General features: G+C 38.9%; 3 protein-coding genes and 1 non-coding gene across 4 annotated transcripts; 1 reads left to right on the top strand and 3 right to left on the bottom strand.

Moving 5' to 3' along the window:
• Positions 1-26,763: 26,763 nt before the first annotated feature.
• Positions 26,764-27,339, bottom strand: LOC110924628. Its single transcript, XM_022168619.1, has one exon. The coding sequence runs from the start codon at positions 27,337-27,339 to the stop codon at positions 26,764-26,766; it is 576 nt and encodes a 191-aa protein (XP_022024311.1).
• Positions 27,340-37,814: 10,475 nt separating this feature from the next.
• On the top strand, positions 37,815-40,702 carry LOC110920887 (alkaline ceramidase). Its single transcript, XM_022165105.2, has 3 exons — positions 37,815-38,011; positions 38,926-39,264; positions 39,960-40,702. The coding sequence occupies exons 2-3, from the start codon at positions 39,011-39,013 to the stop codon at positions 40,477-40,479; spliced, it is 774 nt and encodes a 257-aa protein (XP_022020797.1). The 5' UTR covers positions 37,815-38,011; positions 38,926-39,010; the 3' UTR covers positions 40,480-40,702.
• Positions 40,703-41,982: 1,280 nt separating this feature from the next.
• Positions 41,983-42,710, bottom strand: LOC110924629. The gene is made up of 2 exons (XM_022168621.1): positions 42,516-42,710; positions 41,983-42,429 (listed from the first exon to the last, which is right to left on the bottom strand). Exons 1-2 carry the CDS (start codon positions 42,708-42,710, stop codon positions 41,983-41,985), a joined length of 642 nt encoding a protein of 213 aa, XP_022024313.1.
• Positions 42,711-57,844: 15,134 nt separating this feature from the next.
• On the bottom strand, positions 57,845-57,951 carry LOC118489385. Its single transcript, XR_004887404.1, has one exon. It is a non-coding gene; the product is annotated as a small nucleolar RNA R71 (small nucleolar RNA).
• Positions 57,952-72,089: the final 14,138 nt, after the last annotated feature.

Here is a 72,089-nt window from a genome sequence, read left to right as displayed (position 1 = left end):
CTCATGGAATACTACTTAGGATGCATATGATCCATTTTTATTAAGTACATTTGAAACAGTTAAAACAATGCATCGAAACTACTAGAAAAGCACCTAATAAACTAGTATCCTGACGAAAACGCAGAATTCGCAGAAATCATCTAAACAACATCTTTAGGACGTAGACGAAAGTCCAACATGCTATATATATTAAACCCTAACTAGGAATACAAGGGTTTGATTTAAAACCTTTCCGAAGTCTGATAACACTAAAAATTGCCCGAAAAGCACTAAAAGCGACGATTTCAACACTTTCCGCAGAAATCATCTTTCTAATATTTTTACGAGACGTAAAATTATTATTTAACATAGAATTCATGTGAGGATACATTCTGAATCCCCAAGATATAATCCTTAATTGCTTCGCTTGCTTAAACTAGCCTTTTATATGCCCATTTCTAAAGAATACGGGACGTCTGTTTTACTCGAAACTAGGCCAAGCAGTTTCTTAAGTTTTAAGCATGCAATGCTAAAGTTGGTGCCAATGTTAATCAAAAATAGATGCATAAGGTTGGTTAATGGGGAACGTACCCGTAACCGCATCTGAATCCTGGCGCGCTTCACGAGCTCCGATCGTGAAGACCCTTCCTTGCTTGGTTCTTCCTTGGGCAATCTTTCCTAAAGTGCCCTGTTTCACCACATCTGTAGCAACCTGGTACTCTACCTTTATCTTTTTCGTCTAGATCTTTCGCCCAACAGGCGTCCTTGCTGTGCCCTTCTTTTCCACACCTTCCGCACTTAGGTCTCAGACATCGACCTTCATGGTAAAAATTGCACTCCTCACACCTTGGCTTAGTCCCCATGTAAACCTTGCCACCAGCCTTATTAGTGGCTCCATCTGCTTTCCTCCATGCGGCGAGTTCTCTTCCTTTCTTTTGTTTGCTTTAGAGTTTCCATAGCTGACTTGGGTGCCCATCTTGAAGACTTCCTTTTCTTGTTGCCCGAAGACTCCACATCTGTCTCTTTCTTGTTATCCTCAGATTTCGAAAATTTTCCCATGCGTAGAGCTTCTTCAGTAAGAGTGACACTCAAATCGATAGCCTCTGCAATGGTTGAGGGCTTTGAGGTAGTAACCATGCTCCTGATCTGAGGTGCAAGTCCCCAAATGAATCGCTCAATCCTCTTGAATTCCGGCTTGACTAAGTAGGGGACGACCCTAGACAAGTCGTGAAATCATTGGACATATTCAGGAATCTTCGGCCAGTCCATTTTCAAGTTCCAGAACTCCACCTCAAGCTTCTGGATTTCAGCCCTAGAACAGTATTTCTTCTCCATCATTTCCTTGAGCTCGTCCCAGCTCAGTGCATAAGCAGCATCTGCACCAAGAGTCTGAACCTGAAGATTCCACCAGGAGAGTGCGCTGTGATAACTACCACTTTTCGGTAACTTTCTTACACTTAAAGTACTCATTTTAGCTACATTTTTATGCATTTTGAACACTCGAACTACGTATTTTGTGACATACACTTAGAATACTCATGGAATACTACTTAGGATGCATATGATCCATTTTTATTAAGTACATTTGAAACAGTTAAAACAATGCATCGAAACTACTAGAAAAGCACCTAATAAACTAGTATCCTGACGAAAACGCAGAATTCGCAGAAATCATCTAAACAACATCTTTAGGACGTAGACGAAAGTCCAACATGTTATATATATTAAACCCTAACTAGGAATACAAGGGTTTGATTTAAAACCTTTCCGAAGTCTGATAACACTAAAAATTGCCCGAAAAGCACTAAAAGCGACGATTTCAACACTTTCCGCAGAAATCATCTTTCTAATATTTTTACGAGACGTAAAATTATTATTTAACATAGAATTCATGTGAGGATACATTCGGGTATCATCCGAGCCAATAACTACATCAATTCACATAAGTTTCGCAACTTAGCGTTCAAATAACATCTAACCGAAACAATTCGAAACCAATATCCAAAAAATATCGGATTTTTTTTAATGACCATCTAGTGTTAATTAGATCATTATGGTCTAGTAATGGCCATTTAACACTCTATAATCACTTAAACACTTGAATATACAAGTATTCCTAACATAACATATCAAAAACTAACATTTTTTTACCTAAGGAAACAAGTTGCAACTTACCCATGTGGGACCCACTTTTTTTTACCATTGTTCCCATAAATATCTTGACATTTTACCATGGTTGCAAATTGTTTAACCAAGTGGACAAGTTGGTGAAGTTAGTGAAAGACTTATAACATTTGATCCATAATCACTAAAGCACTTCATCTTACTTTACATCTTATTTTTCACATAGTTAAGAAACTCTCTCAATCTTCATCTTTTCACCAACAACACCATAAAAACCCACTTCAATTTTTTTACATCTTTGATGATCAACATGGAGATTCATGGAGCATAAGATGATCTAAATCATCTACAAGTTAAAGCACACTTTTTCATCCATTCAAGAGTTTTCTACTAACAAGATCTTCATCTTCTTTGCTTTTCATTTTCACCTAGATCATCCCTAGCCAAGAGCTAGAAGTGAGCCTTCTAAATCTTTTATTTTCATACTTGTTTATGTATTTATTGTTTAAAGAACAACTTATAACTAAAACAACAATACAAAATAAGATGAAAATATAAAGAAGCAAAATAATAATCATAATATAAAAGTGTGTTTATGTTGTGATTTATTGATGATTACTTGCATATTTGATCTAGTTTTGATGATTAGCATACAAATAACTTGTTAGATGATGTTTAAAATCATAATCTAACAAGTGTACATGAAAATGTTTAAGGGTTTTGTTAAACATAAATGTTTAGATGGATGATCGTAATCTTTGATGTTGTTAAAGTATGTAAGGTTTTTAACTAAAAATAATACTTTTACAAAGTTATAAAAAGAAACATACAAGATGGGTTTTTATAAAAAGTTTGTTAAAACTAGAAGTAAAGTATGATTTTTGAACTAGTAAACATATGTAAAGATCATACCAAAACCCTACATAATTATGAGTTCATCTTGTTAAGTTATGTTATAAATCTCATATGTTTTTATTAAGAAAAATATGAGAAGATTAGTGGTGATTTTATAAGAAAAATATGTGTTTTTATTAAACATGGCAAAGTCCATATTTCTAATAAAATATGGCCATGTTTTTCTACAAAATCATAAGTTATGAAAACTATTATTTTTGACAAAATCTTTATTAGATTAAAAGATTTTAAAGAATAGTTTTTATAAAAGCAAAGTTTGATATAAATATATATTTTTGAGAAAATATATATTTAGTTAACCTAACAACTTATGTGCTATGTGTTATTTGTTTGTATTAGTTATATTTATGATAACTAGGAACTTGAATACAATGATACAAATAAACACAATGTACATTTCGCTAAAGTCTTACAAGACTACATTTAAATACACCTTATAAACACCTTACGGACATTCCGAGCTTTCGAACACAACTTATGGTCAAAACGGACGACGGGCGAATCTATGAACATATCGCCATTCCGAGGAAGTTACTACGACGTTTAGGCGATCTTTCGACACGAATACATACACATCACCGACAACAATATCCGGATGTTTTGAAACTTATAAAAACTATTGTGTATTCTTTTAACTAAAAAGCCTATACTTAGTAATTTTTATAAAAATGAAAGAATATGTTTTTAACAAATGGGCTTATTTTATAACAAATGGGCTATTTTACGAATGGGCTTATTTTTAACAAATTGGCTTATTTTATAACAAATGGGCTATTTTTACAAATGGGTTTATTTATAACAAATGGGCTATTTTACAAATGGGCTTATCATCCTAAATGGGCTTAACATAAATACATGGGCTAAGCCCAATACCAAAACTTATGGGCTAAGCCCAATACCAAACATATGGGCCAAGGCCCAATAACATTAAGCCCAATAACATTTAGGCCCAACACTATTGAGGCCCAACACTATTTAGGCCCAACACTATTGAGGCCCAACACTATTTAGGCCCAACAATATTTGTGCCCAACAATATTTGGGCCCAACACTATTTAGGCCCAACACTATTTAGGCCAAACACTATTGAGGCCCAACACTATTTAGGCCCAACACTATTTGGGCCCAATCACATGAAATCTTGGGCTAAGCCCAATGACATATATTTGATAAAAATTACAATTATATAAAGACACGAAATCAAGAAGACAAGACCCGATGATACAACTCACAAGATACAAGATTACATATATATATTTGGTGAAATATATATATAACAGTTTAACATTTCATTCATCTAATACACAGTTCAACGAACCATAAAGACATACAAGTCTTACACATATTTAAGACACAAGACTTGCACTCAAGTCATTTACAAAGACCGAAGTGTCTAACAAATATAGAACGTTTGTAGCTCGTGACACAATTCAGGACGACCGTACGTCAGATCACAGTTACTTACAATTCACGGACGCAATTCTGTGAGTTCATGTCCCCTATTCATTTTAAATGCTTTACAACTTTACAACTATCGGGGAAAATAAATGTTCAATTGTATGTTAAGTCATGGAATGAAACACCTTAGATCATGTGCGATTAGGGTCATACATCTAAGCACCATTAATCCAGTTTGGACCTAGGTACAGAGGGTTAGATCTAATGGGTATTGGCGAGCCCCACTCTTGGTCGTGGACCCATACAGAAGAGTGCGTTTGTGTCCCAGTCGATAGTAGTCGACACGAAATCGTCTAGGTTTGGATTGCTTCCTAATTCGTAACACAAATTAATGTCCTCGCGAAACATTAATGATCAACGATTTCATTGACGCTTTACATACTACATCTTTACATACAAATACATTTTATACAACTCACATTTTATGGGTACAGTTTATACAACTCACATTTTATGGATACATTTTATACAACTCACATTTTCTGGATACAGTTTATACAACTCACATTTTATGGATACATTTTATACAACTCACATTTTACAGATACATTTTATACAACTCACATTTACAGATACATTTTATACAACTCACATTTTACAAATACATCTCATACAACTAAACTGCATGAACTCGCCAACTTTTGTTGATGTTTTCAAACTTAACATGTATTTCAGGAAATTAGTGGACCATGCAGACATTTCAGTCAAGGAAAGCAAGTATCAAGACTCCATGCCACCATTTGAAGGGTTTGCACGTTATATACCGCCTCTTTGCGGTGCTATAGTGGTCAAAGCCTTAACATTTTAAGACTTACATCTTGATGTATGACAACTTATTTTCATTTGATGGTTTGTAACCAATACATTTAACTTATGCTGCGTTCTTTTGAAACGATTAAGACAATGGCATTGGAGCTTGTTTTTATTCATTTAGTATGTTCACTTATATTGTTATGCAATGAGAACCGATCAGATCACACCTCACGCTTCCGCTATGAGCGTGTGTGACATGCGCCATCCAAAATCAACCCTGAGATAAAGGTAACACTCTGCTGGGGTGAACAGTTACTCATTCTTAGAACGGAGTCAGTCTTTTCTGCCCAACGAACAAATGCAACGGCACCTCCTGTGCCATCAAAATTCAATGGCTTGCAGTACAGGAATTGTTTATAGGTGCAACCAGTTGAAGGGTTATTTCCGGAAGTGCCACCACTGTGTTCGGAGCGGAGGGCTTCATGTCGTGCAATTGCCTGAGAGATTCGTTCTTGAAGCTCGGCTTCTGTCCTTGGTAACATACTGGTGTTTGTGTCGCGTCTGGGTGGCATTCTCTTCTGTCAAAAGCATGGGATGGATTAGACAACATTCCATAATTGTCTATGAGGTACATAGTACCATAAGTAAACGTGTAATCACCCAATATCACATGCATATATAATTAACAATGCATGAGCGGGGAAACAATTACTAAGCCTTCACATAGGCTTCGCAACTTGGCTTATTGTTTGTAATAATGTATTCGAGGCTACATCGCCCTGGTCATACAAGTTTCATAAAGTGGTAGAGTGTAACGTCACTGAATCTTTCTGAATGTTATCCATCTTCTCTTGCTTAAATATCCTTTCTCAAACGTCTCGCACACGGGTAGAAGTGTCAGATACGAAGTAGGCAAAGACAGGTTTCCTACTTTATAAAGTGCTAAAGCAATGGTCTAGGTGTTATTCTATCAGATGAAGGTGTGAACACCTAGAGTTCATTTTTGTGTAGTGACCGTTAGCTTGACCCGCAGAGTCCACCAGGATTTCCATGCACTACAAGTCCTTATTACGTGGGCCCTCGTAATAATAAATTGTCTTGCACAGTTACCCCAATTTTCTCTCATCCAAGCAGATGAACAATCAAGGAGGGGACACTACTGTCCTTATACCTCTGTCATGGAAAGAACCATTGCGGTGGTCCACGCGCTAACACTCGTTATCGTTAAGCGCGAATAAGCACCATGATTAGGAATAAGGAGAATTCCTGGTAGTTGGAGGGGCACCTTCAGGATGAATACTTCATCTTCCTTTTCTGGTCAAGTATGTCGTCAATCTCGCTTCACAAAAGCCGCAGGGATCTCGTCCCGCTGATTAAGAAGTTGTTCAAGGTTGCCGCCTCTGCCTCGCCGTCACTACCGTAGTTAGGCACCTTCACGATCGAGAGGGAAGAGCAGCCATTTCCTACGAAAGCAAGCTCAGAATCTTGTTTGGTAATTACTCCAGCCATGAGCTTTGCAAAGAACGCGAGGTCGACAGCTTCATCGTGCGAGTTATGTACAGTAATAGGAGTCAGAGTCGAAAGTATCTTATTCACGTCAATAATTTTTCTGTACACTTATTCGTATGTATATATCAGTAAACAAATATGTCACTTAGCATAAACAGGAATTTAAATGCATCATATCATGTATAACTCTCGTTTATTCTTTTGGGGGGGGGGGTCATTTTGTCTTTGGAAAGTCTAACTCATATAGACTATGCCTTAGTTGGCACCTTATCTTGAGGGTATTCTGTGACATCTGTGCTTGTAATCATTATAAACAGTTTAGTTATCAATGAAATAAAGTTATTTGATCCCAATATTTGTTTGTTTATGTTTGATGTTTTTCATGTTTTGACTTTTATTCAATTCCAAACTCTATATCGCTTTCTTGAGAGTTATACGCAAACTGGTGTGCAAATGTAATCAGTTTAACGCGACAAACACTCTGGAACATCATCATATGCTTAACATACCTTAAATAACCTTTACATAACTTAGAAACAAGTTTCTAAGGCTTTGGTATGGCAAAATCAAGTTTATTCGCCTACAGGGACTAGAATTGACAAACTGTGAAAGTATGCCAATTTGAACTGTAACGAACATTCCGGAACTTGACCATAAGTTAAAAACACCCTAAATATCCTTTACATAGCCTAGAAATAGGATTTGAGGAGTTCGGTGTGCTAAAATAAACTTTATGCTCATTCAGGGACTAAAAGCGTCAAAAAGTGCATAAGTTTGCATTCTCACGCATAACTTACGTTCTGAATAAATCCGGATATCCAAAAATTTATGTAAGCATTAAAATATTTTATTTTAGTGTTTGGCATAAGAAAAACCGTTCGTCGCGCAATTTGGATCGTTTTTCGCGCTTGTGCGCATTTCATCGTAATTAAGCGATTATCGCGATCGTACGACCAAACGAACCGACATCCGGCATATTTTTGAGCATTTTTCATGTCCACAATGTTTAGGCATCATTTTAGGGCCTTAAAGTTTGCTTAACAGGCCTTAAACATGTTGGAAATAAGCTTAAACACCAACAGGGACCAAAACTATCATTTTGGAAAGTTGTTGCTGGTCTGCAGAGCCCAGGCGGGCCGCGTAGCTTTTCCTGTGTCCTTACGCGGGCTGTGTGGACTGCCCAGATATGCAGAAAGTTGAAAACAGCTTGTTCCAGCTGTTCCACACACTTGCAAATGGTTTTATGGTTCCTATGGGCTGGTTTGGGGGCTCCAATGGTTTTATAAAACAATAGGCTCGATGTGTACGGCTGTGATTGAATCTCGGATTATGAGGAACGATCTTGACGGCTCTACCACATCTATAAATACCCCTTACCTCTCATTTGCAAAATCCATCATTTGAATTTGATTTATGCTCTCTAAGTTGAAGTTTATGCTTCATACCTGAGAGAAAATCGGATCAAATCTTGCGGGGACCCTTTGTAAGTATTCCTTCGTTCTTTTCATTCGTTTTTAGCATTAAAGTCAAACTACGTTTGACTTTCTGCATTGACCAGTTTATGTTCAATGCGAAGTTCATTTGAACTTCCTAACGTGTGCGTAATCACGATGGTTATAGTCCCTAGTGACTATACCTACTGATTACCACGTTATCAAGGCTCTGTGACGAGTCGTAGTTTCGGCCAAAATGCGTATTCTAGCGTATTTTGTAACCAAACTACTTTTAGGTATCAAAACCATTTGTCTTGATACCAAACCTGTTTTTAAACCTCGTTAAACATGTTTTAACATGTTTAGCTCGTCACTTTTGGATTTGTGCTTGTCTAGGGTCATAAAGGTAAGCGATCTAAACAATCGCTTATACTTTCGAACCCGACCCATTTGGTCGATCATTAGGATCCGACCAAATACTTTAGGTGACCATAGTGGTGTAGGGAATAACCTTCCGAGGTTATACCTTATGGTCACGTCGTTTGAGTAGTTGTATGATAGGTAATATATATGCCTTAGGAAAATTACCAAAATGCCCTTTTCGCGCTAAAATTCATTTTAAGCCTATGTAACGTAATTTTTGACATTTAAACTGATTTGGCAACAATATTAAACATGTTAAGGCGTATATACTTGTCATAGGACTAGTTAGGCGGTCCGAACGCGTTTTACGCGAACGACGCGTTAAAGTAGCATAAGCTACCTAAACGGGTCGTAACGGGTCAAAAGCACTTAGGATAAGTTTCATTTTAGTATGTAGGCTTTGATAAACCATATTACATGGGTTCCCACACTCATTTGGTTTACGAACCCTCATACTACCCGATCCTCCGAATAGGTTCGTTTATTTACGTAGTTACCTATATTAGGTGCCGTTTGAATCCGTGATCTTCTAGCTTTGCTTGGTGGATATCTAAAGTCTATTGAGCAATCTCAAGTGAGTAGATAGTCCCCTCTTTTACTATTTTTCAAACGTTTTGGGGTGAAACACATGTGCCTACTGTTACTTTCATGCTTTCCATGTTTTCACATTATATACTTGCTATGTTCATTAGTACACTATTAGTACATGATTTCATTATGTTTTGCTATGTATGTTTACTTGGTATGCTAGCACATTGATTTACATTACAACTTCTTTTGCTATGTATGTTTACTTAGCATGCTAGCACATTGATTTACATTACATTATTTTGCTATATATGTTTACTTGGCATATTAGCACATTGTTTTACATTACATTTTCTGCTACGTATGTTGACTGAGCATGCTAGCACATTGATTTGCATGACTTTTCTGCTTTATATGTTAACTTAGCATACTTAGTACATTGTTTCATATAACATGTTTACATTTGGTATAACATTTGGTTTGTACAAACGGGACTTAAATACATTCATTAACATTAGCTACGCCGCTCGGTAGTAAGTAATGGTACCATAGGACTTGACAAATCCCGTTCCTGACATCCTAGGTTTGTTTGGATGAAAGGAATTACTGAATCCGAAAACATTTCTTTTGATAACCTTTACTTAGGGTTATCCGCCTGTCTCAAGGCTTGAATGTATGAATTTAACTTACCACATAAGTGTTTGTATCAGTAAAACATGCATTTACTTTGCAAAACACAACTTTTTGATGTATTCAAAATACTTTGTTTTGTACACTCTTACATTTGGTTTAAGTGATTACACTTTACTTACCATACATAACATTTGTTACACATTACATGACTACATTTTAACTTTTAACATTGGACATGGTTTATACATGAACTTTTGACAACTGGTTTAAACATGGACTTTATACATTGCTGGTTTGTTTAAGTGACTTAAGTAACGAGACATGTGTAGTATGATACAAGCATGGTGGATACGCCACTGGTACTTCCTATATATAAGTGCTTGTATTGTATTACATGTCATAGCGTTATTTAAATCATTCAATTTGGACTTATACATTTTACACAAATAACATATTTTCACAAGACTTTGTTTTACAAAACAGTTTATTTTATACAACTTATTTTACTTGGTTATTCATTTAACCATACATTATTCTTTTATTTATGCATATCATCTGATTTTACCGCTTTTCAAATGATTTACAAAACAAAACAATTTACAAGGTTCATGACTGAATTTTTATTAAACATTTTCTTAAACTTAAGTCATGAATCCCATTTTCACAAAACCTATGTATCTCACATGCATTTTTATGCTGACGTACCTATTTTCACATGTGTTGTCAGGAACTGTTGCTTAGGATGATCATGACACTAGGGCGGACCTGTGCCTTAGAGACTTAAAATGAAGATAGAACTAGTTTAAATTATGTGATGTACTCTTTGGTTCTTGTTTTAAGACAATGTATTCCACCTTTGGTTTATAAAATAAAATATTATTTTAATTACCATGGTTGTGGAACAATAATTCTGTTACAACACTCCCCAACGTTTCCGCCTCGATTTGATGTTTTACGTGGTCGGGGTGTGACAGAAGAGTTGGTATCAGAGCCAATGGTTATAGGGAATTAGGTTATTAGTAATGCTTTGACCTAGACTATAACCTTTCTAGGACCCCAACACAAGTTGTCTTGTGTTTAGATTTTAAAACATGCACTTCACCTATCCTTAGGTGATTACCAAAACAAGAACCCAATTTTCTGAAACGATTTATGAAAACCAATCTTCTGTTTTTAAATGATTTATTATATGGTTTTGAACCCTTTTTGATTTTTCAAATTGATTTTGAAAATTTATCACTTGTTTTTGAATGATTCTTTTGGCCTTGTGCCTTCCAAGTTTTCAAAATCTCGTCAAAGTTTTGGGTTCTAAATAGTGTGAACACGTGCAAACTGGAAGGGCGAATGCCTGTACCCTGGGTTTTCTATCTAAGGCTAGAGTGTTCGTACAAATCCACATAATCGGACCAGTCACTCTTACCTGGGAACTCTTGGGGTGAGTGTTTACTTATAGGCGATCATGTCTTCGCGATACATTATTTTTAACCCATTTACTTTGATTAGTCACCGTGTGTCGTTTGTTTGCTTTGTGATACAGACGAATGACCACCATCTTTGCTCTTGTTGATTTTGTTCCATCTCATTCTTTTCATCTAATCATCTCACTCGTTTCCTCCCATGTTTCCTCTTTTTAGCATGCCTCCTCGACGTGAAAACCCGTTATCTAATACCGACATGGCAGATATTATGGCGCAGCATATGGCTGTCGTACTCCCAAACATTATTGCTCAGGTGAACCAGGCCAATAACAATCAGAATGCTCCTTGTAACTTCAAGAGTTTTAATTCGGCTAAACCACTAAAGTTTAGTGGTTTTGAGGGAGCAACTGGGCTCCTTCAATGGTTCGAGAGCATTGAAAGTACATTCCGTCACGTTCTGTGTCCTGAGAATCGGAAGGTCGAGTTTGCTTCAAGTGTGTTTCAAAAGAGGGCGCTTACATGGTGGAACAGGGTTATGAGAGATCGTGGTGCTGAAGTTGCTTTAGCACAAACATGGGCTAAACTTAAGACTCTTATGATGAGGGAGTTTTGTCCTCGTCATGAACTGCGAGCTCTAGAAAGGGAGTTTGATGATCTGAAACAGGATAGTGGCGAGCACCGGGCGTATACTGATAGGTATGAATAGCTGAGTTTGTTATGCCCAACTATGGTTACCCCACTCGAGAAGGCTATCGAGAGGTATATCGATGGCCTACCTGACTCCGTTCAAGACATCGTTACTGGTAGTAACCCTACCACAGTCCGTCAGGCGATCGAGTTAGCAGCGACATTGACCGAGTCGCAGGTTCGAAAGGGTAAGCTGCATAAAAAGGGTGACAAGAAAGGTAAGAAGCAGGCGTCTGACAAAGGAGATAACAAGAAAGGTAAAAACAAGAAGGGAAAGGATTCTGGTTCCTCAAAGGGTTCTAGGAAGCGAAAGGCTTCCCAAAACTACGTCGTTACTGCACAGGCTCAAGCTGCACCAAATCAGCCTGCGCAACCCCTTGCCAAGAGGCCTTATCTTGGCAATGCACCTTTGTGCAACAAATGTAATGGTCATCACCAGCCACACCTCCAGTGCCGTCATTGCACCAACTGTGGCAGATCTGGTCATCTTGCTGCTACATGCCGCATTCTTGCCAATCTGAATCAGGCAGCTCAGAACCCGGCTCAACAAGTTGCTCAGCCTCTTGCTCAGCAACAAGGTCCAGCTACACGACCTCACTACCCGCCATGTTCTTGTTATAACTGTGGGGATCTGACCCACTACCGTAACCAGTGTCCAAGATTGGTGAATGCAAATCTAGTTCAGGCTCAGGCTCGAGGTCGAGCTTTTAACATGAATGCACAAGAGGCGCAAGTGGACAATGAAGTGGTGAACGATACGTTCTTTGTTAATAATCAACCTGCATCCTTCTTTTTGATTCTGGTGCCAATAAGAGTTTTATGTCATTATCTTTTGAGCCATCGCTTCGCGTGTCTAGAACGACACTAGGTAAGCCTTTGACTGTAGAAGTTTCTAGTGGTGATCCCGTTGTTCTTGATTCTGTTCTTCGCAACTGCCAGTTGAACCTTAGCAACCATCTTTTTCCTATTGACCTCACGCCGATGCAACTTGGGAGCTTCGACATTATAGTGGGTATGGATTGGTTGGCCAAGCATCACGCAGAGGTGGTTTGTTTTGAGAAGATCGTTCGTGTGCCGCTTTCGTCAGGTGAGATTCTGTTTGTGGTGAGAAACCTGCTAGTAGTCTCAAGCTCATGTCCTGTTTTCAAGCTCAAAGGTATCTGCGAAAGAATTATGTGGCCTTCTTGGCACATGTTACAGCAGATAAGGGCAAAGGTAAGTCTATTCAAGATATCCCAGATGTTCGGGATTATCCGGAGCTGTTTCCTGAAGAGTTACCTGGTCTACCCCCAGCACGCCAAGTCGAGTTTCGTATTGATCTCGTACCTGGTGCGAATCCCATTGCCAGATCTCCATATCGCCTTGCACCGTCTGAGATGCAAGAGTTGTCTAAGCAGCTTCAGGAGCTTTCTGATAAAGGTTTTATCCGTCTGAGTTTTTCACCTTGGGGTGCTCCCGTTCTTTTTGTCAAGATGAAGGATGGATCCTTCAGAATGTGTATCGATTATCGTGAGCTTAATAAGCTTACCATCAAGAATCGATGTCCCCTACCTCGCATTGATGATCTCTTTGACCAGCTACAGGGTGCTACTTGCTTTTCGAAGATCGATCTTCATTCTGGGTATCATCAACTTCGTGTGCATGAAGAAGATATTCCCAAGACTGCTTTCCGCACTCGATATGGGCATTATGAGTTCACAGTCATGCCATTCGGTTTGACAAATGCTCCTGTTGTTTTCATGGACTTAATGAATAGGGTCTGCAAACCTTATTTAGATAAGTTCATCATTGTTTTCATTGATGATATCTTGATTTACTCTAAGACGCAAGCTGATCACGAGCAACATCTTCGTCTTACTCTGAAACTCCTAAAGAAGGAGCAACTTTTTGCCAAATTCTCCAAGTGTGAATTTTGGCTTAAGGAAGTTCAATTTTTAGGACATAATGTTAACGAACAAGGTATTCATGTAGATCCCTCCAAGATCAGTGCGATTAAGGATTGGGATACGCCTACTACTCCTACTGAGGTTCGTGCTTTTCTTGGTCTTGCGGGTTATTACCGCCGCTTCATCAAGAACTTCTCAAAGATTGTAGTTCCCCTAACTGCTCTAACTCAGAAGAATAAACCCTTTGAATGGGGTTCTAAACAAGAAGAAGTGTTTCAGACCTTGAAACAGAAGCTTTGTGATGCGCCTATTCTGACTTTGCCTGAGGGCAATGATGATTTCGTTGTGTATTGTGATGCCTCCAAATTGGGACTTGGCTGTGTTCTGATGCAAAGGAACAAAGTCATAGCCTACGCATCAAGACAATTGAAGGTGCAAGAGAAAAACTACACCACTCATGATCTTGAGTTAGGTGCAGTTGTGTTCGCTCTCAAAATCTGGAGACACTATTTGTATGGTACAAAATGTGTGGTTTTCACTGACGACAAAAGTCTTCAGCATATCTTCAATCAGAAAGAACTCAACATGAGGCAAAGACGTTGGGTTGAACTTCTAAACGACTATGATTGCGAAATTCGCTACCATCCTGGTAAGGCGAATGTTGTGGCTGACGCATTGAGTCGTAAGGAACGTACTGAGCTTTATTGTGTTCGTGTTCAATCTGATATTCAAGCTCGATTCGATATCCAGGCACGCATTTCTCAGGCTCAACATGCTTGTGTTTCACAAGACTTGACGGGTAAGGAATTACCCTATCACATTAAGCCTGACCTGGTGCTTAAAGATAATGGATCATATTATTTCATGGACGATTTGTGGGTCCCAAGCCAAGATGATCTTCGCACTTTGCTTATTGATGAAGCTCATAAGTCTCGTTATTCTATTCATCCTGGCTCAGACAAGATGTATAAGGATCTTCGTACTCAGTATTGGTGGCCTGGTATGAAGAAAGACATAGCCTTATACGTTTCAAAATGCCTTACTTGTCTTAAGGTTAAGGCAGAACACCAACATCCCTCTGGTCTTTTGGAGCAACCAGAGATCCCAGTTTGGAAATGGGAAAACATTGCTATGGATCTCATTACTAAACTTCCGCGCACAAAGAAAGGTCATGATGCCATCTGGGTAGTTGTTGATCGTCTTACTAAATCAGCGCATTTCTTGACAATCCGTGAGGATTTTTCTACTGAAAAGCTTGCCAAAATTTATGTGGATGAAATTGTATCTCGACATGGTGTTCCTTTAAACATTATTTCTGACAGAGATGCTCGCTTTTCTTCTCGTTTTTGGAGAACCATGCAATCTGCTATGGGGACCTAACTTAATCTGAGCACAGCCTATCATCCACAAACAGATGGCCAAACTGAAAGAACAATCTAGGCCTTGGAGGATATGCTTAGAGCTTGTGTGATCGACTTTGGTGGTAGTTGGGATTCACATCTTCTATTGATTGAATTCTCCTACAATAACAGTTATCACTCCAACATCAACATGGCTCCTTTCGAGGCTCTCTATGGTCGAAAATGTCGTTCACCAGTCTGTTGGAATGAGATCGGTGAGGCTCAGCTTACTGGACCTGACCTCATTCTAGAGACAACTGATAAGGTTAAGAAAGTTCGTGATAACCTTCAGACAGCTCGAAGTCGTCAAAAGAGTTACGCGGACTGACGACGCAAGCCCTTGGAACTTCAAGTCGGTGATCGTGTATTACTTAAGGTCTCACCTTGGAAAGGTGTGATCAGATTTGGAAAGAAAGGAAAACTTGCACCTAGATATGTTGGACCATTCAAGATCGTCGAAAGAATCGGCAAGGTAGCCTATAGACTTGAATTACCTCCTGAACTTGGGAATGTTCATCCAACCTTCCACGTATCCAATCTCAAAAAGTGTCTGGCTGATGAGAACCTCCACATACCGCTTGACGAAATTCGTGTTGATAAAACGCTACATTTTGTTGAGAAACCTGTAGAAATTATGGATCGTGAAGTCAAATGGCTTAAACGCAAGCGCATTCCTTTAGTTAAAGTTCGCTGGGAATCTAAACGTGGACCTGAGTTTACTTGGGAACGTGAAGTTCAAATGAAGGCGAAGTATCCGCATCTTTTCTCACAAGTTTCCTCTAAATAAATTTCGGGACGAAATTTCCACAAGTAGGGAAGACTATGACATCTGTGCTTGTAATCATTATAAACAGTTCAGTTATCAATGAAATAAAGTTATTTGATCCCAATATTTGTTTGTTTATGTTTGATGTTTTTCATGTTTTGACTTTTATTCAATTCCAAACTCTATATCGCTTTCTGGAGAGTTATACGCAAACTGGTGCGCAAGCGTAATCAGTTTAACGCGACAAACACTCCGGAACATCATCATATGCTTAAAATACCTTAAATAACCTTTACATAACTTAGAAATAAGTTTTGAAGGCTTTGGTATGGCAAAATCAAGTTTATTCGCCTACAGGGACTAAAATTGACAAACTGCGAAAGTATGCCAATTTGAACTGTAACGAACATTCTGGAACTTGACCATAAGTTAAACACACCCTAAATATCCTTTACATAGCTCAGAAATAGGCTTTGAGGAGTTCGGTGTGCTAAAATAAACTTTATGCTCATTCAGGGACTAAAAGCGTCAAAAAGTGCATAAGTTTGCATTTTCGCGCATAACTTACGTTCTGAGTACATCCGGACATCCAAAATTTTATGTAAGCATTAAAATATTTTATTTTAGTGTTTGGCATAAGAAAAATCCATTCGACGCCCAATTTGGATCGTTTTTTGCGCTTGTGCGCATTTCGTCATAATTAAGCGATTATCGCGATCGTACGACCAAACGAAACGACACCCGGCATATTTTTGAGCATGTTTCATGTCCACAATGTTTAGGAATCATTTTAGGGCCTTAAATTTTGCTTAACAGGCCTTAAACATGTCGGAAATAAGCTTAAACACCAACAGGGACCAAAACTGTCATTTTGGAAAGTTGTTGCTGGTCTGCAGAGCCTAGGCGGGCTGCGTAGCTTTTCCTGTGTCCTTAAGCGGGCTGTGTGGACTGCCCAGATATGCAGAAAGTTGAAAACAGCTTATCCAGCTGTTCCACACACTTGCAAATGGTTTTATAGTTCCTATGGGCTGGTTTGGGGGCTCCAATGGTTTTATAAAACAATGGGCTCGATGTGTACGGCTGTGATTGAATCTCGGATTACGAGGAACGATCTTAACGGCTCTACCACATTATATAAATACCTCTCACCTCTCATTTGCAAAACCCACAATTTGAATCTGATTTATGCTCTCTAAGTTGAAGTTTATGCTTCATACCTAAGAGAAAATCGGATCAAATCTTACGGGGACCCTTTGTAAGTATTCCTTCGTTCTTTTCATTCGTTTTTAGCATTAAAGTCAAACTGCATTTGACTTTCTGCATTTACCAGTTTATGGTAAATGCAAAGTTCGTTTGAACTTCCTAACATGAGCGTAATCATGATGGTTATAGTCCCTAGTGACTATACCTACTGATTACCACATTATCTAGGCTCATTGACGAGTCGTAGTTTTGGACAAAATGCGTATTCTAGCGTATTTTGTAACCAAACTACTTTTAGGTATCAAAAGTGTTTTTCTTGATACCAAACCTGTTTTTAAACCTCGTTAAACATGTTTAGCTCGTCACTTTTAGATTTGTGCTTGTCTAGGGTTGTAAAGGTAAGCGATCTAAACAATCGCTTATACTTTCGAACCCGACCCATTTGGTCGATCATTAGGATCCGACCAAATACTTTAGGTGACCATAGTGGTGTAGGAAATAACCTTCCGAGGTTATACCTTATGGTCACGTCGTTTGAGTAGTTGTATGATAGGTAATGTATATGCCTTAGGAAATTACCAAAATGCCCTTTTCGTGCTAAAATTCTCTTTAAGCCTATGTAACGTAATTTTTGACATCTAAACTGATTTGGAAACAATATTAAACATGTTAAGGCATATTTTACTTGTCATAGGACTAGTTAGGCGGTCCGAACGCGTTTTACGCGAACGACGCGTTAAAGTAGCATAAGCTACCTAAACGGGTCGTAACGGGTCAAAAGCCCTTAGGATAAGTTTCGTTTTAGTATGTAGGCTTTGATAAACCATATTACATGGGTTCCCACACTCATTTGGTTTACGAACCCTCATACTACCCGATCCTCCGAATAGGTCCGTTTATTTACGTAGTTACCTCTATTAGGTGACGTTTGAATCCGTGATCTTCTAGCTTTGTTTGGTGGATATCTAAAGTCTATTAAGCAATCTCAAGTGAGTACATAGTCCCCTCTTTTACTGTTTTTCAAACGTTTTGGGGTGAATCACATGTGCCTACTGTTACTTTCATGCTTTCCATGTTTTCACATTATATACTTGCTATGTTCATTAGTACACTATTAGTACATGATTTCATTATGTTTTGGGCTATGTATGTTTACTTGGTATGCTAGCACATTGATTTACATTACAACTTCTTTTGCTATGTATGTTTACTTAGCATGCTAGCACATTGATTTACATTACATTATTTTGCTATATATGTTTACTTGGCATATTAGCACATTGTTTTACATTACATTTTCTGCTACGTATGTTGACTGAGCATGCTAGCACATTGATTTGCATGACTTTTCTGCTTAGTATGTTAACTTAGCATACTTAGTACATTGTTTCATATAACATGTTTACATTTGGTATAACATTTGGTTTGTACAAACGGGACTTAAATACATTCATTAACATTAGCTACGCCGCTCGGTAGTAAGTAATGGTACCATAGGACTTGACAAATCCCGTTCCTGACATCCTAGGTTTGTTTGGATGAAAGGAATGACTGAATCCGAAAATATTTCTTTTGATAACCTTTACTTAGGGTTATCCGTCTGTCTCAAGGCTTGAATGTATGCGTTTAACTTACCACATAAGTGTTTGTATCAGTAAAACATGCATTTACTTTGTAAAACACAACTTTTTGATATATTCAAAATACTTTGTTTTGTACATTCTTACATTTGGTTTATGTGATTACACTTTACTTACCACACATAACATCTGTTACACATTACATGACTACATTTTAACTTTTAACATTAGGCATGGTTTATACATGAACTTTTGACAATTGGTTTAAACATGGACTTTATACATTGGTGGTTTGTTTAAGTGACTTAAGTAGCGAGACGTGTGTAGTATGATACAAGCATGGTGGATACGCCGCTGGTACTTCCTATATATAAGTGCTTGTATTGTATTACATGTCGTAGCGTTATTTAAATCATTCAATTTGGACTTATACATTTTACACAAATAATATATTTTTCACAAGACTTTGTTTTACAAAACAATTTATTTTATACAACTTATTTTACTTGGTTATTCATTTAACCATACATTATTCTTTTATTTATACATATCATCTGATTTTACCGCTTTTCAAATGATTTACAAAACAAAACAATTTACAAGGTTCATGACTGAATTTTTATTAAACATTTTCTTAAACTTAAGTCATGAATCCCATTTTCACAAAACCTATGTATCTCACAGGCATTTTTATGCTGACGTACCTATTTTCACATGTGTTTTCAGGAACTGTTGCTTAGGATGATCGTGACACTAGGGTGGACCTGTGCCTCAGAGACTTAAAATGAAGACAGAACTAGTTTAAATTATGTGATGTACTCTTTGGTTCTTGTTTTAAGATAATGTATTCCACCTTTGGTTTATGAATAAAATGTTATTTTAATTACCATGGCTGTGGAACAATAATTCTGTTACAACACTCCCCGACGTTTCCGCCACGATTTGATGTTTTACGTGGTCGGGGTGTGACATATTCCATACTAATGTCCTTGCCTTGTCTTTTCTTTGAAAAATGTTTGACTCATGGATCTTGACGCTTACGTGAATGCAATGAAAAACCTTTTTGTAAAATGTTTTTGTGAGAGAACTCTAGTGATTGTAGTCTAGACTCGAGAAAGAATCCTAGTTCACTACAATCGAAGCTCTGATACCAAACTATCACACCCTGACTTTTGCGGAAGCGTATGATGTGTGACTGGTTTAATATCATTGCATTCAATCGTAATAAATAACTACATGATCAAAACGATGTTCATCCATTCATAAAATTTGAGTATTACAAACACCGGTTATTTAAGTTTTAAAACACAACCTTCGACTAGGTTACAAACCAACAAAAGTGGATGACATCTAAGCCTGAAGTCTACTTCTAGTTACGACACCCGCACCCAAGATCCATCCTGTCACCTGAAATACATGTAATTTTGGAAAACATCAATAAAAAGTTGAGCGAGTTCATGCGTTTTGTGTGAGTACTTGTAATCTTGTAAACCTTTGAGAGACTCCTTTGTAAACTGGTATGAAAAGCGTGTATGAACATAATTGTTTTACATGGACTTTAAGGCATGTGAGGACACAGGGAGCACTCGTAATGAGTAGACTTATACCCTTGTCGATTTTCCCTCGACTATGTCGATTTCCCTCGACTATGTCGATTTACCTCGACTATGTCGATTTACCTCGACTATGTCGCTTTACCTCGACTATGTCGATTTACCTCGACTATGTCGATTACCCTCGACTGGGACTCCGAAGCACTGCTTGGTACTGGTTGTGACCATGAGTGGGGTTTGGCCGTACTCGTTAGATCTAACCCTCGTCCCTAATTAAGTATTAATGGCATTTCAATATCTAGTCTATGCTCACATGATTTAGTATTTCATAGGCCTTTCATAGGCATTTCATACCGTTTAAGCATTCGTAACATGTATTTCACCTCCGAGAGTTATAAAACCAAAAACAGTTAAAGGAAGGGGGAGCATGAACTCACTGTTTTGCGTCTCCAGTACTCGTAACTCAAATCTCGTCAGCAACCACGACTACCTACAATGTGTTAGGGTCTATTAGACGAGCGGGCCATGCCTTGCCTTAGTATTCGTGTTTTGAGTTACGTTTCCTTTATGTCTTTAACATTATCCAAAGTTATAATACTTCTCAAGTATTTATTTTCGTATTTCCTTCCCAAGGATGGGAGTATTTCATACCTGTGTATTTGTATTCTCGTATTTGTAGTTTCCAAAATAATATATTTTCAAGCCTTACTTCAGAAAATATATTTAAACTTGTTTTGTCTCAAAAATAATGTGTTTCAAGAAAATACATATATTTTTCTCAAAAATCATATATCTTCCAATTATACTAGGAAAATATATTTTTATCTCCCAAAAGTAATATATTTTCTTCTTGTTGAAAATGTGACATAACTTGGTAACGTGTACAAAAATCATATTTTCACTTCTTTCATTTCCAAAATAATATTTACCAAAAATGTATTGTAACGGTATTTCCCGGAATATTTCATAAGTTACGTTTTTGTGTTTGGTTTCACAATATTGTGTGTGTAACTTATATTTCATTCCTTGTGATTTTTGGTATTATTTTGGAGTTGTAAATTCTTGGTATTTGTTAAGTTACATTATTTTACCCTAAAATAACATAACTATTTTACAAAGTGTACAAATATTCACACAAGTGTTTTAATGTAAATATATATTCTAAATATATATTTATCCATTTTTATTTATAAAAATCATCCTCCAATACTTGTATTTTGTAACAAAATTTATGGCAAAGCTTATATTGAAAAACATACTTGTAAATACTTGTCTAGAAAATATTTTCTAAGTGTTTGCATTTTTAGAAAATTTCGCCATAGTTTCCTTTGAAAATGGAGGTGTCCATGCTATTTAGCATATCATTTTCTTTTCAAAATCACACACAATGATCAACAATCAATCCCTAAACATCTTGCACTTACCAAGTGCAAAAACTATTCAATTTACATAGTATCATGAACTTGATCTTTCACAAAAATGCGTAGTAACTTGGTAAAGTGTTTAGTAGCCTTAGTTACCTTCCAAAATATATTTACTTCTTGGTAAACTTCGTTCTTGAAATTTTTAGATGTTTACAACTTGTAAACTTATTTTACAAAAAAGTTTTTTTATTTAACCTTCTTGTTTCTCTAGTGTTCCTACACTTATTTCACCACCAAAAATAGTGTAAGTTTAGTAAAAACCATTATCTTTCAAAAATCATATTTTGAACGTAGTTCTCTTAGAAAATCATTCATAATCTTGGATCTACAAGTTTACTAGCTCACTTTGTTTATTATTTTACAAGAAATCTCTTTCCTTTATCAAGTTCATGCGTTCACAAGAAGATGATCATCATATGTTGTTACATGATCATCCTCCCACTTGCTAGATCATGTATTTAATCACAATCTAGCATGCTTCATATAATGATCAACATCACAATCTCTAGTAAAGAACAAGCAAATATCATTCATGCACTAAACATGTCACACCCCTTTCTGCGGCGGAAGCACGAGGTGTGATCATGAAAGGTTCTCATTGCATACGAAAGGTAAACATACTACATGCTCAAAAATAACTTCAAACATTACATTACTGAAACATATGTCAAGTGTTCACAACACGAGATAACATATTGTCTTAAAAGTTACAACTTTATTTAACGATAAACAAAGCGACATCCACGAGCATGAGTAAGACCACGCGCACATCCATCCTAGTTACCTGAAATACATGTGAGTTTTGAAAAAACGTCAACATAATGTTGGTGTGAATTCATGTAGTTTTTGTATCTCACGTTTGTATACTTTATATGAAAACATGGTTTGTGTTATGTATAAATCAAGCTTTCATATATAAATCAAGTCTTCAGGTGTACACCACGTACTTATGTATAATTCACGTTTCTCTTGAGTACCCCACGTACTCAAGTATAATTCCCGTCTTCTTGAGTACCCCACGTACTCAAGTTTAATTCAAGTTTTCTTGAGTACCCCACGTACTCAAGTATAAATCATGTTTTAGTATGGTATGAATCTTTATGTATACAAAGTATTCTTGTAAGTATTAGGATTGTTAATGGGTTGCAAGGCCATTAACATGTGACACGACATAGGAAGTCACCAAACCTTAGGCATTTTTCTATTTGGCATATTCTGAGACACAAAAGCACTACTCGGTACTCGCCCTCACCGAGAATGTGGCTGCCCGACACCCGTTATATCTAACCTTTTGTTCTGCGGTCTAGGTATATTGTTGATTAATGGTGCTTATGTACCCTATTCGTGACACGATTTCTCGTATCATTTCTCATAACGCATCATACTTGGTTCTCGTTCTCACCAAGTGCGCTTCTTGTATTCTTATATCACATCACACTTGGTACTCGTTCTCACCAAGTGTGCTTCAGGTTATCATACCATTTGTAAACATAAAAATATTTGTAACATGTATTTCACCCCCGAAGTTATAAAACTGAAAAACAGTTAAGAGAAAAAGGGGAGCATGAACTCACTTGTTTAGCATGTATTCAATCAATACTAACATTTAAGCACATAATTGCAGTCATTAAATAAGAATTAAAGTGTACGGAAATTACCGGTTTTGTGCCAGTTGTCACAGTCTCCCCCCATTAAAAGAATTTCGTCCCGAAATTCAGACTGAACTAACTCTCGCAGGAGTCTTCTTGAATAGGTAGGGATACTTTTCCTTGAAGTGGTCTTTGCGTTCCCATGTGTATTCGGGCCCATGCTTAGAGTTCCGACGTACTTTGACAAGTTCACTGCTCCTCCTGGTCTTGTTGACTTTCCAGTCGGTAACCTCAACAGGTTGTTCTGTAAATCGGAGGGCGTCATCAATATGCACTTCATCCGCAGGGATGATCACGTTTTCTTGTGTTGGACTCTTCTTGAGGTTGGATACATGGAACGTATCATGTACTCCATTAAGCTCTTCCGGTAACTCCAACTTGTATGCTACGGTACCAATTCTCTCCAAGATTCTGAATGGTCCGATGTATCGTGGATTTAGCTTCCCACGTTTTCCGAATCTGGCTACGCCCTTCCAAGGTGAGATTTTTAACAACACTTTGTCTCCCACCTCGAATTCTAATGGTTTTCGTCTTTGATCAGCATAGCTCTTTTGTCGATCTCGAGCTGCCTTAATGCGCTCTCGGATCTGCGCAATCTTATCGGTTGTCTCTTGTACAAGTTCAGGACCAACCATACGTTTGTCGCCCGCGTCTGCCCAACATAAGGGCGATCGGCACTTGCGGCCATACAGAGCTTCGAACGGCGCGGCCTTTATGCTTGTATGATAACTGTTATTGTAGGAAAACTCAACTAAAGGTAGGTGAGTATCCCAGCTGCCGCCTAGATCCATGACGCATGCGCGAAGCATATCTTCTAACGTTTGTATAGTCCGTTCGCTCTGGCCGTCTGTCTGTGGATGGAATGTCGTGCTTAGATCTAGCTGAGATCCAAAGGCTTCCTGAAATGATCGCCAGATTCTTGAGACAAAGCGTCCATCTCTGTCTGAAATAATCGAGATTGGCACTCCATGTCGAGTCACAATTTCCCTTAACTATATCTCAGCAAGCTTTCCAATGCTGTCTTTTTCTCGGATCGGAAGGAAGTGCGCAGACTTCGTTAACCGATCGACTATCACCCATATCATATCGTGCCCTCTAGGGGTCCTAGGTAATTTCGTTATGAAGTCCATCGAAATTTATTCCCACTTCCACATGGGAATCTCTGGTTGTTGTAGTAGGCCGGACGGTTTCTGATATTCAGCCTTAACCTTGGCACAGGTTAGGCATTTTCCAACGTAAACAGCAACATCGCTTTTGAGTCTCACCCACCAATTGTACTCTTTTAAGTCTTGATACATCTTGTCCGATCCTGGATGGATCGAGTATCTCGATTTATGCGCTTCGTCAAGGATGACTTCTCGTAGGCCACCATAGAGCGGAACCCATATACGTTTCTTAAAGAATAAGGCTCCCTCTTCATTTGGCACCATATATCTCAACGCACCCCGGAGGTATTCAGCTCTTCGATTTTCCATCTTAAGGGCTTCTTGTTGTGCGTCACGAATACGTGAAGTGAGGTTCGTTCGAATAGTCATTTCCAATGCTCGAGCCCTTAGGGTCTTAACCCTCTCTTTCCGACTTAAAGCATCCGCTACAACGTTTGCCTTTCCAGGATGGTACTTAATCTCACAGTCGTAGTCGTTTAGCATCTCGACCCATCGCCATTGTCGCATGTTCAGTTCCTTCTAATCAAGGATGTGTTGTAGGCTTTTGTGATCTGTGAAGATTGTACATCGAGTACCATATAGATAGTGTCGCCAGATCTTCAAGGCGAATACCACCGCACCCAGTTCCAAGTCGTGCATGGTGTAGTTCCTTTCATGTACTTTCAGTTGTCTTGAAGCGTAAGCGATGACCTTTTGGCGTTGCATGAGCACGCAACCCAAACCTTGTCGTGAAGCATCACAGTATACCACGAAGTCTTCTGTGCCTTCGGGTAATGATAATATTGGTGCATCGCATAGCTTGTTTTTGAGTAGTTAGAAGGATTCTTCCTGCTTAACACCCCAGTCGTACTTCTTGTCTTTCTGCGTAAGGGTCGTTAGCGGTTGAGCTATCTTGGAGAAATTCTCGATGAATCGCCGGTAATAGCCCGCTAAGCCCAAAAATTGCCGAACTTCAGTCGGGGTTTTGGGAGCTTCCCAATTCTTTATTGCTTCAATCTTGGACGGGTCTACATGAATGCCCTTCTCATTCACCACGTGACCAAGAAATTGTACTTCGCGAATCCAGAATTCGCACTTTGAGAACTTTGCATACAGTTTCTCTTTCTTCAGTAGTTCCAGTATAGTTCTGAGGTGTTGCTCGTGCTCTTCTTTCATTCGTGAGTAGATCAGGATATCATCGATAAATACAATCACGAATTTATCGAGATATGGTTTGCATACGCGGTTCATCAGATCCATAAAGACCGCCGGAGTGTTCGTCAATCCGAATGGTATCACAAGAAACTCGTAATGCCCATAGCGTGTTCTGAATGCAGTCTTTGGTACGTTTTCTTCTTGTATCCTTAACTGATGATATCCAGATCGAAGATCTTGGAATAGTAGCTTGATCCTTGCAACTGATCAAATAAATCATCAATCCTCGGTAGTGGGTACCCATTCTTGATAGTGAGCTTGTCAAGTTCTCTGTAATCGATGCACATTCGCAGAGTTCCATCCTTTTTCTTCACAAACAATACTGGAGCTCCCCAGGGCGAGAAGCTTGGCCTTATGAATCCTTTATCCAACAATTCCTGGAGTTGTGTAGATAATTCTTGCATCTCAGATGGTGCAAGTCGATAGGGTGCCTTGGCTACAGGAGCGGCTCCTGGGACCAAGTCTATACGGAATTCGACTTGTCGTTGCGGAGGTAGTCCTGACAGGTCTTCGGGAAAAACATTAGGAAATTCCTTCACCACAGGAATATCTTCGAGTTTCGGCTCCTCAGCCTTCTTATCTACAACGTGTGCTAGGATGGCAACACATCTTTTCCTTAAGCACTTCTGTGCCTTCATGCAGCTGATGATTCGAAGAGGCGCATTTCGTCTTTCTCCATGTACGATGAGAGTTTCATCATTCGCCAAAGGGATGCGAATGATTTTCTCATGACAAATAACTTCAGCTTTATTCTTGGACAACCAGTCCATTCCGACTACTACCTCGAAGCTACCCAATTGAATAGGTAAGAGGTCGATGCTAAATCTTCGTTCACCAAGTTCTAGTGTGCATCCTCTAACAACTTCTCCCGACTCAACAAGTTTACCATTGGCTAATTCAATGGAGTATGGAATATCCAATCTACTAGACTCTATCCCAAGCGTACGTTTAAATTCCACAGACATGAAACTATAATCGGCACCAGTGTCAAATAATATGGATGCAAAGTGATTGTTAACGAGAAATGTACCGGTGACCACGTTAGGGTCCTCGCGTGCGTCCTTTGCTCCAATCACAAATGCTCAAGCCTGGGCATTGTCTTTCTTTGGGCAGTCTTTCATGAAATGATCATTGCTTCCACAACGGAAGCATCCTTGGTTCCGCCCCTTCCCGTCACCGTTCTTATTACCAGCACCGTTTCCATTTCGATTATTTCCCTTACCCCAACAGTCTTCCGTTTGATGACCCAATCTACCACATTTGTCGCACCTTGGAATGCGACAAGCTCCATCATGATGATACTTACATTTCTGGCATTTAGGCATGGTGCCTTGGTATCCTTTGGATGTGGTATTTGCCTCCTTAGGGGGGTTGGTGTCACGCTTCTTGTTGTATGAACCCTTGTTGTTGCTGCGGGTTGCTTGATTCAGATTCGAATGCTTTCTATTTTTGTCACCGGACGACTCAGCATGCGTCTCGGTCTTTTCAATGGGGTCCAGTGATAGCTTCTTCATGCAAACATAGTCTTCAGTAAGGCTGACAGCCAGAGTTACAGCCTCGGTGATTGTTTGGGGTTTGGCTGAAGTTACCATGCCACGAAATTCTGGGGCCAGTCCCCAAATGTAGCGTTCAACGCGCTTAAATTCCGGAGTCACCATATAGGGAATCACCCTGGACAAATCATGGAACCTTCGAGTATACCCAGTGATGTCAGCACCTACCATAGTCAAGTGCCAGAACTCTGTCTTCGGTACGAGAGCAGTACTTCTCTCTCATCTTCTCTTTCAGTTCATCCCAAGTCATGCCATACGCGGCATCATCACCCAGCGTTTGAACTTGCAAATTCCACCACGTCAGAGCTTCATCGACAAACAGCCCAGTAGCAAAGGTGACTTGCTGATCCGCGGTACACTTGCTCATGCGAATAGTGGCTTCAGTCTTTTCCGTCCAACGCACAAACGCTACTGCTCCTCCAGTGCCATCGTAGTTCATTGGTTTGCAGTCGAGGAACTGCTTGAAGGTGCAGCCTGTAATTAACCCAACCAATTCACATATGAGCAATTGAAGAAATAATGAAACAAGGACCGTTCATAAATTTCTCTATGCTTAGCAAATTGTCTTAAGGTTACCTTGGGCTACGTTTCCTCCAGACAATTCTCCATGTCCGTTAAGCCTAGCATTACTTGGCCCTCCACTGTCTTGGGTACGGTTCGCCTCGTACTGGGCGATAGCAGCAGAGATCCTCTCTTCCAGTAGAGCGTTCAGATCTTCAGCAGTTCTTGGTAGTGGGGGAGGAGGAGGAGGTTGATCATCGTTCCGAGTATTCACAGCTTTCCTGGGTGCCATGTTCCGACATAACATAACACAACGGGGTTAAACATTTGTTTGATGTCGTCGTACTAAACAGTAGTAGCATATATATTCACATGTATATACCACATAAGTGACATCAAACAATTATTACTCTAGCAGAGTACTTAGTAGGCTTGCACTGAGGGAATCTACACGTGACAAGACTTGCTGTGGTTTCTGTGCACAGAATTCCATAATTATGTATGCATCCATTACATAACTCCTTGCACAGTCCGCACAGTTCGTTTCATCCTCGTATTTCTTCCTTCAGATGGGCCATTGTTTCCAGGTAAAGTCACGTATACTTGTGACATTCTACTTCTAGCATGTGTAAATATCAATTATCACACATCATTTCAAGTAATCCTTAACATAGACAAGTGCTACCCCAGTGCACCCTAAGTCTCGTGGTGTCTTTTCTAGACTCTTGTAAACAGTTTCAGGCAGTGGATGTCGCGGGATGTTTTATGCAATGAAAACTCTTTGAAAATTCATTTTCGTGAAAGGATCCTAGAGATTGTAGACTAGACTCGAGAAGGAATCCTGGTTCACTACAATCGCAGCTCCGATACCAATCTGTCACACCCCTTTCTGCTACGGAAGCACGAGGTGTGATCATGAAAGGTTCTCATTGCATACGAAAGGTAAACATACTACATGCTCAAAAATAACTTCAAACATTACATTACTGAAACATATGTCAAGTGTTCACAACACGAGATAACATATTGTCTTAAAAGTTACAACTTTATTTAACGATAAAAAAGCGACATCCAAGAGCATGAGTAAGACCATGTGCACATCCATCCTAGTTACCTGAAATACATGTGAGTTTTGGAAAACGTCAACATAATGTTGGTGTGAATTCATGCAGTTTTTGTATCTCACGTTTGTATACTTTATATGAAAACATAGTTTGTGTTATTTATAAATCAAGCTTTCATATATAAATCAAGTCTTCAGGTGTACACCACGTACTTATGTATAATTCACGTTTCTCTTGAGTACCCCACGTACTCAAGTATAATTCCCGTCTTCTTGAGTACCCCACGTACTCAAGTTTAATTCAAGTTTTCTTGAGTACCCCACGTACTCAAGTATAAATCATGTTTTAGTATGGTATGAATCTTTATGTATACAAAGTATTCTTGTAAGTATTAGGATTGTTAATGGGTTGCAAGGCCATTAACATGTGACACGACATAGGAAGTCACCAAACCTTAGGCATTTTTCTATTTGGCATATTCTGAGACACAAAAGCACTACTCGGTACTCGCCCTCACCGAGAATGTGGCTGCCCGACACCCGTTAGATCTAACCTTTTGTTCTGCGGTCTAGGTATATTGTTGATTAATGGTGCTTATGTACCCTATTTGTGACACGATTTCTCGTATCATTTCTCATAACGCATCATACTTGGTTCTCGTTCTCACCAAGTGCGCTTCTTGTATTCTTAAATCACATCACACTTGGTACTCGTTCTCACCAAGTGTGCTTCGGGTTATCATACTATTTGTAAACATAAAATATTTGTAACATGTATTTCACCCCCGAAGTTATAAGACTGAAAAAACAGTTAAGAGAAAAGGGGGAGCATGAACTCACTTGTTTAGCATGTATTCAGTCAATACTGACATTTAAGCACATAATTGCAGTCATTAAATAAGAATTAAAGTGTACGGAAATTACCGGTTTTTTGCCAGTTGTCACAAAACAATATCATTTCATCCATATTTCATCATATGTAAGCTTTATATTCAAGATTCAAGTTTATGTCTTTTAGTGATCTTATGATTTTCAACATAACATATCTTTTAACCACTAAAAATGGAAGTAATCAAGAGTCAAGAAGGATCTTACTACTAGCTTCAAGCTAGGGAAGAACAACGATGAAAATGGAGTGGATAAAAGCAATCGGAAGAGGTCCTTCAAGATCCGTTGCTTGCAACCTTCCTAAATAGGCTCGAGACACCTTAGATCACCTTTGGATAGTCTTGGAATGAATTAGAATAATTGATGGAGGAGTGGGGGTGTTGGGCCGTAAGTTAGAGGAGGAAGAAGGAGAAGGATGAAGGTGTTAGGTGTGTGTGAAAATGATTCATCTAGTTCATCTTGTAACCAACTAATGTTTGTTACCCAATGGTTCTTATGTTTGCTAAGTACAATACACAATCTAAATGAATCTTTATCATATCCAAGGAAGATTAGCAAGATCAAGGGAGATTTATGGAAATCTTGGGGTGGGGTCCTTGTGACCGTCCACTCATATATGGGGGGGGTTATGTGTAACTTTAGATGGTAAGTAGGTTAATTAGTTGGAGGTTAAGTGTAAATTCTAGTGTTTTATGTGTAGGACATTTTTAATTCCCGAGACTTAGGAAAGCATACAGGACCATTTTTCCATATTTTTACACATTACTAGCTTGTTAAAAAGCTGAATTTTGCTGAATTGTGCAGAATTCTGCACTTCGGGTGAGTTTTAGGCACTTCCCGGCACTTAAACTATCACCTAGAAAAGCAGTTTTGAGGTCCTTACTTCCCTACACACTATACTAGTGTAATACGTCGTATCTGGCTCATACTGGCCTCAAAATATTGTCTGTCTATGTACTGAACTTCGTCAACATTTTCAGTTTGTCTGGTAAGGGTGCCATTTCGTCCTTGAGGCGGTTTCCATACCCATTTCCACCACAGTTATTGTTTCCATTACCATAACCTCTCTGACCACCACGACCAGTTCCAGCCCAGCATGTCTCCTTCGAATGGCCAACCTTCCCACAAGACTCACACTTCCTAACTCTGAATTAGCTGACATGATGGTACTGGCATACATCACATTTGGGCAGAGTGCCCATATACCCTTTTCCTTTGTTTTCAGCACTAGTCTTGACCTCAGCTGGTGGGTTTACTTCCTTCTTCTTGTTAGCACTGTTGGTACCTTTCTTGAAGTTTGAGAACTTCCTTTTGTTCTCACCGGATGACTCAACGTGAGTCTCCTTCTTCTTTTGGTCAGAGATCGAAAACTTGTTCAACCTGATCGCCTCTTCGGTTAGTGCTACACTCAGATCAATCGCCTCAGTGATTATAGCAGGCTTCGACGTTGTCACCATACTCATGATTTGGGGTGCCAATCCGCAAATAAAACGCTTAATGCGCTTGAATTCCGGATCAACCATGTAAGGAACGACGCGAGACAAGTCGTGAAATCTCTGCACATATTCGGCAATCTTCGGTCCATCCATCTTGAGGTTCCTGAACTCAGTTTCCAACTTTTGAATCTCAGCCCTTGAGCAGTACTTCTTTCGCATGACTTCCTTCATTTCGTCCCATGTCATGGCATAAGCAGCTTCTTCTCCCAAGGTCTGAACTTGGAGATTCCACCAGAATAACGCCCCGTCTAAGAACAATCCAGAGATGTAGGTGACCTGGTGCTCCGGAGCACATTTGCTCATTCTCAACATAGAATCGGTCTTCTCCGTCCATCTGACAAAAGCTACAGCACCCCCGGTGCCGTCAAAATTCAGAGGCTTATAGTCTAAGAACTGCTTATAGGTACAGCCTGTACAAGCAACATCATTCACAGCAAGCATTAGCGAACGCACATGGAATGTCCAAATGTAACGTAATGTGTCTTTAGAGACTTAAACATTACCATGAGGTGGGTTGTTTCCAGAGGTACCCCTGCTATGTTCAGAGCGCAGGGCCTCATGCTGTGCTATTGCTCGTGAAATCCGTTCTTGTAACTCACCCTCTGTGGTGGGTAATCGAGTTTCTCTTCGCGGAGGCATCTTCTATAAGAAGATGGCGTCGGTCAGGTCATAATAAGTATAGTAAGTACATGGCATGCACACGTAATAATGTTTATCAACGCAAGTAAACACATAACATCCCAATCATAACGTAAACAAGTAATTCAATAATGTATGTAATGAGAATGTTGCGATTGAGCTTTCATATATCAATGACCACAAATACAGTTTTGCATGTTCCACAATGTACCATACATCAAAAGGGACTACAGGGTCACATCACCCTAGTCCAAATCATCTATCAAACTACAACAGTCAAAAGTCAAAAATGGTCTTCAAAAAGGCTGTGCAATCTGGGCTCAATAGCTACACTCTCATCAAAAGTATGCTACCTGCATAAACCAAAAACTGTTATGCTGATGGTGGAGGAGGAGGAGGTGGAGGAACGAAAAGCAAACTGCGCACATGCGCTAACTCCTCCTCAAGAGCATGAACGGTACGCAGCAGGTAACTAATCTGCTGCTCCATAGTAAGAAAACGAACGTCAAAATCTGGGTATGGCAGAAGAGGTGCAGGTGGAGTCGCAAACGGTGACTGACAAGGACAAGGTGGAGGATGTGGAATCCTCTCTAACTCCATGACTCTGCGGCACAACAACTCCTGCTGAAGCTGTAACGACAAAAGCAGATCATCCCTCGTGTAACCAGTGTAGTGTGAAGGATGATATGGATCAGAAACAGGCATCGTGTTGGGTGGAAACCAAATCAGTGGCTCGCCCGATGGTGCAGAAGCAAAAGGAGCAGTATGTGAAAACTGTGGCATAAAGGGAAAAGCTACTGACACAGGAGGAATATGACTGGGCTGCTGACTCGATGGTCCTTCCCCTGGAGGGGGTGGAGGGATATCCTGTAAGAACGTGATCGGCAGATCGGCGCGGTGTGTGTCAGACACATGTGGGTGAAATGGGGCGATATCAATGGGTGCATGGGTGGGTGCAGGTGGGGGAGTAACAGACCTAACGAAAGGAGGCAAGTCATCATCGTCCTCTATCCACCCATTGCGGGTGAATGCATAACGGGGATCTATCTGGGCAGCAAAAGGAGCATGGTCAACAGGTGCAGGGATCGGGTCAGGTAAAGGTGGTGCAACCACTGGTATGCCAACAGGTATAGGGTCATGCTCAGGCAAAGGATCGTGAGCAGGTATAGGCTCGGGTGCAGGCATAGGCTCAGGGTCGGCTGGTGCTAGCTCAAGATCAGCAGGTATCGGCTCGAGATCAGCGGGTACATCAAAAGCTGATCATCAGGAACGAAATCAACCTCATGCTCAGGATCAATGTCAGGATCAAACTCATTCCAACTCGAAGTCTTGAACAGGTGCGACAGACATAGATGTGTCAGAATCAGAATCGACGGGATAACGCTGCAATCCCAGTGCGTGCAAAGTAATAGATGACACGGACTCGAATGAATCAGGACCAGAATGGTCAGATGAAATCTCGATGACCGGAATCTCAATAAGCGGAACAACAACTACATCATCGACTGGAGCTCCATCACCCTGGGCACCCTCAGGGAGGCCCTCAATAAAAAGATCGATATCATCATCAGACATGGCATCAAGAGGCAGATCCTCGAGAGGAAATGTAGCAAGAGGAAGAGGAGCAGGGATCGGAACAAGAAGTAGATCCTCGCCAGGAAAACCATCAGCTAGCGGTATAATGTGGCCCAGGTCAGGTAAAGCAAACGGCTGAAAATCATCATCATCACTACTCTCAGTGTCAGATGTGAAGACCTTAGGGTCCGGGACAATCTCACCGTCCGATACTATGGCCATAGGGTCTACGGTATCTGACAGCTCACTATCAGATGAGGACATGGTGTCTGTAACAAACAATCACAACATATGCACATATATCAACAATCATCAAATAAGCATGTAAGCAGTAACAATGTAAACATGTATTCATCCTAGTCTTCTCAGACTATCCCAACCAGCCTCTCAGACTGAACTACCCAGCCTCTCAGACTAAAGCCTCCCCAGTTTCTCAAACTGACTACCCGGTCTCTCAGACTAAACTTCCCCAGTCTCTTAGACTAAACTTCCCTAGTTTCTCAAACTGAACCATAACCTTGAAATGTGTTTTGTGCACTTTGTTTGTAAAAAGGTTTGTTCCCTGGATCTGGACATTCTGTGTATGCAATGTAAACATCTTTGAAAACATTTTCGTGAGAGCCCTAATGATCGTAGTCTAGACTTGAGAAAGAATCCTAGTTCGCTACGATCGAAGCTCTGATACCAAGCTGTCACACCCTGACTTTTGCGGAAGCGTGATTATTGGTGTGACTTTCTTAATACCATAGCATTCAATCATAACAACGCTATATGATAAAAACCATAAGATGCTCATCCATAAATTAAGTTAGAAAATAACACAACATAATTGTCTGAAACGTTGACACCAAATTCAAGTTACAAACCACAACATGTTTTAATGAGTTCACAAGGACTCGATAAAAGATTTTAAATAAACCCGAGTTTAGAACCATGTATCTCGTCCAGGATTAAGATACATCTCCTAAACCCTACTGACTTGGATGTCATCATTTATTTATAACGCAGCTTGAAAACATGCAAACACCTGCCAGATCCACTTAGTTCCCTGAAATACATGTAATTTGAAAACATCAACAAAAGTGAAGCGAGTTCATGTGTTTGTGTATGAATAAACCTTTAAAGTATGTCTGTATGTATGTATGTCCCTGGTATGTAGCAATAAGGAAAAATAGATCACCAATGGTTTGCAAGGCCAATGGCATGTGTGAAACGGTGCAGGAAAACTCAAACCTAGCGGAATTTTGCCACGGCATTAGTATGTGGACATAGTCACCACATGGGCCACCCTGGTCCTCATGGGTGTGGACTCGCTACACCCAAATAGATCTATCACTCATGTCCCTCGGTCCTACGACGAGGATTAATGGCCTTAAGTGTTATACCCACCTTTCACATGATCAAGCAGTAACCCTCCTTAGCTAACCATACCATGTATAAAACGTATGTAAACAATTGTAACATGTATTTCACCCCCGAAGTTGTAAAAATGAAAACAGTTAAAAGAAAAGGCGGACATGAACTCACGGTTTTGCGTCTTCAGTGCTCGTAACTCAAGTCTCCTCAGCAAACACGACTCCCTACAACGTATTAGGGTCTATTAGACGAACGGGCCGTGCCTTGCCTTAGAATTATCATCTGAGTTACGTTACTTTTATGTCTCTAATATTATTCCAAGTTATAATTCCTTATTAAAATAATGATTATTTTAACTTTAAATTATATTTAATTTTTGGAATAATTGTTTAAACTGCATTTTGTAATAATACTTCTCAAGCATTTTATATTCGTATTTCCTTCCCAAGGATGGGGGTATCTCATACATGTATATTCGCATTCTTGCATTTGTAGTTTCAAAATATATTTTCAAGTCTCACTTTAGAAAATATATATAAATTTATTTTGTCCAAAAATAATGTATTTCAAGAAAATATACATTTTTCTCAAAAATCATATATCTTCTAAATATACTAAGAAAATATATTTTTACTTCCAAAAATAATATATTTTCTCCTTGTCGAAAATATGATATATTTTGTAATAGTAATGAAAATCATATTTTCATTTCTTTCGTATCCAAAATTATATTTGTAATGGTATTTTCTGGAATATTTTGTAAGTTACGTTCTTGCGTTCGGTTTCACAATATTAAGCGAGTAACTTATATATTTATTCCTCGTGATTTTTGGTATTATTTTGGATTGTAAGTTCTTGGTATTTTGTTAAGTTATATTACTTTAAATTCTAAAATAATATAACTAAGACACAACGTATACAAATAATCACACACAATGTGTCTTCTAAATATATATCTTTCAAATACATATTTAGTTATTTTTATTTACAAAAACCAACCTCCAATACTTGTATTTTTGTAACAAAATCTATGGCAAAGTTTATATTGAAAACCATAGTTTAAACAGACTTGTATATATTTGTATAGAAAATATTTTCTAAGTGTTTGTATTTTTAGAAAATTTTGCCATAGTTTCCCTTTCCCCTAAAAATGGAGGTGTCCATGCTATCAAAGCATATCATTTTCTTTTCAAAATCATCACAAACACTCAACAATCAATCTTAAACAACTTATACTTACCAAGTGCCAAAATATTGCTATCTACGTAATAATCATGAACTTGAACTTTCATAAAAACTTGTAGTAACTTGGTAGTGTTTTTAGTAGACTTAGTTACCCTTTAAAGTGTGTTTATTTCTTTAAAAATCTCATTCTTAAAGGATTTAGGTGTTTACAACTTACTAGATGATTTTTCCAAAAATCATTCTCTTGGATTTTTCTTGTAAACAATGTATTCTTATACTTGTTTCACCTCTAGAAACATGATTAGTTTCTTTGAAAACAATGTTTATGTAAATCTTGTTATTTAACTTGGTTTCTTTGGAAAACTATTTTTGTAATCATCCACATTTATGTCTAGTAAACATGTTACATACTACATCATTCACAAAAGTTATTTTCATTTTTCAAGTTCATGGAAACAATAAGCATGATGATCTTGGTCTTTCATAAGATCACCACCTTAACTTACTAGATCATGTGTTTAATCACAATCTAGTAGGTTTCTTATGATGTCTAACATCACTAACATAAATCATCAATCATCAAGAAGCAAATCATCACTAATCAACAAGTATTCATATGTTAAATAGCTTATGTTAAAGTTTCATGATCAAGTTCTTTAGTGTTCATCAAGATTAACAATGTACGACATCTTTTAACCATCAAAATATGAAGTAGGATCAAGTGATATGAAGCTTACTACTAGCACAAAGGCTAGGGAAGAACACAAGAAGTTGATGATGACAAAATTGTTGGATAAAAGCAATTGTGAGAGGTCCTTCAAGATCCAAGACCACCAAGCTTGCTTGTAAACCTTCTTGCACCTTTGTGAGTATGTGGATTGAAATAACAAGACTTGACAATGGTGGTGGTGTGGGGATGAGGTCTCGGCCGAGAATAAGGAGGAGAGGGAGAGAAAGATGAAGGTGTTGGGTGTGTGTGAGAATGATCTATCATGTTCCACTTATAACCACAGTTAGGCTATTATCCAATGTATATTGTGTTTCTTAAGTACAATGCATAATCTTTAGCAAATCTTAGGAAGATTAAGCAAGATATTGGTGGGGCCACATAGGTGACCGTCCCAATCAGGGGGGGGGTCTAGTTGGTGTTGAATGATAAGTTAGATTAATTGGTTAGATCTTAAGTGTATTGATTAGTGTTTATGTGTATGATGTGTTATATAGTGTGTTGGGGTGTTCGGGGATCATAACTAGCTCAGAAACATTAAAACAATGCTTCTAGTATAATTTTGGTGTTTCGGGTAGTGTCCGGTTGTTCGGTTAGTTACCGGTTCGTTAAAGTGTCAAACTATTCCGTTTAGTGATCTTTATGTACCCTTTTGTGACACTTTTAATTCCCGACACCTAGGAAAGCATTCAGTACCATTTAGTCATATTTTTGCATGTTACTAGCTTGTTAAATTGCTGAATTTTGCTGTAATATGCTGAATTCAGCACTTTTAGTGATTTAGTCATATTTTTGCATGTTACTAGCTTGTTAAATTGCTGAATTTTGTTGTAATATGCTGAATTCAGCACTTTTAGTGGGTTTTAGGAACTTTTCGGCACTTAAACTATCACCTAGTGAAAACCGGATATCCGAAATTTCGGATTCGGATGTCAATATTTCACTATCCGAAATTTCGGATATCCGATTTTCGGATATCCGAAAACCGGATTATCCGATCTTGAACACCCCTAGTATAAAGGGTGTCATACTAGATTTTTGAGTGTATCTTTGTTAGTTTGCTTAAAAGAACCAAAACTTAAAACCGAAAAACAATAAATAAATTGATTTTACATGTTACTAAAAAGAAAATATGTTTGCCATATAAAGCACCACACGTCGTTAACTCGTTATGTCCCCCCACTCATCTTGGATTTCTCTATAAAATGTGGTCCTCCTGACCTTTGTCATCCATCCAATCCCTAATTCAAAACACACACAACAAGAGATCACACCCAAAAACCTGTGATCTAAGCACACATTCAAACATTTTCAGACGCAACAACGACCGATCTAATGCGAATGCAGGTCCATTTCTCATTTTTCTCCTTTGTTTATGTTCAATTTACTCTAAATTTGTTTGCAATTTGCACTTCTGGTGTAATTAGATCTGCGATCTGGAATCAGGTGGATGTTATGATGTGCTTAAGCTATTTAATCTGGATACTATTGTATTATACTGTCTTTATAAACCCTAATTTGGAACATTCAGTGAAGAAGTTAGCAAGATTTATTGCATTTTGGTAATCATATAGTGATTACAATTTTTAGTGATAAGTTTGATTTTAGGGTTTGTTAAGGAGCCAGGCCAATTAAGATGAAAATCTAAACTATATGAGATTCAATTTAGATTCTATGTCTCGAATTAGTGGTAGTCGATTGTTATTACAGATTCTCATATGAGAAATTAGAATGAAAGGGGTTTAGTGTTGAGCATTACATTCGAGTCCATGGTTCTTGCCGCCTTTTGGTTTGCTTGTTAAGAAAACTGACTCTTTACCTAAACTTGACATGGGTTTTGTTTCACTTTTTAACTTCAAATGGTTAAGATAATTGTTAGGTTTGTGTTGCCAACAACATGATTAATTAGCATGTTGGTTAACCATATTCTACAGCACAAAATGATGGCATTTTTGGGTTATTAAGTTGTTTAATGAGTCATGAGAAATGATTTAAAGAAAAATTGGAAACCTTGATATGGTCATTCTTTTCTTCTTGCTCCTATCATGATTGAACTTATTGCACTTGTTGGTCGGGGGTGGGGGGATGATCGGTGACAATTTTCCTATGGTGGTTGGAGCTGTACATGTCCGTTTGTTATGTTTGTGTGAGAGTGTACCACTCTGGTTGTCCCATTATCTTTTTTTTTTTTTTTTTTTTTGCATTTATATCGGCGTTTCCACTATGACTGCTCAAAGTTCCAAAATTCTCTATTTTTGCAGCTACCATCAGCTTGATAACATTTTGGAGGTGATGATACAATAGCGTAGCATCAATAGCGGTGGCAACGTAATATACTTTGTTTATATGGCAGATAGTACATCAAGTTTTTGGGGTCCGGTGACTTCGTCCCACGAGTGGTGTGAAAAGAACTACGTGTATTCTTCTTATGTTGCTGAGTTTTATAATACCATCTCAAACATTCCATGCATCCTATTGGCATTCATCGGCCTTGTTAGTTCATTGCTACAACGGTTCGAGAAGAGGTTCAGTGTTCTTCACTTGTCAAATATGGCCCTCGCTATTGGAAGCGTAATGTATCATGCCACATTGCAACATGTGTGAGTACATGTTCCGATGTTCTTCATTTTTTACTGTATCAGTTTATAAAATTACTTATTTACCCCCTACGTTGAAGGGACTTTAAATTTCCATTTCAGAAATTTGTCATTCTGGGTCATTATATTTAGAGTTAATTACACAGATAGTCTTTGTGGTTTATTGAAAGTAACACCTTTGAGTACAAACTCTTTCTTTTTTTTTTTTTGTAACAGGTTCAGGTTTTATGGTTTCGATTTTGTAACACCTTTGAATGTTAACGCTAACTGCCAATAATTTTTCTGTTAAATCAGTGTAAAATGACTATAGTACCCCTATATAATTTTCTGTTAGGACTCAAAGGTGATACTTTCAATAAACCACAAGGATTATTTGTGTAATTAACTTAAAAAATATAAAAACTCATTATGTTTGTAAAAAAGCATGTATTATAAAACATGTTTAAAAATATTTAGCAATTATATACCTAAAATTAATATACATACAATTACGGAACGGCGCGTTTTTCCAGATCGTCTTCCGCCTCAGGCACACTTTTTAAAAATTAAGCTAACATTTAAACTTCAGTTTGAACAACAGAAGCACATCCAAACACCTGCTGATCATTTGATGGCACATAATAATTCTGAAATCATACATAAAAACACCTCCTAAAGTATGATTGAATTTGATAATTATGGAAGTATTTAATTTGCAGGCAGCAGCAAAGTGACGAGACTCCAATGGTATGGGAAATGCTGCTATACATATACATCCTCTACTCACCAGATTGGCACTACCGAAGTACCATGCCAACGTTCCTGTTCCTGTACGGTATCTCTTTCGCCGTTCTCCATTCCGTGATCCGTTTTGATATCGGTTTCAAACTTCATTACGTGATGCTTTGCCTGTTGTGTGTGCCTCGGATGTACAAGTATTACATACATACACAAGACGTGTCGGCCAAAAGGCTAGCGAAGTTATATTTCGCCACCCTTTTCGTTGGTAGTTTGTGCTGGTTAGGTGATCGGTTCTGCTGCACGCATATATCCACCTGGCCGATTAACCCTCAGGGTCATGCGTTGTGGCATGTTTCCATGGGCTTTAACTCTTATTTTGCAAACACGTTCTTGATGTTTTGTCGGGCACAACAACGTGACTGGAGCCCGAAGGTGGTTTGTTTCATGGGAATTCTCCCATATGTTAGGATCCAGAAGCCGAAAACACACACCAAGTAATATGCAGAGGTAGATACGCTATTTCATTTAATTTATCGTTTTGTTTCGGCTAGGTGGATAAGAAAATCTGGCTAAGGTTGTTGGGAGGATATTTTAGCTGTGAAACTAGAATATTTTATGTACCAAATTTTGTATCATCTTTTTCCATTTGTTTAATTTAATGATTACAACTGTATTTTGTGACCAAGCGATGAAATCTCGAAACTGTTATTTTTGGGTCGTGTTTCCGGTCTTAAATGAGATCTAATATCGACTTTGTAGGTTATTGTTTGCAAGGTTTTCATTGTTAACAATTTGACCATGATGCATTCGTGTTTCTCATGATGGGTGGCAAAATCGGGTCAGTTTGGTATTAAAACTGCTTGGTTGGGTCAAAACGAATACTTTTTCAGCACAGGTCAAAAAGGGTTCTAACTTGAGATAAAAACTACACTTTTTGACTGATTCGCCCCTTTGTGGTTCAAACTTATTTATTTACCGGTTTAACTGAGTAAATAAACTTGATGAAAGTGCCACTTCTGTTTCCTGTAGAGCTTGTCAAGTCTCTTGTAAGTGATGGTGGATCTTTTGTTGTCCTGTGCTTGGCTGGCATCCAAAGAGTGGTGAAGCTTGAAAATTTCCACCGGGGGTCGGAAGTCACTAGACCTAAAAATTGTATATAAGTATTTTTTTTTATAAAACCGGGGGTCGAAAACGCATATACCTAAAAAATTCTATACGAAACGTACATACATAACACTACTGAGCAAAAAGTTCAGGGGGTCGGGTGCCCCTTCCGGCCCGTTGAAAGCTACGCCCTTGCTTCCAAAGTAGGATTTCAGAGTTAGTATGAAGTAGTTGTGTGAGATCTGATTGATGTTTCTTAATAGCTTTCGTGTTAAAACGGGTCCAATGCAACTAGTTATATATTGTGTTGACATGACACGAACTTTACATTTAGACGGTAAAAAGTTCCACCATTGTTACTTTTTTATTTTTCTCCTCTACGACTAACAACTAGCTTCTGTGCCAAAACTCTCTTAGTTTTAGTTTTTCGCTTATCTCTCATCATATCACTACCTGTTTAGAGCGTGACGCTTATACAACTATAAACAACTGAACCTAGTAAATCCCACAAGTAGCAAAGCTATTGTTAGGGTCTGCAGATGGTGAGATGTAGACAAACCTTACCTCTATCCCAGAGATAAAGAGGCTGCTTCCAGAGAGACTCAGGCTTAAATCATACAGACAGATTTATAAAGCGTGAAGTATATATGTATATAGAAAACTACCACATATAGAAGAAGCCTATCGCTAATAACATAGGTGGTGAAAGAGTACGTGGTTAAAAATAGGCAAATATAACATCAGAGACAACCTATAAGCTTATATAAGAGTACATGGTTAAAAAACAGACAAATATAACATTAGAGACAACCTATAAGCATATACAAAAGAAACAATCCCATGTAAACTCCACCTAACGTGCAAACCAAACAACTAAAAATACATTTATACCCTCCCCTAAAAATCCTTTATCTTAATACTACGACTCCACGAACTCCTATCATGGACCATGTCCTCGGAGAGGAGCAACCCTATTAAATCTTGCCTAATCTGCTCGTCCCAAGTTAATTTGGGTCTGCCCCTACTCCTCCTCCCCTTCACGGTGAGGGTTTTTACCACTCTAACTAGCTCAGTCGTTTGCCTCCTCTTCACATGCCCAAACCATCTCAATCTCCCCTCACTTATCTTATTAGACAAACTAGCTACTTCAATCCTCTCCCTAAAAATCACATTTCTTATTCGGTCAAACTGTGTGTGCCCGCACGTCCACCTTAGCATCCTCATCTCAGCTACCTCCATCCTTCGCGCATGCGTTTTCTTGATGGCCCAACAGTTGGTCCCATATAACACATCAGGTCTAACTGCTACCCTATAAAATTTCCCCTTTAATTTGTTCGAAACCTCCTGTCACACAAAACCCCAGTTGCTTATGTCACTATCTATCTCCCCATCTCTTTGTACAAAGGATCCTAACACTTAAACTTAGTCACCTGTGGAACCACATGACCCCCAATGGTGATCTTAGTCTTAACATACATATCCCTAATTAAGTCTATATACTTCCCGGGAACCCCTATACTCTCTAACCCATCCCAAATCAGTCTACGAGGCACACTATCGTATGCCTTTTCAAGATCAATGAACATCATATGTAGATCCCGCTTCTTCGCCCTATATTTCTCCATCAATCTCCTTAGAATATATATTGCTTCTGTGGTTGACCGCCCTGGCATAAAACTTAATTGCTTTACCGTACCTGAGTTTCTCTTCCAAGTCTAGTCACAATTACCCTCTCCGATAATTTCATCGTATGTCCTAGTTGCTTAATCCCCCTGTAATTCCCGCAACAATGTGCGTCTCATTTGTTCTTATATAAAGGTACTACTACACTACTCCTCCATTGATTTGGCATCCTTCCAGATCTAAAAAATAAGATTGAACAAACTAGTTAGTCATTGAACTCCTTTGTTCTCCCAAACACTTCCACACCTGAATCGGTATGTGATCCGGCCCGACGACCTTAGCCCTTCCCATCTTTATAAGTGCTGCCCTCACCTCTCCCTATGTGATGCGCCGACAGTAGCAATTGTTCCGTTGTCTCCTTTGGGTAGCTGGATGTAGCAATTGTTCCATTGTCTCCTTTGGGTAGCTGGATTGTCATTTTCTTGTTGGTACTCCCTCGTGCTGTTGAAAATTTTGTACAAGTACGCTTGCCATCTTAGCTTAATATCTTTTTTTTTGGGTAAAGGGTTACCCCGGTAAATTTTATAAATCAGACAAAAAAAAACAACCAAGTGAGGAATAGAATCAATCCTCAGTTCTCTAGCATGGCATTCCACACTAGAGTAGACACAAACACAAACAAGCACATCAGGCTAAACAATTCAACAATACAAATAGATGCTAGACACAAACAACTCCAGCATCAGCCGCAATCGTCGTCCATTAGTACCAAGCCACGAGGTAAACTCCAATCCTGCAAAATCCCATGAATCTGGGTCGTCCTCTTGAATCTCATGGTGTGGAGCTTCAACCGAACCGTAGTGAGAATGAGATCTATAAGCTGATCAGCTCCCCGTTTCCTACTCGAGAATAATATATGATTCCTTTCCTGCCACACAAAATACGCCGCTGCACCTACAACCAGCTTCCCAATGACTCTGGTAGCATTCGAAGATGTTGCATGCAAAACCAAATGATCGAGAATCAGCGCCCAATTATTAGCAACCGTCTCCATACCAGCTCTATGTTTAACGCCATTCCACACCTGAGTCGCATAAGAGCACTCGAAAAACAAATGTTCATGTGAATCCGGCCCACGAGTACATAGAGAACAACATAGTAAGTTAAAATTTGCATTACCCGAGGAATACCATTTACTCATCACACCCTGCGTCTTCAATCTCTTTTGAATCAGAAGCCACATGAAAAAGGAATGGCGGGGAATAGACTGAGCAAACCAAACTACATTCGCCCATGGAATCTCCGGTTGGAAATGGCGGATGTCATCCCACACTTCAGACGTATTATATTCTCCCACTTTACCCGATCTCGACCTCCAAACAATCCTGTCTTCACATTCCGGGTTGAGCACAATATTGTTCATATGCTGGAGCAAAGGAAATCTAGAATACCACGAAGCAGGCCAGTTCCATTCCCTATTGCCATACACTTCCGCGACCGTTGACTGAGGAGAGAAACCCGCATTTGCAACCAATCTAGGCGTGATAAACGAATTGAGTGGACAAATATCATCCCACCTATCAAACCAAACTAGCGGTTTCGAACCATTACCTATCTTGGTCCAAATATGTTGCTGAACCAAAGGCCTTAAAGCTAATAATTTTCTCCACGTCCATGTCACATCACTTCTAATCGGAACATCTTAGCTTAATATCATGTTCCTTGACTAAAACATGTCCATTCTTTCCCTTTATAAACTTCACCACTCCTAAGTCCTGCCTCCTACGCTCCTTAGCTTTTGCAATCTTGAACATATCATGCTCCCCCTCCTTTGTTTCCAGACGTTCGTACATTCGTTTGTAAGCTGTGTTCTTTGCCTCCGTCACTACCTTCTTCACTTCATTCTCGGCCTTTTTGTATCTCTCCTTCATAGTCACTCGTTCCTCCTCTCCTGTGCACGCGAAAAGATCTTTAAAATACTGTTGTTTATCCCTTATTTTAGTATGCACTTCCTCACTCCACCAACACGACTCCTTATGCGCACCTCTGTCACACCCCCAAAATCCACCATGCGGAGTTGTCACACCCTGGCTTTGCGGAAGCGTGCGTTTATTTGGTGTGACTTCTTAATACCATAGCTTAATCACAACAAGCTATATGTAAGTAAAACCATGCAGGTCATCCATTGATTAAAGTCTTAAAAGCAAAATACCACAACATAGTTTTAAAATGTCGACACATGCAACGAAATAACAAAATAAAAACATTGTTTAGAAGACATAACCACAAACATAAAACAGACGCAGTTTAAGAACTGTGACTCGTCCAGGCAAGAGCCACGACCCCTAAACTTGGATGACCTTATTTCTCTTACGCAGCGTGAAAACGTAGCATACCTTGCCAGATCCTTTAATTCCCTGAAATACATGTAAGTTGGAAAAACAAATCAACAAAAATGTTGAGCGAACTCATGTAAAGTGAGAATGTAAAACCGTTGTAAGTATAAAAATCCCTGGTATGTAGCAAATAAGGAAAAAGAGATCACCAATAGTTTGCAAGGCCATTGATATGTGTGATGTGCAGTAGGAAGACTCACACCTAGCAGATTTTGCGTTGGGTACAAAGTCACCCCGAGGTCCATTCTGATGGGCCTGGGGCTGGGCTCGCTACACCCAGATAGATCTACCGCTACTGTCCATCGGTCCTATACTGAGGATTAATGGCCTTCAGTTCCCGCCTACCCACTCACATGATCTAAGTAGTAACCCTCCTTACGCTAACCATACCATGTAAAAAGTATTCGTAATCATAGTAACATGTATTTCACCCCCGCAGTTTAAAAACTGAAAACAGTTAAGAGAAAAGGGGGACATGAACTCACCAAAGTGCGTCTCTAAAAAGTAACTCCCTGTCAACCTGCTGTGCGACGACCTACACGTACTAACTTCTATTAGACGGACGGCCGTGCCTTAGCTTAAGGTTTAATGTCTTTGGGAAATAGTTAGGCAACTACTTCGTAATTACACTTCGTAATTATTTGGTAAATATATTCCTTCCCAAGGATGGGGGTTTTAATACATGTGCGTTCGTATAACTTCGAAATATATTATTAAGTCTCACTTAATAAAATATATTTTATTTCATTTGTCCAAAAATTCTTTACTTCCAAAATATAAATATTTTTCCCAAAAATATTATATTTTATTCCATATAATTTTCCCCAAAATAATACTTTTATCAAAATACGCGTTCAATAGTATTTTTCCGAAAATACGTAAGTTACGTTTGAAGTTCGGGTGGTAATAATAATACCAGTGTAACTTAAATAATTATTGTGAGGGCGTTAGTATTATTTTAGAGCCGTTAATATTCAGTGTATTCTACTAATATTATTTTTACCCTAAAAATAATATTCATGTAGTTCACAAAATAATCATAAAATTTTACACAAGTGTTGTTATGAAAAATATACATCCCAAATATATATTTTAGCAAGTTTTATTTTGTGAAAATCCCACCTCCGACACTTGGAAGTTTTGTAATAAAAATTGTGGCGAAAGTTATTTGGGAAAACAAGTTAAAAATATGGTTATAGACTCTTGTCACAAAAAAATATTTCCAAGTGTTTATATTTCTGTAAAAATTTCGCCAGAGTTTCCTCTGTAACTGGAGGTGGCCACGCTTACAAGCGTATCATTTTCTTTTCAAAATCCAATCAACAATGTTCCCGACATCAACAAACAATGTTTCAACATCAAACTAGTTCAAAAATATACGTAAATCGCAAACACATGAACTTGTGGGTTATGTAAAAGTGTGTAGTAATCTTCCAATATTCTTAGTAGATCTTCCTATCTTTGTAAATAAAGTCGGTTTCTTGTGATCTTTATTCCTGAAGAAAATACATTTTTACAACTTCTAGGTCAAATATTACCAAAATAATTCTTTGTTAAAACCTTTCGTTACACAAGTGTCTACACACTTGTGTGTTCACAAAATCACCTTTAGTTTATGAAAGATCCGACTTAAAAATATGATTTCATCTTACACTTGGTTCTTCGAAAATACCACTTGTAGATCTTTAGATCTATTAGTTTAGAACTTCATTTTATAAGAAAAATCACTTTTACACAAGTTCATGGTGTTAAGTAGTAGAGTTCATCATCTAATCACTTTCACACTTTAACATACACTAGTTCATGTTCCATGAACATGCTCTAGCCGGGTTAGATGACGATCCGAACTACTACTAGCATCAAACAATATAAAATAATCATAACAAAACTAGTTGGTGATCTTTAGTGTTTATGATTTTCATCCGACAAATCTCTTATTAACCACTTTAGACAAGCTTAATAGGGTGTTTAGAGTCACTTACTACTAGCTCGAGGCTAGGGAACAAACTAGACGGAAAATGGGTGGTTAATAGCGTTGTGGTGAGGTCCTGGCAATCTGTAAGCACCGAGCTTCCTTACACGTGATCCTTCACCTTTGTATGAGCTTGGAATTGCAAGATCGAAATCGAAAAATGATGATGGGTGGGGCTTGGTGGTCGGCCGAATGCAAGAGAAAGGAGAGAGAGATGTGTGAAGTGTGTTAAGTGATGTGAATGAAGTGTGGTTACCCATTAAGCTTATTTATAATCCATTCAACCCTTTTATCCATCATACACTATGTAACCTAGATTTTAGACAACCAAATATATTATTCAAAAATTATGTGGTGTGTATCCCACAAGGGGGACCAAACTCGGTCAGGGGGGGGGGGGGTAAATTGGTTGGTTTCTAACTATATAGTTAGACTAGTTAGTTAAGTTAGGAGTTTATTTAGTGTATGATGTGTGTTGTAAGTTATAACGGGTGTTAGGGTATTCGGGGATCCTAACTGGCTCAGAAAAAGAAAAACGGTGTCAATGACAATATTTTTATGTTCCGGGTAAAGTCCGGTTGTTCGGTTGGATACTGATCCGTTAAAGTGCTTAATAAGCATTTAAAGTGTCGTTAATATTATTTTTAGTGACACAAAGAGTTCCCGACACTTTGGAAAGTGTCTAGTATTATTTCCCATGTTTTTGCACTTTACTAGTTAGCTAAAATGCTGAATTTTTGTTTTAAAGTGCAGGATTTTGTGTTTAAGACATGTTTTAGGCACATCTGGTCACTATAACTATCACCTAGTGACGCAGTTCCACAATCCTCACTCCCCTACACTCCCTACTAGTGTAGTAAACTATTCCTGACTCATACAGGCCTTAGAAGCAGTGTCTGCCTGGTACTGGCTATGTTAGCATATCTACTGGGGTATCCGTTAATTGTGCTAACTGCGCCTTTGTGCATCATTAATAAATGAAGTGACAGTGATACAGTATGATGCATGAATATGTATGTATCAGAAATCAAGAAGCAGTTTAACCACCATTGTAAACAAGCACAGTAATTTAGCATTAATTAAATATAAATTAATCGTACGGATACCTGAAATTTTTAGGGTTGTCACATTCTCCCCCCGTTAAGAAAATTTCGTCCTCGAAATTTGTACTTCCTTAACTCCTTATGGTTAAGTCACACATGTATATATATAAATAACATCGAGGTAGATAATCATCAAACCGAATCAAACCTTACTCACATTTGGTGAGTCCAAGAATATATAACAACCCGTACCCTAGGGTTAAAAAAAAAGGTGGGTGCTCATAGCAGTTGACGTCAGAAGTACAGGACGTACTTGGCGTATAGCCTAATGTAATCCAGCTAGCAGGGGGTCCACAAGAGAGGAGTTTCGACTAATAAGATCCTCAAACGATCGTTCGTAGTATCCAAGCGAGTTTTCACAAAACATAGCACCCGCTATATGAATTCAAAAATCATCAACTCAAATGAAATAGTAAAATGATCCGTCAACTCCCAAGTAGACGAGTGATAAGGTTTAGTGCGTTGAATATTTTGAACTGCGAGGATACGCCGAATGAATACAAACGAATCTGGTGTATTTTTGCCTTGATTTGTAGTTGCATCAGAAATGTTTAAATGGCAGGTCAAACGAAAAGATATGCAGTTTGGTGTGAGACGGTTGACCATGATTAGCACAAGCTGCAAGTTTGTAATGACACCACAAGGTATCGCAACGACATGATTCCATGATAGCGGTGACTGAACAAATTCACCGAGTTTGAGACCAGATGAAGGTGTACTAAAACAAGCCGGAAGATGAAACTAAGTACCGCAAGGCATTTGATTGATAACGAGAGAATCGTTAGGAGGTACACCGTGATATGAAATGAATTTATGTACCTTTGACTCGGCACGCAAGTGTGTTGAGAGTGATTTAATTGTGATAAACAAATCGGATTTAGGGCAAGTTGTCAAATAATTAATTAAATCCGTGTACGTAGTGAGTAATCAGATAAGCGCAAGCTTCAATTCTGTGAAAGTATCACTGTAAGGTATCGAAATCTATCAACGATTTAATGGAGTCATGGACCAAACAAGTCTACTATGTCTCGAAACGAAAGAATCTATTAGAATATGATGCTCTCAATACATCCTATGGCGTCTCAAATCAAACATGTGAACTGGGTAAGTTCAAGCAATTGAACTTAGTTTCAACGTAACCCAACAATAAACGTACATATCAACAAAGAAATCTTGGCATGATAGTAACCACGTAACTTGAAAGAAAGTGGTTTCAAGAAAGTGTGTTGACTTGATAACAAAAGAGTCAATAATGACAAGAATGTAGGTTATTCGAATCACAAACTAGTAATTAGATTTGGCAACGTAATATTGAACCTTAATGAAGTGTTTATTCGAAATGAAACCGCATGCGTAACAAATGGTGCATGGGTTATATAAGTTTTCAAGTGATGAAGCGATGCGTTTCTGCCAAAGGGAGGGGTGACCAAGTATACGAAGCAAACGTGTGTTCGCTCTCAGCGAAGGAAGTCAACGTGATGCAACTACTTGAGGGGAGTAGAAATGCAAATATCTACTCGTTAGAAGTGAAAGTGAAGACTTCAACGGAAGAAAATTTAAGTACTTTCGGTTTTGTCAATGACGTTTGATTGAGTTGACAGATGTGGTTCCTAAGTAAAATCTTTACGGGTTTGGTCCTAAGTTCTCATAGGTCCTAGATGTAAGTCTTCTAGTTTCTCCGGATTCCGTATCCCGTGTGGATCTGGTTTATAAATTGTGTAGGAAGCACCATTTTGTTTTTGTCTATGCACAAGTCATTGTCCCACAATTTCATCCTGGTATACTTTCTTCCTGCTTTCACTGCTAATGATGCTCGATCGTTGGCCAGTCGGGTAATAGTGGTTGTGTCCTCATAGTCAGTTATGTAAGAGGTTCGTTAATCCTTAGCAAGAGTCATTGACTCTGATGGGTTAGCTCGTTCGACGCCTGGTAGTTGATGTTTACTTGAAAATCATCATCCTTCTTTTTGACGAGCAGAAATGGGGTTACCCAACAGGGGGTTTTGGTCTGTTATCTCCCTTCTCCATCAACTTCTGAAACTTCACTGTCAATCCTTGCATCCCCAAAAATGTAAGTCGTTGAGGGGGATTGACTGCAGGTGCGACGCTGGGAATTTATCTGATGCGAAACTGGATTAGCCGTGGAGGAGAAAATTCTGGAAAATCCTCAGGAAAGACCTTATGATATTTCCTTGTCATAAGAATATCTTCGTGCTTTAGTTCTTCGGCTCCTCCTGTCCCCCACATGGGCCAAGAAACCACATATTCTTCACGCAACATCCTTCATGCCTTCAAGAAATTTGCAGTTTGTAGAGGCGTATCTTGCCTCGTGAGTCACGATTGCTTCGTCGTTCGACTCCGGGATGCGGATAACGATCTCCGCTTGGTTGCTCGACCACGGGTTCATCCTAGTTACTACGTCGAGGTCCTTTATTAACCAGTCTCATTAAGAGTGGGTCTTCTAACTTACTCTCTCTACTAAACTAAGTATATTCCTAAATTCATGGGATGCGAGGCTATGGTCGACGCTGGTACCAACTAACATGAATGCAAAAAAAAAAAAATTGGGTTGATAAAGAACGTACCAATAACCATATCTGGATCTTGGCATGCTTCACGAGCTCCGATGCTGGATGCTCCTTCATGGTCTTGGTTAATCTCCCCTGGGCAATCTTTCCCAAGTTGCCCCATACCATCACAGTTATAACATCCCTTACCTTCCTTTCCACTTTGTGCCTCCTGCCAACACGTTTCCCTGTTGTGTCCCCTTTTACCACAGTTGTCACACTTCCTATTACTGCATTGCCCGTTATGATGGCGCTGGCATTCTCTGCACTTAGGTAGTTTACCCATGTACATCTTTCCCTTTTTGGCCTTATTCTCGTTATTTGCCTGATCACCTCCTTGAAATTCACTGAGCTTTCTTTTGTTCTTCTCATATGTCTCCACTGGAGTTTCCTTCTTCTTGTCCGGTATTGAAAGTTTCACCAATCTAAGTGCTTCCTTAGTGAGTTCCAGGCTTATCACATGAGTAATCATAGGTGTTGGTGGCGTTGATACCATCATCAGGCTCAAGTCTTGGGGTGTCAGTTCCCAAATGGATTGCTCCATTCTCTTCAACTCGGGTTCCACCAGGTATGGAACGACTCGTGACAAATCGTAAAGCCTTCGCACGTGCTCCACCACATCTGGACCTTCCTTCTGTAGTTTCCAGAATTCTAATTCCAGCCTTTGGATATCAATCTGAGAACAATACTCCTTACGCATTATTTCCTTCAGCTCACCCCATGACATCGCATATGCTACAGCTTCGCCCAATTCTCGAACCTTAAGGTCCCACCATAACAGAGCCCCATCTTGTAGCAATCCGGAAACGTATGGGACTTGTTGCTCTGGCGTGCAACCACTCGTTCGCACAACGGCGTCCATATTCTCAGCCCATTTTACAAAAGCTATGGCACCTCCTGTGCCACCAAAATTCAGGGGTTTGCATTCTAGGAAATGCTGGTAGGTACAACCTGTATTTAAGAATCCGTCATCCCAATAGGTATTAGCAAGGCAATTTGGGAATTTTCCAAACGTTTCGTAATGTGTCCTGGATGACTTAAACATTACCGTTAGGTAGGTTTCTCCTTGAGGGATCTTCGCTGTGTTTGTAGCGGAGAAACTCGTGCCGAGCTCTAACTCGTGAGGCGTGCGCTAACCATTCTGCCTCGGTCAGTTGAGTGATCTCTTGATGCGACATCTTCTAGGAAGGAGTTCAGGTTAGTTAGGTCTCTTCTATTCAGGGAATGTAAATAGTTGTTTGGAATCACATGCATTCGTACGTATTTAAATCATCATATTACACATCACGTAATTCTACAAGCAAGTAATTGGAATCATGTTTACCAAAAGTATAACAAACAAACACGTGTTTCTCAGTCATAGCACATTCCCGTTATATTGGTAACACGTCTTATGATTAGATTTTCATCAAACGGGTAAGCACATTGCATCAAAATCATAACATCCGTACGTAATTTTGGGGGTTTCGTTTAATGAGAGTATAGCGAGTAAGCACGTAGTATTAAAAATTTTAGAAGCGTCCCTGGTCGTACTTAGCAAGGACATAGCGATTAAGCTTTCGTTGGTTATTGGCCACAAGGTATTGTTGCATGCTTAATGACAATTGGTTCCCATCGTTTTCCGGCCACAATTTCATTGTCTTACAAAATGTATCACATTATCAGGGTCACCGGGTCTCCCTACCCTTGCCCAACAAGTATATCCGCATATCTAAATTACGTAGTCAGACGTGGTCTTCACAAATCTCCACAATCTTGGTGTCTCTACCCAATCGTAACGCAATCTGCGTAATCCAGATACCAACATTACTGGTGACTGAGGTGGGGGAGGAAAGAAAAGTAAACTGTCGACATGCTTGAATTCCTCCGCGAGCTCGTATATTCCTCGAAGTAGTCAACTGATTTGCCGCTCAATGGTAAAAGGAACGAGTATCGAAATCCTGGGGACGGTGAAATAGCAAAGGTCAAGAGCACACAAGGGATCTTGATGTACGTGGCGGATCAAAGCATGCTGGTGGAGGACATAGTGTTTTACTTAAAATTTTCAGACAATATGCTGTCTTGTGATGTAAACACTTAACTCATGTTTTTGGTTATGTAATGTTTTGTATTTGAAGTTGCCCATTGTGGCGTCAGCTCAAGCTTCAACATTCCGCAACTCATATCCTCAACTGCAGTTGATATTACAGGAGCAACTTATCCTGTGTGTGGCTTTCATAATGAGAGGAATGGTAAGGGTCTATAGTTAGCATAGTGCGTTTATAGGGACCATCAAATCGGCTTATCGAGCGTTGTAGAGGTGAATGTAGCAAGCGGTGCGGCCTGTAGAAAATGCTGCTATAATAAAAGGATTATTATGCGGGGCGCCGTCCTGGAGCATCTCTACGGGGTGCGGGCATGTCCTGAAAGAAAGTGATAGGCATGATGGCGCAATAGGCGTCGATCTTCACAAGGGAAAGGAGCGATGTCAGTGGTTGCGGGTGTAAAAAAAAACGAACATCTCAACAAATGAGGAGATTGCCCGATGCAGGTAGATATAAGGGGTGCAACGTCTGGCAGACTAAAAAGAAACAGGAACGTGACCACGTAAAGGTGTAGGTTCAGCAGGCGCAACATCAAGCTGACCCAAATGGTGTAGAAGCTGGCTCGAGTGCAGGCTCCGGGTCGTGTAACGGTGTGGTGAGCATCAGCGGTGAGTGTGGGAACAAAGGTGCATCCATAGGAACTGAAACAGGGGCTGAAACAGGAGCCACAAGGGGGTGTCACAGGAAACTCGAAAGGTGGGTAACCATTAGCATCGTCTATCCGCCCACTTCGGGTGTGCGCGTGTCGATGACCAAAAAGGTGCATGATTGAACTGCACAGGCACAGGGTCAGGAAGAGGGGCAACAACAGGATCAGCAGGAATGTCAGCAATGTGAGGGACATCAATATGGGCATCAACAACATGATCATCCCCCAACAGTGGAGCAACAATAGGATGATCGTCGACGGGTACGTCATCAACCAAGGGAGCAACAGCTGGTGCATCGGCATGATCAAGGTCATGCTCTGAGGCGAGGACAGGAGCATCAACTGGCTCAAGGGCCACAGTAGGCTCCAAATCATCAAACTCCATCTCGAAATCAGCGGGATCAGCAAACATAGGGTCAACAGGGGCTACGGGATCCTCCATGGGCTGATCTAATTGAATAAACTCAATGTCATGATCGGGATCAAGCCCGGTGGGAAAACAGGATCTGAATCATCATCAATGTCATGACCAAACTCAAAGCTAGGGGCAGGTGCAGGTGCAGCGGATGATGCCATATCAGGGTCCGTGTCCTGCGAATGATGCTGCATTCCCAGCGCATGTGAAGGTGCAGATGCCACAGGCCCAAAGGAGTCTGGGACAGGTGAATGGATGGGTGCCTCCTCCGCAGGAGCATCAGCGAGAAGTAGGAGATTACCAGCAGCAATAAGGGCCTCGCCCTCCAAGTCATCTTCGAGTGGGTCCTCATCAAACAAGTCGATGTTGTCGTCAGCGATTACGTCCAGGGGCATATCAACAATAGAGTAAGCGGGAAGGGGTACAGGGGCAGGGATCACTGCGAGCGGCAACTCCCCAGCGATAGGGCCATCAGCGGGCTCAGCCACGACATCAGGCAGTTCAAATGGCTGGAAATCATCATCGTCCGTGCTGGTAGAATCTGAGTTATACACCTCGTGCTCTGATGAGACTATGTCGTCTGATACTATGGGCATGGGGTCTGTGGTGTCCGACTCTCCAGGGCCGGATGAAAGCAGTTCGTCTGTAATACAAATACGCATATGCACAAATAATTGATCATATAGTCATATAAGCACGTTTAATCGACAATAAGCAATCAAATAGTCCTCCTAGTCCCACTAGCCTCCCAGCCTCCCAGACTGACTCCCTAGTCCCACTAATCAATTCTCCCAGCCTCCGAGACTGACCCCCTAGTCCCACTAGACAATTCTCCCAGCCTCCCAGACTGACTCCCTAGTCCCACTAGTCAATTATCCCAGCCTCCCAAACTGACTCCCTAGTCCCACTAGACAACTTCCTCAGCCTCCCAGACCGAGCCTCAGCCTCCCAGACCGAGCCTCAGCCTCCCAGACTGAGCCATAACTAACAAATAAAATGTCTTCAACTTTTGTTTGTAAAAACGTTTTGGATCTGGACTTAATGGATGCAATATAAAAATGTTTTCGTGAGAGCCCTAGTGATCATAGTCTAGACTCGAGAAGGAATCCTAGTTCGCTATGATCAGAGCTCTGATACCAAGCTGTCACACCCTGGCTTTGCGGAAGCGTGGGTTTATTTGGTGTGACTTCTTAATACCATAGCTTAATCACAACAAGCTATATGTAACTAAAACCATGCAGGTCATCCATTGATTAAAGTCTTAAAAGCAAAATACCACAACATAGTTTTAAAATGTCGACACATGCAACGAAATAACAAAATAAAAACATTGTTTAGAAGACATAACCACAAACATAAAACAGACGCAGTTTAAGAACTACAACATATAAATTACATCAAATAAGGCATAAAACTAACCCTTTTTGAGTACTAATGTTGGAAAAAGAGTGTTTTTGTCTTCCTTTTGTATTTTCAGGATGAAATGAGCTCAAATTCACAAAAGAAGCAAAAAGACAGCTAATTCTAACATAAATACAAGAAAAGGAACAAAAGTGGATTGCCCGAACCCTCAACGGCATCCTCCCAAGCAGAGAAGAGAAAACAAAAGACTGAACACGCCCCGTGCTCAGCCAGCACGGGGCCGTGCCCAAGAAGCAGCAGAAAAGACAAACCTATAGAAGCTTCTATCGCCCACCACGGGGCCATGTCCAGTGAGCACGGGGGCGTGGCGAAAGTACAGCAGGCGCATTAATTGTAATTGCGAATTACAATTAATGAAGAGATAGAGTGTCAGACGGGCACGGGGGCGTGTCCAGCGGACACGGGGCCGTGCCCAGCCTTCTGTTCAGCCTATAAATAGGAGTGCTTGGTTTCCTTTCAACTCATCCCTTGGCACACCACCTCTCTCACACTTCATCCACCACCCACCACCACCATAACACCATCATCCACCACCATCATCCATTGTCCATCGTAGAGTGTGTGAGTCGTCTCGGGATCCAAGATTGATCGTAAGAGTTCTTGACAATCAAGGCCATGTTTGCCTAAGTCTCTTACATCACTTGGTGAAGACAAGTATTTAGTATAATATTTTTTATTTTTAATCTTTTGCACTTTTTATTTGGTTTTGTATTAATGACTTTAATAACTAGTTGCTTATGTTGAAGGTGATCTTTCCTTATCGTTTGTCCGTGGTGTCTTGGCATTATTTTACTGTCTATATAAAATAAAAGATTTTCACCATTCATATCTCCACGGTCTATATGGAGGTATGTTGGCTACCTGGTCGGGGGTTAAGGGAACGGTTTGGTAAGGGTCTTGCCCTTGTTCAGCGTTTAGAGGTCCTGCAAGGGACCTGGGTCAATTTTTGTAGGATCTCCTTCAATACCCATAGGTATTGGATGGCGGGGATCCAAACTGTTTGACCCCCTCATAAGTTAACTACTATTAATACTATAACCCGGCTATTTAGGACTGTATCCCTGCTGACTCAGACTACTTAGCCGAGGGTAACGTCACCGCCAAAAGCGGGGCCTACCACAATTTGCATTAATAACTTAATTCATTATCTTCCAATAATCCAACCCTTTAGGATTGTATCCTTGCTGACTCAAACTACTGGGTTGAGGGTGACGTCGCCTTCAAAAGAGGGGCCTACTACAATAACTAAGATAATCTCTTAAATAAGTGCAAAAGTGCGAAAATAATCAAAGGTTATACTAATACACGAGTCGGATCCAAGTGATTCATCTTGTCTATCTGTTTTTATTTTTATTTTTATTTTTCAGCATTTAGTTAGTTTTTATTTTCTTAGTTTAAAAATCTTTTCTAACTTTTTGATTTGATTAGACGTTGAGGATAAACCGGTACTAAAAGCTCTTGTGTCCTTGAACGACCTCGGTATCTTACCAACACTATACTACGTCCACGATGGGTGCACTTGCCCGTATGTGTGTTTAGTGTTAGTGAATATCGTGTTTTATAAATTTAAAACTTGGCTAAAAGTGTAAAAAGGGTTTAAATATACATCTAAATTATATAACACCTCACACACATCAAGTTTTTGGCGCCGTTGCCGGGGACACAAGGATTTTAAGAAAGTTGGGAATCAACGGCCTAGTCATTTTTTTATTTTTCTTTTTAATTTTTAGGATTTTCTTAGTTTTTCAGCTTCTGCAGAGCTCAGCACGGGCCGTGCCTGGTCGGACACGGGCCGTGCCCAGCATCGTTACTGGCAGTTTTTAGTTTTCCAAGTCACAGAAGGCTGAACACGGGGCCGTGTCGGTGCAACACGGGGTCGTGTCCAAGTTTCCAGTAACTGGGATCTGGAAAACAATTACTGTAACTCCGACCACGGGCCGTGCTCGCTGAGCACGGGGCCGTGGTGAACCTTCTGACCAGCATTCTTTTCTGTTTTTATTGCAGGACTTGGAACCAGACGCCAATCCTACATAGTGTATGAGCTCCAGTTCTAATAAGGACATAAAAGAACCTCTAGAAGAACCCGAACGCTTTCTCAGAAAAAGATTAAAAGCTAAAAACCAAGAGAAAGTTTCGGGTGATCCACCTCCAATGGCGGACCAACGTACCCTCATGGATTATCTACGACCCACCGTAGGTAACCTAGGCGCCACTATCAATGCACCGAATGTTGAAGCTAATAACTTCGAACTTCGACCGCATTTGATACAAATGCTCCAAAACTCCACAACCTTCCATGGGCTTGCGGACGAGGATCCCCATCTACATATTACTAATTTCTTAGAAATATGTGATACCTTTCGGATCAATGGAGCATCAAATAACGCCATCCGCCTCCGAATGTTTCCTTTCTCACTAAAAGACCGAGCAAAAGCTTGGCTCAACGCCCTCCCAGCTGGATCGGTAAACACCTGGGATGAACTAGCCCAAAAATTTCTATATAAGTATTTCCCTCCCGCAAAAACGGCTAAATTAATGACTGAAATTAATACATATTCACAAGAGGACGGGGAATCCTTATATGAAACTTGGGAAAGGTTCAAGGAGCTATTACGCAAGTGTCCACATCATGGCCTTGCGATATGGCAACAAGTATCCACTTTCTATAATGGACTGTTGCCACACACAAGGCAGACACTTGATTCTAGCTCCGGGGGACTTTTAGGTAATCGCCGCCCACATGAAATATATAACCAAATTGAGGAAATTTCTCAAACCAATTTTCAATGGCACACTCCCCGAGGCAATAAATCTATTGCCCTGGGCGCCCATAAGGTTGATGAAAGCACTTCTTTACAAGCCCAAATCGAGGCCCTTTCTTCAAAAATAAAAAAATTAGAAATGACAAAAACTGTCTCGGTTATGGCTTGTGAAGGGTGTGGTGGGCCACATGAAAATTGGAGTTGTATGAAAGAAACGGACGATCAACAAGAATCGGTAAGCTACATTGATAATAGACCTAGGCCGTCGGGTCCTCCAACGGGCACTTACAACCAAGGATGGCGAAACCACCCAAACCTTGGTTGGAGAGAACCCAACAATAGTAGTAACCAACAAACCCAACGAACAAACTTTCAACAACCAAGGAATGAGTCACAAAATTTCACTCAACAACAAAGTGGACGAGAAAGGCTTGAAGATACTGTATCTCGCCTCATCTCCGACACTGAAAAGAAAAACTCGGAAAGATTTCTACAATTAGAATCAAATTTTAGAAATCAACAAGCTAGTATTCAAAACATTGAAAAACAATTAAATCAAATAGGTAAAAATTTTGCCGAGAGACCACAAGGGGCATTACCCAGCAATACCGAAACAAACCCAAAAGCGCAAGTTCATCTCATCACGCTACGAAACCGCACCGTGGGGCCTGCAGAAGCACCACTGCCGACAGAAGAAACGGTACCCCCGCCTCTGCAGGAGAAGAACTCCCCTCCGTCACCAGAGCCTACCAAGGCTCCTCGAGTCCCGTACCCCGGTAGGTTAATTCGTCAAAAGACCAATGAGCAATTCGCAAAGTTCAAAAGTCTATTAAAACAATTGCATGTCAATATTCCTTTTATCGATGTCCTAACCCAAATGCCCAAATACTCTAAATTTATGAGGGACTTCCTCATCATAAAAAGAAAATTGAAACTTTGCAATTAGTTAACTTAGGCGAAGAGTGCTCTGCCCTCGTACTCAATAAACTTCCCCAAAAGAAAATCGATCCCGGAAGCTTCACAATTCCCTGCTGAATCGGGGAGTCCCCCGTTCGTAATGCACTAGCCGACCTTGGGGCTAGCATTAACCTCATGCCCTCATCAATGTTTAAAAGACTCGGCCTAGGAACAACGAGTCCTACAAAAATGAGCATACAACTTGCTGATCGATCCGTCAAATTCCCGCAAGGTGTCATCGAAAATGTCTTGGTAAAGTTTTAATTTGCAGGAATAAAACACACTCATGGTGGTAAAGGATGACAAAGGGAACGAGAAATATGGCCCCATGCACAAGAACAAGGCAACCCGACACAAAGTTCTCCATTACAGAAGGCTCAACACGGGTCGTGTCCAACCAACACGGCCCCGTGCTGAACCCCCTGCAGAAAAATGCCTAGTTCAGGTAACTGGACACGGGCCGTGTTCACCAGACACGCCCCCGTGTCCAGGCTTCTGTCTCATTTCTTTAATTTTTGTTACTGGCACCTGAACACGGGGCCGTGTCCGGTCCCCACGGGGCCGTGTCCAAACTACCAGTAACATAAATCTTTGCTTTTTTTTACACCACATTACACATCCAATCAACCTAAAAATTTATTTTTGGGACACATTGAGGACAATGTGTAATTTAAGTGTGGGGGGGAAGCTAACACCTCGAAATTTTGCAAGTCCTAACAACAAGCCTCACACAAAACTCTATTGGAACCGCTAAATACCCCAAATTTTTTTTTCAAAAATTTTCATTTTTTTTACTTGTCTAAAGTTTAAGTTAGGAATCCTAAGATTAATAAGGTTATATTTTTACAAATTTTACAACCGAGAGCGTCGTGATAACAAGAACCAACATAAGAAAATTATGAAACGGCATAACAAGCTTAGTTAAAATTTGATTATATATGCTCGATCACATAAAAACCCATTCCCACAAAAGTGAGTTTTGAGCCTTTATTGAGCATACAAATTCACATCTTTAGACTAAATGCTCATTTTTCGTTTCTTGTGTGAAATAGCCACTTGGTTCTTACAACTCTAGAACTTGCCACGACGATTCATTCCCGGTCCTTACCAACTTAAACCCAAGTAAGTAAATGATGGAGGCATTAGGACTAACCATTTTTCTTTCTACACCATTATTTTTCATTTTTTTACCACCTACCCAAAATCCCCCTAGTTAACCCCTTTGAGCCTAAACCTTTCATTTCTTTACCCTAAAACCCTTTTTACCCACCAAAAACCCTTTTCACCCTTTATTTTAGTAACAAGCTCGGTTTTTCGTAAGCTCATTTTTTTGTGATAAAAAAAATAAAAAATAAATAAAAAATAATTTGAATGATGAAGTTAAAAACAAACAAAGCTATGAAAACAAAAGCTTGTTTGGAGAAATACTTCAAAATAAAAAGTCACTAAAAACAAAGTGTTTTACGAAAACCGACGCTTTTTACGCTTTTCGCCCTTTTTCTAACCACTAACCCAACCACCCACCTTTAGCCCAAGCCTAACCCTTCACCCAAAAAGTTCTCTTGATATTTACAAAGGTATATAGTTAAAAAGGAGGAGGATTGATTGCTTGGCAAGCTTATGGTAAGAATAAGTTCCATGCCGCTCTCGAATGATTCACTAAAAAAAAAATACACCTTCGGCCGAGTGTTGAGTGATTTCTACCGTGAGGTATGTGAACTTGTATATAAATGAAATTTTAAAAAGGCATGCTAAGCATAAATAAGTAATTTCTCTTATGAAACGTTCTAAATAAATCATAACGAATAGGATTGTAAATAAATAAAAATAAAACCCAAAAAGATCTTGGATTCCCGATACTCTATGACAAGCCAAAAACCTTCTCTTCTACCCATTCCATTTGGGAGTGTAAGCCTCATATTTAAAGAGTTTTGCTTGAGGACAAGCAAAAGTTCAAGTGTGGGGGTATTTGATGTGTGTAAAATGCAACATACAAATTACATCAAATAAGGCATAAAACTAACCCTTTTTGAGTACTAATGTTGGAAAAAGAGTGTTTTTGTCTTCCTTTTGTATTTTCAGGATGAAATGAGCTCAAATTCACAAAAGAAGCAAAAAGACAGCTAATTCTAACATAAATACAAGAAAAGGAACAAAAGTGGATTGCCCGAACCCTCAACGGCATCCTCCCAAGCAGAGAAGAGAAAACAGAAGACTGAACACGCCCCGTGCTCAGCCAGCACGGGGCCGTGCCCAAGAAGCAGCAGAAAAGACAAACCTATAGAAGCTTCTATCGCCCACCACGGGGCCGTGTCCAGTGAGCACGGGGGCGTGGCGAAAGTACAGCAGGCGCATTAATTGTAATTGCGAATTACAATTAATGAAGAGAGAGAGTGTCAGACGGGTACGGGGGCGTGTCCAGCGGACACGGCGCCGTGCCCAGCTTTCTGTTCAGCCTATAAATAGGAGTGCTTGGTTTCCTTTCAACGCATCCCTTGGCACACCACCTCTCTCACACTTCATCCACCACCCACCACCACCATAACACCATCATCCACCACCATCATCCATTGTCCATCGTAGAGTGTGTGAGTCGTCTCGGGATCCAAGATTGATCGTAAGAGTTCTTGACAATCAAGGCCATGTTTGCCTAAGTCTCTTACATCACTTGGTGAAGACAAGTGTTTAGTATAATACTTTTTATTTTTAATCTTTTGCACTTTTTATTTGGTTTTGTATTAATGACTTTAATAACTAGTTGCTTATGTTGAAGGTGATCTTTCCTTATCGTTTGTCCGTGGTGTCTTGGCATTATTTTACTGTCTATATAAAATAAAAGATTTTCACCATTCATATCTCCATGGTCTATATGGAGGTATGTTGGCTACCTGGTCGGGGGTTAAGGGAACGGTTTGGTAAGGGTCTTGCCCTTGTTCAGCGTTTAGAGGTCCTGCAAGGGACCTGGGTCAATTTTAGTAGGATCTCCTTCAATACCCATAGGTATTGGATGGCGGGGATCCAAACTCTTTGACCCCCTCATAAGTTAACTACTATTAATACTATAACCCGGCTATTTAGGACTGTATCCCTGCTGACTCAGACTACTTAGCCGAGGGTAACGTCACCGCCAAAAGCGGGGCCTACCACAATTTGCATTAATAACTTAATTCATTATCTTCCAATAATCCAACCCTTTAGGATTGTATCCTTGCTGATTCAAACTACTGGGTTGAGGGTGACGTCGCCTTCAAAAGAGGGGCCTACTACAATAACTAAGATAATCTCTTAAATAAGTGCAAAAGTGCGAAAATAATCAAAGGTTATACTAATACACGAGTCGGATGCAAGTGATTCATCTTGTCTATCTGTTTTTATTTTTATTTTTATTTTTCAGCATTTAGTTAGTTTTTATTTTCTTAGTTTAAAAATCTTTTCTAACTTTTTGATTTGATTAGACGTTGAGGATAAACCGGTACTAAAAGCTCTTGTGTCCTTGGACGACCTCGGTATCTTAACAACACTATACTACGTCCACGATGGGTGCACTTGCCCATATGTGTGTTTAGTGTTAGTGAATATCGTGTTTTATAAATTTAAAACTTGGCTAAAAGTGTAAAAAGGGCTTAAATATACATCTAAATTATATAATACCTCACACACATCAGTTAGTATTATTTTGGAGCCGTTAATATTCAGTGTATTCTACTAATATTATTTTTACCCTAAAAATAATATTCATGTAGTTCACAAAATAATCATAAAATTTTACACAAGTGTTGTTATGAAAAATATACATCCCAAATATATATTTTAGCAAGTTTTATTTTGTGAAAATCCCACCTCCGACACTTGGAAGTTTTGTAATAAAAATCGTGGCGAAAGTTATTTGGGAAAACAAGTTAAAAATATGGTTATAGACTCTTGTCACCAAAAATATTTCCAAGTGTTTATATTTCTATAAAAATTTCGCCAGAGTTTCCTCTGTAAGTAGAGGTGGCCACGCTTACAAGCGTATCATTTTCTTTTCAAAATCCAATCAACAATGTTCCCAACATCAACAAACAATGTTTCAACATCAAACTAGTTCAAAAATATACATAAATCGCAAACACATGAACTTGTGGGTTATGTAAAAGTGTGTAGTAATCTTCCAATATTCTTAGTAGATCTTCCTATCTTTGTAAATAAAGTCGGTTTCTTGTGATCTTTATTCCTGAAGAAAATACATTTTTACAACTTCTAGGTCAAATATTACCAAAATAATTCTTTGTTAAAACCTTTCGTTACACAAGTGTCTACACACTTGTGTGTTCACAAAATCACCTTTAGTTTATGAAAGATCCGGCTTAAAAATATGATTTCATCTTACACTTGGTTCTTCGAAAATACCACTTGTAGATCTTTAGATCTATTAGTTTAGAACTTCATTTTATAAGAAAAAATCACTTTTACACAAGTTCATGGTGTTAAGTAGTAGAGTTCATCATCTAATCACTTTCACACTTTAACATACACTAGTTCATGTTCCATGAACATGCTCTAGCCGGGTTAGATGACGATCCGAACTACTACTAGCATCAAACAATATAAAATAATCATAACAAACTAGTTTCATAAGTTTTACACCAATATTCATTCTTTAACCACCTTGTTCATCATCTTACAAGACTTTTAGTTGGTGATCTTTAGTGTTTATGATTTTCATCCGACAAATCTCTTATTAACCACTTTAGACAAGCTTAATAGGGTGTTTAGAGTCACTTACTACTAGCTCGAGGCTAGGGAAGAAACTAGACGGAAAATGGGTGGTTAATAGCGTTGTGGTGAGGTCCTTGGCAATCCGTAAGCACCGAGCTTCCTTACACGTGATCCTTCACCTTTGTATGAGCTTGGAATTGCAAGATCGAAATCAAAAAATGATGATGGGTGGGGCTTGGTGGTCGGCCAAATGCAAGAGAAAAGAGAGAGAGAGATGTGTGAAGTTTGTTAAGTGATGTGAATGAAGTGTGGTTACCCATTAAGCTTATTTATAATCCATTCAACCCTTTTATCCATCATACACTATGTAACCTAGATTTTAGACAACCAAATATAATATTCAAAAAATATGTGGTGTGTGTCCCACAAGGGGGACCAAACTCGGTCATGGGGGGGGGGGGTAAATGTGTTGGTTTCTAACTATATAGTTAGACTAGTTAGTTAAGTTAGGAGTGTATTTAGTGTATGATGTGTGTTGTAAGTTATAATGGGTATTAGGGTATTCGGGGATCCTAACTGGCTCAGAAAAAGAAAAACAGTGTCAATGACAATATTTTTATGTTCCGGGTAAAGTCCAGTTGTTCGGTTGGATACTGATCCGTTAAAGTGCTTAACAAGCATTTAAAGTGTCGTTAATATTATTTTTAGTGACACAAAGAGTTCCCGACACTTTGGAAAATGTCTAGTATTATTTCCCATGTTTTTGCACTTTACTAGTTAGCTAAAATGCTGAATTTTTGTTTTCAAGTGCATGATTTTGTGTTTAAGACATGTTTTAGGCACATCCGGTCACTATAACTATCACCTAGTGACGCAGTTCCACAATCCGCACTCCCCTACACTCCCTACTAGTGTAGTAAACTATTCCTGACTCATACAGGCCTTAGAGGCAGTGTCTGCCTGGTGCTGGCTATGTCAGCATATCTACTGGGGTATCCGTTAATTGTGCTAACTGCGCTTTTGTGCATCAGTAATAAATGAAGTGACAGTGATACAGTATGATGCATGAATATGTATGTATCAGAAATCAAGAAGCAGTTTAACCACCATTGTAAACAAGCACAGTAATTTAGCATTAATTAAATATAAATTAATTGTACGGATACCTGAAATTTTTAGTGTTATCACAGGAGTATCACCGCTTGGAGGCGTGACATGACCAGGATCGAGCCACCAATCATATTGAACAACGTAACTAAGTAAATAAAACGAACCATAATACGATTGGTGACCAAAAGGACGTAACCAACTTTAAGTTAACAACGGAAGCATAAAACGTAAGTCCAAAACATAAGTTCGTAGGTCATAAGTTTAAAGACCCAAAACATAAGTTCCATAAGTTTATAAAGTTTAATTATTAAGTACGGGAAATAACAGTTCGCACCCCACAACGACTCTTTCCTCGTGCAAGCTCCATAAGCATCTAGCGACCTGTAAGACATGTAACAACGAGTCAACAACAAAGTTGAGTGAGTTCACGTTTGGTTGTTTAGTTTTAAGTTGTTTCCAAAAACGTGGTTTGTCTTTCGTTGGCTTATTTGCCGTGGGGGTTACTGTAACATCCTTCAAAATTGGCACTAGGAAAAAAATCTGACCCGTTTTGAAAATCGAATTCTAACTCTTGTAACACCCCAAATTTTGAAATCTTAAATAATTATGTTAATAAATGTTTTTTTATATGTTCTATAGTAATTTTATTAATTAAAATGAATTATTTACGCCTCACATAACAACATAAGTTAAGTAGACTTTATACTAAAATAGGTTGTAAACATGTATAATGCACAAAACGTAAAGTTGATAATTTAAAAAGAAAACATATCATAAAAAAATAAATAAATAAAATTTAATAGAAATTATTCTGACACTAAGCGGCTACCAAATTGCTTGTGGGTACTTTTCCATAATTACTCATTGAAAGAATTGAATGAATACATTTGATGGTTTTGGTTACCAATGGAAACAACAATCATGTCTCTTTTTATCCTACAAAAGCCGACTGAACCTCCACTCGGTAGTCATTTCTTTTTCCCAAAGCTCTTTCGAGCAATCACGAAACCACTGGCGTTTTCCGACCCCCATCCCGTTCTCAACCTCTCTCACGAACTACCTCCTAAACCCGCAAGTTTCATTGGAGCGCAAGAGGAGCCGGAGAAAGATACACATCGCCGGAAAAACCATACGCCGCCGGAGACCGAATCGGAGCCTTGCTGGAACTCGAAGACGACGTCGGAACCTGCCGGAGGACCCGACGCGCCGGAGATCGAGGAGACAAGCCGGAACTGCGGATCTTCGTTTCGGTATATCTTTTCTTTTTTTTGTATTGTTCAATCCTTCGTCGTTATTGTTTTCAACCTGCTAATTAACAACACCCGAGCATCAGTGAATATGTTCAAATGGAATTAAACCTTCTGTTTTGTTAAATGGAACTAAACCCATTTGGTCTTGTTGTTGTAAAAGCTTTGGCCATGGCTGTTTATAACTTGAGTTCACTCATATTAATTTACTATTATTGGTATTATTATTTTGTCGTATTTATTTTTATGTAATCTTTTTTTACAAACAATTTTTAGACAAACCGACTATCCTAAAACCAAGAGTCAATAAAATTTATAGTTAGGTATCATTTAACCCAGAACTTTCATACCTTCTCGTGTAAATTTTTATTTCCTTAACTTAATGTGTTGAATAATTTATAAAAGATTTGTTCAATGTTAAAAGATTAACATCGATTACCGAAATGTCATTATGCCAAAATGTTTAAAAAAAAATGCACAGACAATACGTTTTGTAATAGGGTTGTTTAGTAAGAGCATTTTAATATGATAATTTCATAAATTTAGAAACTATTACATTTTTTAGTATGTAACAAAAAGTCTAAAATGAAAAACTTAATTATAAACTAAGTACTTTATCTAACTTATACATTTATTTAATGGGACCGTTGTGGTATTTTAAATATCTAGGATAACCACTCTCGTTCGTTCTTTTGGAATTCCATTCACTCATGCACCGTCGTTTGCCCTTGTAGGGTGACCCCGGTGTTCCGTCCTCCTAAACTCGTACCCTCGTCAACGCTTGGATAATCGGACGACTTAGCAATTATGTGAGTATACTCGTATTTCCCCTTTTTACTTTTACCACTTTTGGGGTGTAACATGTTTACCTATCAACAAACTTACACTTGAACATTTTGCTTAAACACATGAACATTCCTATAACATGCTTGTATACGTGATTGCTTGATACTTTAAACTTGGGTGAAACTTATGTGTTGAACTTATCATTAACTTCGTACGAGCCAAACCGTGACATATATAGCGCTATAGGATTAACGACCCGCCCGTAAACTTGAGGTAATGTCATGAGCATGTTGCGTTTCCTTGGTTTGATATGTTAGACACATGCCATATTTATCGTTTATCTTGAATCACATGCTTGCTGTGAGGAATTGTTTAAAACTTATCTTTTGTTATGTACGTACCAAACTTGTATACTCGCCTTTGCTTTTGCATTGAATTGTATTTTAAACATGTTACAGGTTGATGATGACGATGCTATGAAAAGAAGTAGCGTTGATGCCTAGATACACATATAGACGTTTAGGTTTAATATATCGTATCAATTTTGCTTATGTTATCATGTATTTCTTTTGAAGTTGTTGTTACTTGAGTTTATATAATGTTGTCAATTGAAAGTTATGAAATGAAATGGGAATTATTTAATTATCGTCACAAATAGTGTTATGATGTCTCGAGCAATCTTCACACTTCGTCTCATCCCGATGTTTCCGCCATTGGTTGGGGTGTGACAGATTGGTATCAGAGCCATAACTATAGGGAATTAGGAAAAGTAGGAATACTTTTACCTAGTCTATAGTTTTAGAGCTTTATTTTTATGGTTTGCTTGAAACTACTTGCATGCTACTTTATTTTCTTCTTATTTATTATCCTTTGATCTTTTTAAACATATATGTCGCTTATGTGTTAATATCTGACACGCTATTCTTATGTGTTAATACTTGTTTTGTTATGTGTTTATACTTGTTCGTTTATTTCTTTAACATACGCTTTTTCTAAGGCTTTTGCTTGTTTATTCTAAATCCGACAACACTCATATTATACAAACGAGACGAGTTTACCAAAATAGGCGTGAAACCCACAATTTGGTGAATGACTCTCAATCCTTCTACTTTTCTTTTCTTACACGAAATTCACCACTAAGTTAGGAGTGAAATCCTCACCTTGATGGAGAAATTCAAATTTTGAATTCTAGTGGACTCTCGTCAAAGCGTTGAAATCAAATTTTGACCCGACGAGTACCAACCACATTTAGGATACTAAATCGCCAAGTTAGGGGTGAAACCCGCACCTTGTCGACTAGTCCCACTCCTTGATTTTCATAAATCCCGCCAAGTCTCGAAATTTCAATTGATTTGGTACATGTAGTAACCAGAAGGGTAAATACCGTTAACCGACTTGTCGGCGAGAGTATTTTACCTATTAGGCCAAAGCATGCTCCTCAAATTCGAAAGATCTTTCGACCACTTTGGTTAGTCAATGTTCCATTTTGGAACCATCCCAAATTTTAATCGAACATGTGTTATACTATTTATCTTATACGATGCCATTCTTTTTTGAATTTAAATCTACTTCCGATTTTCTCTTTTCACACACACAACACATTGGAAAATTTTTTTCATACATTTATACATATGCATGACTTCATATACTTTAAATTCATATTCCTTGTAACGATAAGTGGAGAGATATCATCGAGATAGGAGTGACTTCCTTACCTTGACGATTAACTCTACTCCCCTTTTTTTTCTTAAAACGACCTCACCAACGAGTTAGGGGTGATTCCCTTACCTAGGTGATCGTTACCAAAACGTCCATTCAAAATATCTTATTATGCAAACTCGATCATATTTTATACCTAAATTGTTTATCATTAACCAAATCCCTACTTATGCGATTTTCAAATTTATTATTTATCAAAGGTATTCTTTATTCTATCATACATTTCACGTAGATCATATACACAAGATTCTTAATCATGTCTTAAAATGTTTTATTACCTAAATTTCAAAACCTTACGAGATGCTACCCATCAATTTAATCGGCCCAATGAGTCTCTTGCCCATGAACTTCATATTCGACTTAATCACTAAAACACACTTACGTTATATCACCATACTAAAGACTTTCGTTCCCAATCGGAATTCAAACCAACTTTCTCATATACTTATAAGATCTTATAGATATTATACGATCATTTTACCAAAGATGCTTTTCAAAATCAACAAACCATTTGTTAATTTTTTTAAACAATCGCTAAGTCTTTTTGCTAAATTTCTTTTCTATGAATCGACGTTTTCACAAGAACCTCCAAAATTCAAAATTTCTTGTTTTGATGCAAATAAAGCAAACCCGTCATTTATGAAAACCTTTTTCTACACCATATAATTCGTCATCCAAATTTCAAAACACGTGGGCTAGAAGACTTCATGGGGACCGACAATCTTCACATACGTAAACTCTTTTTTTTTTTAAAAAAAAGTAGCATTTCATTCATTACAAAATACGTTATGCATAACCAATGAGTACTTTATGTTCCTTTACATTTACAAACCATATTCTACCTTCCAAATCAACTCAATCTATTATGATTCGATAAACTCGACGTTTCACTTAAACCACGATACATGCATATCATCGTACAAGTTTTAGTCGATATCTCACGACAATTTCATCTATATCATTCGTATTTGCATACTCAACCTTTTGATCTTTTCACATACTTAAATTCGACTCAGTTTATACTATTTATGCAATCTTTATTATTCGTACCTACACTCATACTCATACGTTTTATATTTATACTTACACTTATACGTATACTCATACTATCCATACGATTTGTGTTTATACTCTTATACTTGCGTGCATACTTATACTTAAACTTATACTGATACTTTCATTCGTACTCATGATTCATACATTCGTACCCGTACGCGAGCGTAATCCGAGGGATTCGCTTACGTGGGTCCCATACATACTTAAGCATGGACTTGCTTACATACTACATTCTTATACGTACACGTTCTTGTTTTTTTTTGTATGCCCTGATTCATACACAACTAGTACAAGCTATGCGGATCATGCGACGATCAAAATAATCGCGGGTGCACACAGGATTATTGTGACAAGCGCATGAGAACCATAGAGTGTACTACTGTGTATGGGAAGACACGGAACGTAACATGACACCGAATACGAAACGGACGTTACATGGTCAGAAACATGGTGGATACGCCACTGGTACTTCCTATATATAAGTGTTTTCACCATGTTACCAAACTTTCGTAAAACGTGCCATGAGAAATTCGGTGTTTTGCAGACCTACTTAGACCTAATACGCGAACTTTAACAACTCACAAACGCATTGCTAAGCGTGCGATATCCGATTATTCACGACGAGACTTCATTCTTAGCACACTACTTTCGTCTATCCGATACTTACGTCATTCTTATATTCGTATTCGCTCATTCACTCTTATACTCCTATTACTCCCCATTATTCTCTTTCTTTTATACGAACCTCGTTCATAATCTAATCGATTTAAACTATCGATCCTAATCTACCTCCTTGCTTTTGAAACTACCTTTCTATTATTTATATTTGTGCAAACACTCGTAGTTAGTTATCACCTCCAAAATCGTTTTATGTAAAACGCCAAACCTCCTCATTCCTATTGAAAAGGCAATTTTCTACAAATATGCGATTTAGTACTATTCTTAACCCTTTTATACAAACCATCTCACTTTTCATCAAAATACAAACCGTTTTGTACAAAGATTTTCTTCTTAACACGACACATTTTATATATACATCTCCAATTTGACTCAAAGTTGTTTAAACTTACACACGTACATGTTTTTACTTATGCTAAATATTTCGATTCATTTTCAGCCAAACAAACTCTCTTTGTGAACCTATCTTTTTGTTCCTCAAATTTCATACTTTTCAAAACGTTTTAAAACTTTCCACTCTCGATATTAGAGAATCATTCCTTTAGCCTAAATGCCTTTCTTTCGAATAAATTTCGGTACGAAATTTACTAAAGTAGGGGAGACTGTAACATCCTTCAAAATTGGCACTAGGAAAAAAATCTGACCCGTTTTGAAAATCGAATCCTAACTCTTGTAACACCCCAAATTTTGAAATCTTAAATAATTATGTTAATAAATGTTTTTTTTTATATGTTCTATAGTAATTTTATTAATTAAAATGAATTATTTACGCCTCACATAACAACATAAGTTAAGTAGACTTTATACTAAAATAGGTTGTAAACATGTATAATGCACAAAACGTAAAGTTGATAATTTAAAAAGAAAACACATCATAAAAAAATAAATAAATAAAATTTAATAGAAATTATTCTGACACTAAGCGGCTACCAAATTGCTTGTGAGTACTTTTCCATAATTACTCATTGAAAGAATTGAATGAATACATTTGATGGTTTTGGTTACCAATGGAAACAACAATCATGTCTCTTTTTATCCTACAAAAGCCGACTGAACCTCCACTCGGTAGTCATTTCTTTTTCCCAAAGCTCTTTCGAGCAATCACGAAACCACTGGCGTTTTCCGACCCCCATCCCGTTCTCAACTTCTCTCACGAACTACCTCCTAAACCCGCAAGTTTCATTGGAGCGCAAGAGGAGCCGGAGAAAGATACACATCGCCGGAAAAACCATACGCCGCCGGAGACCGAATCGGAGCCTTGCTGGAACTCGAAGACGACGTCGGAACCTGCCGGAGGACCCGACGCGCCGGAGATCGAGGAGACAAGCCGGAACTGCGGATCTTCGTTTCGGTATATCTTTTCTTTTTTTTTGTATTGTTCAATCCTTCGTCGTTATTGTTTTCAACCTGCTAATTAACAACACCCGAGCATCAGTGAATATGTTCAAATGGAATTAAACCTTCTGTTTTGTTAAATGGAACTAAACCCATTTGGTCTTGTTGTTGTAAAAGCTTTGGCCATGGCTGTTTATAACTTGAGTTCACTCATATTAATTTACTATTATTGGTATTATTATTTTGTCGTATTTATTTTTATGTAATCTTTTTTTACAAACAATTTTTAGACAAACCGACTATCCTAAAACCAAGAGTCAATAAAATTTATAGTTAGGTATCATTTAACCCAGAACTTTCATACCTTCTCGTGTAAATTTTTATTTCCTTAACTTAATGTGTTGAATAATTTATAAAAGATTTGTT

Source organism: Helianthus annuus, chromosome 17 (assembly GCF_002127325.2).
Source record: "Helianthus annuus cultivar XRQ/B chromosome 17, HanXRQr2.0-SUNRISE, whole genome shotgun sequence".
Classification (NCBI taxonomy): domain Eukaryota; kingdom Viridiplantae; phylum Streptophyta; class Magnoliopsida; order Asterales; family Asteraceae; genus Helianthus; species Helianthus annuus.
This window is presented reverse-complemented; position numbering and strand designations above follow the sequence as displayed.

Bases quoted from the DNA above. Each gene is read 5' to 3' on its own strand.
- LOC110920887 (XM_022165105.2), top strand. From the start codon at position 39,011: ATGGCAGATAGTACATCAAGTTTTTGGGGTCCGGTGACTTCGTCCCAC. The intron at 39,265-39,959 runs GTGAGTACATGT...TTTAATTTGCAG, and splicing joins CATGCCACATTGCAACATGT to GCAGCAGCAAAGTGACGAGA.
- LOC110924629 (XM_022168621.1), bottom strand. From the start codon at position 42,710: ATGGAGAAATATAGGGCGAAGAAGCGGGATCTACATATGATGTTCATT. The intron at 42,430-42,515 runs GTGACTAAGTTT...TTTGTGTGACAG, and splicing joins GGGGTCATGTGGTTCCACAG to GAGGTTTCGAACAAATTAAA.
- LOC110924628 (XM_022168619.1), bottom strand. From the start codon at position 27,339: ATGGTGACTCCGGAATTTAAGCGCGTTGAACGCTACATTTGGGGACTG.